At 36.7% G+C, this 72,089-nt stretch overlaps 1 non-coding gene across 1 annotated transcript; it reads left to right on the forward strand.

Annotated features, from left to right (window-relative positions):
• Positions 1–24,998: 24,998 nt before the first annotated feature.
• Positions 24,999–25,102, forward strand: LOC122098751. Its single transcript, XR_006145803.1, has one exon. It is a non-coding gene; the product is annotated as a U6 spliceosomal RNA (small nuclear RNA).
• Positions 25,103–72,089: the final 46,987 nt, after the last annotated feature.

The raw sequence follows: 72,089 nt of genomic DNA on the forward strand, positions 1-72,089 counted from the left end.
GAAGCCCAATATAACTAGTCAGCAAACAGATTATAATGAACCAGAAAGTAGACCCCCATAAGACAAAGATTTGCTTTGAATAACCATTTTTATAATTAATGTTCAAGCTTCTAGAGTATGGGTAATATAGTCCTGATGTTTTTAATCCACTTACTTTGAAGTATTTTCTAATAACATCCCAATAGAGAACAAAAAGCAAAGTAGTATTGATTTAAATTTCAAATTTTTGAAAAAACTATTCATAATGTTTTATTATTTGAACTTTATTCTCCAAACCTCCAGGTTACAAATATTATTAAATGGGAATTGAATTGAGGTTCAATGTTCTATTCAACTATCATAATTAACATTTGGAATATTTTTATTATCTTTAAGTATTTGTACAAAGGAGTTGCCATTCACTGAAACAGTTTATGAATACAGTGTCAACCCTTTCAACATTCTCATCCACCCCTCCCAATAAACCCAGTCTTTACTTATCTCAATATTATGTTATGTATGGAATTACTTGCCATTTAACAAAACATTTTATGTATACAATACACTTGGAATTGTGTTACCACTTCAACATCTTCATCCCCATTTCACACTACCCATTGTTTTGTATATTTCAATTCTGGGAAGTATGCAACGGATTCTTGCCTGTGTTCTATCCTTTTCAATTTCCTACCCCTCCCACCTTGCCCCCCACTGTCCTCTCTTGTAGTACACATTTACTGGTATTTATTTTGTTGGGTTTTGACTTAATGTTTTAAGAGAACTATACTATTTTCTCTTTCCATGGACACTGATACTTCAGATAATACATTTACCCTCTAGCATATCAGCCACTATGTTTACTTTTACATTCATATGCACCTTCTGACTACCAAACATAAGGAAAGTCATACAACCTAATTTTCTCTGGGTCCAGTTAATTTCACTTAATATGATTATTTCTAAGTCTGTCATTTTCCTTAAGAATGGTGCAATAGGGGCTGGGAAGGTGGCTCAGTGGTAGAGCACTTGCCTTGCATGCATGAGGCCCTGGGTTCGATTTCTCAGCACCACATAAGCAAAAAGAAAAAAGCCAGAAGTGGCACTGTGGCTCAAGTTGTAGAGCCTTTGCCTTGAGCTGAAGAGCTGAGGGACAGCGCTGGGGCCCCAGACCTCAGGCCCCACGACTGGACCGCCCCCCCAAAAAATAATGGTGCAATATTATTTTTTCTGATTGATGAATAAAATTTGATTATGTATGTATATATACACACATACTTGTAAATAGGGATCAATTCTTGATCCCTTTTTGCAGTGAGAGGCATCTGGGCTGATTCCATATGTTGGCTACAGAAAATAATGCAACAATGAACACGATTGTGCTAGCACCTTCAGTGTGGTCTTCTGCTCTACTGGATAAATGCCAATAAGTGGAGTTGGTGGATCATAGGGAGCTCTCTATTCAGTTTTGTGAGCAACCTCCATAGTGTTTTCCAAAGTCGTTGAACAAGATTACATTTCCACCAACAATGTAATAGAGTTTCCTTTGGACAACTTCCCTATCAGTATCTGTAATTGTTCGTTTTTTCATAATGGCATTGTAACAGGGATGAGAAGAATCTCAGTGTTGTTTGGATTTGCATTTCTTTCATGGAAAAAGATATGTCTATTTGTCATTGTTACTTTTCTTCTAAGAAGTTCTCTTTAAGTCATTATCCCATATATTAATTGGGCTCTTGTTTATTTGAGGGTTTATTTGATCTGTAAATATGGGTTAGTTATGTAAACCCTCGTCTAATGCTTAGTTAGTAAAAATCTTCTTCCATTCTGTTCTCTTTCTATATACCCTGCTAACTTTTTCCTTTGCCATGAAGAAACTCTTCAGTATGATGCAACTCTATTCACCCAGAAAAAATGATATTACACCATTCATAAGGAAATGGAAAGACTTGGAACAAACCTATATTAAGTGAAGCAAATCAGACTCAAAGCAATATAGGTTGCCCAATTTCCCTCATTTGTTGTATTAGAATGTGCCTCTAATTCTACAACTTAAAACACCTGGATGTTAAAAGAGAAAACATTACATTTGGACATGATAAATTACATGGGATTCTAAACATTTAAACAGTGAGATCAAAGGAAGATGCCCTTTGGAGAGGATCAAAAAGGCTCAATAGCTATATAAATATTATCATATCAAATAATGTTCATTAAATTGATCTCCAAGAAATGATAATGATAGTTTTTTTAATTATTATTTGCTTTTTCCATCTGAATTCGGATGCTGTTTGTTTTGTTTTAATTTCTGCACCTTTGGTCTTATATGTAAGTTTGGAAAGGACAAGGGGAAACAAAGAAATGGTGGGACAAAGGGTGAACAAATGTAACAATGCCACTCAATAGACACTACCTTGTAAATGAACTATACAACTTATGGGGGAGGGAGATTGAAAGGGAAAAACTGGGAGAACATGAGGGAAGAGTTGACACTGTTGAAAAAGAAATGTGCTCATTATCTGACTTATGTAATTGGATCCCTTCTGTACATCATCTTTACAAATTAAAATTGGACCTCATAAACAGGCCAGAGTAGTTATATTAATATTAGATAAGATTGGCTTTAATGTATTCCTTCCCTTACACATGTAACTAATCTCTCTTTAAATCATCCTAACAACAAAATAAATTTTTTAAAATAAGGAAATATAAAACCTGACAGGAAATAGAAAAACACTGAAAAAATTTAGGTTCAAAATGCAAGTAAATTTTAGACTTACACTCTGAGCAAGAGTTAGGATAAATGTGAAAAAGAGGCTTGCTAACATGCTGATTCGGTTATATGTAGGCTTAGGCAAAGTGATCTAGTTAGAGCTGGGGTTGGGATGGGGAAAAGATGCAAGATATTGTGTAAAACTGCCACATATTTTAAGAAGAATGAATCATAGTTACAATGAATGAAAACAAATGTCTGTGTTACTTTAAAGATTCAGATATAATTTGGTTTAAAGAGTGAGATACTTTTTTGTTCTGGTTAGGGTTAGGGAAGGATAAGCTTTAGGGTAAATTTAAATTTTCCACTAAGAAATAGAAGCAAAAAATATGCTATTGAATAAAATCTAAATAATTTTCCTTACATTAACCAGTTGGTGTTAAATCAGTCTGTGTTTAGGATTAGGTTTCTGGTTAACTGGGGTTGAGGATAGAGTAAAGAAATGGGTTAAACTTGTGGCTCATGCCTATTTTCCTAGCTACTCAGGAAGCTGATTTCTGAGGATCACAGTTCAAAGCTAGCCCAGGCAGGAAAGTCTGTGAGACTTTTATCTCTAATTAAACACCAGAAAACCCAAAAGTGGTGCTCTGGCTCAAGCGGTTCAGCTCACACCTTGAGCTAAAGAACTCAGGGATCGAGCCCAGGCCCAGAGATCAAGCCCCACGCCAGACAAAAGGAAAAAAAAAGAAATGTGTTAAAAGTTAAATAAAGCTGAATGTTATTTAGGTTCTAGGAATTCAGGAAAAGAAGGGATAATGGAAGTACAATGTATTTCATAATATCAGGATTTGAGATCAATGGGTATAATGATTCCTGTTATGGAACAAGATACATTCAGAGATAAGAGTGAGAAAATCTATAGGGTTTAGGAATACCTGCAATTTATTTCAAGAATTGCAAGTGGAACTTCAGTTAGGATTGCACACAACGAGCATTTTTCATAAATTTTTGAATTGGGATACTATTAGTGTCAAGGTTATGGTTAGGATTCCAGCCATGCTTAGGGTTAGAGTGAAGGAGAAAAAATGAGGCTCAAATTCAAAATAAATTTTAATATAATCCTTGTGCGAATTACAATGAATGTGAACTAGAGTATTGCTATTAATATTAGATTCTACTTAAAATTACGCTTATGGTTATTCTCAATGTTCCAGTTAAGATTATATTTAGATTAGAAAATGACTCAGATTTTGGAAAAAATTGAAACCTATGTTTGGAATGTTTATTTGAATCAAGTTAGGATGAGTGAAAACTAATGAACTTGTGTTAGTGTCATATAATTTGGATTAAGACCAGGGTCAGTATTTTGTTCTGATTATGATTACTGTTATGAATAAGAAAGTTTTTATTATAAAATTGTGTTTTCACTAACAAGTAGAATAAAAAATATGACACTGAACAGTAACTAGAGCATTATCATTATATTTATTTCTCAGTGATCCTTCTTGTAATGATTAATGAGCTTTTTCCAGCAAGGTTTAGGTTGAGAGCGTTAAGTAATGGACTAGGTGGTAAGTAAATCTGAAACTGTTTTAGGGTACAGGGGTTCAGAAAAAGGTAGGATCAATGGAAACTACAGTATTTTTCCTGATAAGATAATTTGAGGACAAGTAATAAAATTGTTTATGTTAGGGAACAAGATAACTTCAGAGGTAGAGTCAGGAAATTTTGGGGAATTATGGCAAACTGTATTCATTTCCAGAGTCCAAACTGGAGTATTCATTAGAATGATTAAAAACTAGATTCTTTTCCTTAAACATTAGAATTGGACTATAATTAGGGTGAAAGTTAGGTCTCAGTTCCAGCTGGGATTCGTGTTAGCATTAAGGAAAACTTCATTTTCAACATAATGTCTTGTGAGTATTATTGTTGAAATGGTTCATCCTATGTTGAACCTAAATTTTCTATTTCTCTAATCCTAATTCTAATTCTTTTTGGGATCCTAACCCTAACCATAAAACCATAATAATAATGATAGCTCAATTCAAAAGTTAAAAAAGTATTCAATTTTTATTCATCCTATTAATCCACTGTACATCTTGAGTTAAGCTGCAATTTAGCTTAACTTTTCCAAATTAGTTTACATGTGCATATATAAAGATGTAATTTTATGTGAAAAACAGAAGATCTTTGGAGGTAGGAGTAATGAAAAGGAAATAGAGGAGTATAATCAAATACTTTAAATATATTATGAAATCGCCACTTCTGACAATTAATATCCATTAACAAAATAACTAAAAATTAATAAAAAGTACACTGCCTTCTAGTGTTCTTTAAGAGAACCATGACATGTCTTGTGAAATACTTACGTTAGATAAACTTTGTTCATGCATAATTTATATTGTTATTGGCCAATTATTTAACTTAATGAATAAAAATAAATCAAATAATATTCCATGACAAAAAATATAAAACAGTTACTTAGTAATTGTTTGAGAAATAGTTATAATCATGCATTTTAGGAAACTGAATTTCTATTTCCCTACAAAGGAATGAATTAGGTTTACTAATCTAGTATTTGTAGTAAGTTTAGAGAACATAATTGGCATGAAAAACATCTAACAGTACATCTTCTCTTGAATGAGTGATATTTTAAACATTGTCTTTTATTCAAATGAATACTTAGGTTTACATTTCAGAATAAATGCTATTTTAACTCCCTTCAGAACAAGTACTTGCTCTGCAATTAAATGTACTAGCATATTCAGATATTTAAAAGCTAAATTTTCAGCTATATATGTAGCCTTACGTGTTCAGAATGACATGATTTTTTATTCATAAATGTTTAACCTCAGATTTTTGCTTCACCAATATAAATGGTCTCAAGAGGTTGTAGTGAAGGCTCCAGTAACCAGATTGGTCAAAATCATTTCCTGAATTCTAAATTTTAAATCTAATAATTTTTAGGCTTTGATAATATCATTTATTGTCTCTTCAGAGCAATTAACCTAAAATATATACTATTTTTAAGCATTTCCCTCACATTGTAAATAGTATTAACATAGGTCAAAAAGAGACTAATTATTTAAGATTCAACATATTTGGTGATCTTAGTGTGAAGAATGTAGAGAGTAGAGATTTTTATATTCAATAAATATTTTTGTTTAAATTAAATCATATATCTGGATTTCTAATTCAGAGGTTAATCACATGGAAACAGGAAAACAATAAAGGAGTAATTACTTTGGGATCATTTTTCTTCTTAAAATTATGAAGCAAAAATATCTCTAAGAATATATTTTTCAAAAAATGTTTCAACTCTTAGTAAAGTGCATTATATTTTAATATAAAGTTTTTCTCAAAATAGAAATTCTGCAACTAATCTAATGTATGTGTTCATGCACAAAATTCTGTGACTTCTAGTCTTGTTATGTGATTTTATTTATATTTTTTAGTTGTGACATGATCCCTATTTACATTTATTACAAACATCTGTAATTATACAAATCATCTCTGTACACACTAATTTATGTAAGATAATATTCAAACAAATTTATCTTTTTTCCTGTATCCAACCGGGAAGGATGATGTGCTGAAGTATATTAAATGAAAGTACTCTAACGAAGAGTCTTTATGGAATGAAAATTTGCAACATGTGGATGTTCTACTTGGCTGAACAGTTTCTACAGTGCTTTCTTACCTTTTAATCCCACAAGGAAAGCTACAAAAATTGAAGTTCACATGAAGGAATTGCATTCCTAAATGATGTGGCAACCCTGCTCAAAAGTTTTATGTTCTATATTTTTAAGCATATTAGTAATTCAGCTGTGAGTACATTGCATGAGACTCCTGAATTCACAGCTATTGTGGTGTAATAATCAGAAGAGAGGAAAAAGATTATATTACTCTCCAATTCCTCCCTTTGACCTTCAATATACCAATTAACTGTCAAAACAATCATGTAAGATGTTAGTTCATTTTTCCCTTTCTAATTAGAGATTAAGCAAGTGCTTTTAGCAGTTAAAAGTGGATTGTGTTACAGATAAAAAATCTTCTTCTATAGGCTCATAAATTGAAAACTTGTCTTCCTATATTTAAAGCACAATTAACATTTACATTTTTCCAGTTATTTTGCTTACCTATGAGTTCTGATCATAAATCCTTTTATGAATTTTTATAGTATCTTTGAATAAATCACACGATTTGCATGTACTTATCATCTTAAGGAAAGGCAGTCTACCTTTATATTTTTCATTCTATGTGACAAACCCTAATTTTTTGTTTCCCTATATGCTGAAAAAAATGTATCCATGGAAACAAGATATTGACAGCAAATCTGAGTGTAATTTTCATTTTTCAAATTTCAAATATAATATAAAGTTTGTTTTGACTAGTCATTTTTTAACAATGAGTGATATTCATGAACACTAACATTTTGGTGCTTTTAAGTAAAATGAGACTTGATGTGGTATGGTAGTTCTAGTATCTAGTTGATTTAATCATTAGATTATTCATGTATAAACATGTGCATTGCACTTTTTTATTTTTTTAATCTTTTTTTGGAGGGTTCCGGTCATGGGGCCTGAAATCTGGGCCTGGGCGCTGTCCCTCAGCTCCTCAGTTCAAGGTTAGCGCTCTACCACTTGAGCCACAGGGCCACTTCTGGCTTTTTTTTCTGCTTATGTGGTCCTGAGGAATCGATCCCAGGGCCTCATGCATGCAAGCCAAGCGCTCTACCACTGAGCCACCTTCCCAGCCTCGACTTTTGTATTTTCATATATAAAATAGTCCCCAAGGTTTTACTTTAAAGTATAATGGGGGAGGGTTGTCTTCATGTTAAAAACTTTATATATATTTCAATTAAAGTATTAGAATGGATTTATTGATTAAAACATAGAAAAGTGTAAATAGTCAGGTTTCTTGCTTGAGACTGCATAAATTTCATATGAATGCAGCTCAAGATGAGACTGAGAGATAAATTCATATTCATATCACTGAGATTTACATCACAATATAGGAAATATAGGTATTTTAAGGAATTGGTCATTCAAAGCCCTTGATATATAATGGAGGAAGAATTGAATTGAAAATAGCAGAGGATAACAAATCAATATGCAGGGATTATGATTTTATAATACTAATATGAAAGAACTGAAGCTTTAGTCTTCTGAAAAAGAAAGTTTAGCTTGAAATTCAATATAAGGCATCAGCTGTGATGAGTCTAATATCTTTCCTCCATGATATCCAAGAGTACTATACTCATCCTCTAAAAAGTAAATAAGTAATTATTTTAATAAGCTTTGCTTAATATTAATTTACTTGAAGCAAAAAGGTTAAAATGTCTTCTCTTTCTTTCAGTGTAATAATATACATTTCATATTATTACTGTCTCTTCATACAAGCCTGAAATCACTATTTCAAAGTAACATAAACAGAAAAACAAAAATAACCAGAAGTGAACAGACAAAATATTACCTCCTCTGGGACACAAGAACACAGGCAATACGCAGGAAAATTTATAGCTTTGAGTATATACATTAACAAATTAGAACAATCTTAAATCAGCACTAATAATGCACCACTAGGTCCTTGAAAAACAGGAACAAGCCAATTCAAAAACTGGTAGATAGAAATCATACAAATTAGATTAAAGAAAAAAATAAATTAGAGTCTCAGAAAAGCATACAATCATAATTGACCGATGTGTTAAATAGTTCACTTTCATCAATGTTCAAGGAACTCCACTGCTTCATTTTTTCACCCTTTCCCTCAAGCTCTGTGTCCACCCCCACCTTCCTGAAGATGTAGAATGAATATACCATGCATAAGGTAAAGAAGACAGAATCATCACAAACTATAAATAACAACAACATACACTAAACAAAAAACGGAGTATTCTGTTTCCATACCTCATAGCTTGTTTCAGGATGTTTATCATGTTATATAAATGTAATTGTTTTTATAATAAAGTCAATTCAGGGATTAAGGTGTGGTAAACTTATAATTTTCTTTCTATTTAGTAATGCTTTTATTTTACATTAATGTTGTAAGTAACACAATTCAAATCCTAGTGAAATTTGGAGGTTCAGATTTAAAGTTAAATATTCAAAAGTTCTAATAGTTCCATTTTGGCAACCAAACTGAAAAACAGGCATGTTTTATTCTCAGGAATGTCATTATTTCATATGCAATTTTCATATGTAATTTTACCTATGTTTTCTCTTATATGATAACATATTATCTGCTAATCAGAGAAATACGAAAAGACTTTTAATTATGATATGAAAAATGCATCGACATGAATGAATGAAATCAGGGAGTAGATGGCCCAGAGCTGGGTGGTTCTGTTAAATATTCTCACGATTTTGAATGATCTGGTGTTTTTGTATGTGTGGAATTTTGAATGTATTTTATGTCTGGACAAGAAAGTTTGATTAATAGATCATTGTCTGATACCCAATATCTGGAATCTAACCTGAGTCAGAGTGGTAAGTATGTGTGTGTGTGTGTGTGTGTGTGTGTGTGTGTGTGTGTGAGAGAGAGAGAGAGAGAGAGAGAGAGAGAGAGAGAGGGTGTATGTGTGTGGGTGTGGTTGTCTCTCTGCCTGCCTGCAAGTCTGGATTTAGAAGGAAGTATCTTATTTCTCTGAGGGTATATACTTAATTCTATTAGGTATACTCCATTAATGACAGCAGATAAAGTTAATGAACATTTTGTGCCATATATTTATGTTCCTATGATTGCACGAACAAACTAAAAATTATGTTTGGGGTATGAGTTTGTAAAAGGTCAGCTGAAAGTATAAACATTTGTAATCTTGAGAAAGATATCAATGGCAATCATTTCAGTGTAGATAAATTTTGACAACACTTGCAGTGATAGGTAATCCTATATCAAAATTCAATATTTATTGATTTTCCATAGCTACACTATCCTATAAATTTGTAGGAAAACAAGCTAAATTATAGAATCATAAAAGTAATGTGATTATTTATTGCAAACAGTTTTACAGTTAGGTCCTGATTGTAAGCGCTAGGATCAACAGAAATAAAAACACAATATACAACATGGAGTGAGATATTTTATAATGAAACATATTTTAATATACTCTACATTGTTAGAAAGACTAGAACGTTGGGTTAGCTTTATAACCTACCATAATAAGTGATATTGTCCATTTATTAAGCAGAAAGGCTTACTCAGAATTACAAGATTGAATGTTTCAGTGTATGTTCAACTGGTTTTATTGCTTTGGGGGCCAGTGACAAGACAATGTCAAGGAGGGGAGTATGTCAAAGAGAAATGTTTTTTGCCTAGAATGATGAAAAGATAAAAGAAGAAAGAAGATGAGAGTCTTTTTCTCATGAGTTTCACTCTGAAGAACTTAATCTCCAGAAGAACTATTCAGGTATGCTCCACAGTCTGGGAGGAATTGGAATGTCATTTTTCTTTAACACATAGGTCTTTATGGGGCATTCTAAAATCAAATGGCAACATCTTCACCAATGATAACTTGTCCAGGGGTGGAAGCCACTAGATACTTCTATAAATTCTAATCAGATCTCAGCAGACTAAATATTTTATGGAATTCCCATTAAAATAGTTTCTTGCAGACTGACTAGGTCTTCATAATGTGTATCTGTGTGTTTATATGTGTGTGTTTGAATAAACTAATAAAACAATGTGGCAGATAAAAGTATTAGTATGGTCTTTTTTTTCTTCTCATACTATGAAAGCCTGTCACAATTCCCAATCAAATCCCATCCAAGATTCAAACAATAATGCTGTCCCAAAATTTCTTTATGTTAACCTAAGTACATCCATCTCATTTCAGATGGCCATGGTATAGGAAAATTTTAAATCTTCCAATTACGTTGTCACCAAGGAAACAACGTACAATATTTCTTTTAAAAAAACCTAGAATGTAGAATATTTTATCCATAAAATTGAAGGAGTATACATTATAGGATTTAATTTAAATATTTAGTCACATAAATGGATATTCTTTATCCCCAACTCAGAGCCCTTTTAAACTACATAATTGCACAACTCATCTATTACCATCTTCCATGAAGACAGTCCTTGCTGTAAACAAACCAGATGTGGTGAACAAATTAACATGTACACCATTGTTACATGCTGCTCTTCTAAAGCCTGGAAGTGAAAGAGCATTTAATGCATGTGTAGAGCTGGTTCTAAGGATTATGGAAAGTGATTACTTTGCACCATAAATAGAAAAATCCACAGATGTTTTAAGTTGTTGTTTGTTTTTGGCATTTGTGAGATATATTTTGGAAAGCACAATGAATGAAAGCATGCTATTTTGTAAAACTTTGCTGGCTGACACATTTACTGAAATGTTTCATATGAGAAGACAGACAATAGGGTGGGTAGGATGTGGTATGCAGCTTTAAATACAGACAAGCAAAACAGAGAATGGGAATTTTTTTTCCTTAACAAATGCTATCTGGTTATATTGTGCTATACACTATAATGATGAAATAATCATTTCTTTGCAAAAGTAAGGAGAAAACACTGTCACCTGTTGATTTTCTTTTTAAAGTGAATCTTAAATGTCAAGTTCAAAGAAATTTAAAAGCCTTAATAAAATATTATCGAGTATTACTTTCAGTTTTGATGAATAGTTAAAACAAACTGACAGACTGTTAGTCCATTAAGATTTATAAGTTTCCTGCTATACATTTCCTATTGTTCCTCTTTTTGGGGGTGATATATTTTTTTTTAGAATGGCAACCTGGTCTTAACCATTACCCACAAAATGTATGCTGTCATAGAATCAGAGAGTTTTTGGGGTTTTTTGTTGTTTTGTATGGTTTATTTGGTCAGTCTTGGAGCTTGAACTCTGGGCCTCAGTGCTGGTCCTACACTTCAGCTCAAGGTGAGCACTCTACCGCTTGAGCCACAGCACTGCTTCTGTCTTCTAGTGGCTTATTGGAGATAAAAGTCTCACAGACTTTCCTGCCCGGGCTGTCTTTGAACTGAGATCCTCATATCTCAGCCTCCTGAGTAGCTAGGATTACAAGCATGAGCCACCAGTGCCCAGCCAGAGAGTTTTATTTTATTAAATTAAGACAATAATAGGTTCATTTTATGCCAACACAAAATATAAACACCAATGATATTTTTCCCTAAAAAAAAAACACTTATAAAAAAATCATGAGGGGGGACCAAGATGGCGACGGGGCAGTAGGGAAATGCCACAGCTCTCTCCAACCAAAAAGAGAGTTCACGTTCCAATGCTTAATCTCCCCAAGAGATCGACAACAACAAAAAGACGAACACTCAGAGAAAAACCAGATGTGGAAAATAACAAAAAAAGAAAGAGTGGAAAAGAAGAATTTCAGAACAGAGAAGAGCGAAGACCCCTCCCCCAACCTTTAATGGCCGTGCGTCAGTGTGCCAAGCCGCTGGCCAGCCAGCCCAGCGGGGGCTGTCGGAGCCCAGAGACACAGGGGGCCGCTTGCAGATCACCAGGTACCGGATTGCAGAACAGTGGATCGCCAGGAACAGAGAAAACTACCAGCCTTGATTCTCCACGAGGATCCCACCCCCACCCCTCACTCTCCACTGGAGCGGAGAGGCTCCATCCCGCCAAAGCCGCCCTGCACCAGCAGTGTGACAAAGGGACCTGTCGGCAGACCACCCACCCAATCACGATCACAACGACCCGGCGGGGGCCGCCCAACCCAGCTCGCAACCACCCCAACTGAACTCGGATTGCAACAACAACTGACGACCTACACTACACAGAAACAACCAGCTCCAGGGTGAGTACTCCACAGGGGACAGTGTATCCCTCAAGGGAGACCAGAGCTGGAGGGAATCCCCAGACCCTGACCTAGACTCCCTACCCCAATACCCAGACCACAGGACCCACTAAAACTGGGAACTGTTCGAGAGCTCCACCAGCTGGTGGAGCACACTCTGCTGGCCAGGCCAGAGCAAGAGTGCCCCTGGAAGGGAGCTTAAATGCCCAAGCCAGGAACAGCGCCCCTGGGTCAAGACTACCAACAGTAGAAGAAATTTGAACTGTGTCCTCCAGGCTGCATAACCTAGGTGGTATACACATCAGCACAGGCCTAACGAGCACGCTCCAGGCTGGGGCCGGAACCAGGCCCGGGGATCCGGCACCTGAACAACACAACCATCTCCTCCAAACTGAAGTAAAAAGCTGAGCATACGCCTCAACAGAGGGGAGAAAACCAGGAAACAACACTCCCCAGGAAGCATGCCTGTGACAACAAAAGACCTGGAGGTTCAGGACAAGAGAAGCCCAAACCCCACCAAAACTCCACCCATATATCCTAGGCTGGGAATTGGGCAACACAGGCTGCCAGCACCTGATAGTAAGCAGGAGCTCAGGCTGATAAGGCGGCTCAGCAATAGAGTGATAGTCTTGGATGTATGAGGCCCTGGATCTGATTCCTCAGCATCACAAAAGCAAAAAGGGTCAGAAGTGGTGCTGTGGCTCAAATGGTAGGGTGCCAGCCTTGAGCTGAAGAGCTGAGGTACAGCACCCAACCTAGAGTTCAAGCCCACAACCAGCCCCAAACAAACAAACAAAAACACATCAGGAGCCCATAGCAGACTCCAGTATTTGGGAGAGTGCATCCAGAGCATCTGATCTTCACAAGAGCACCCGTAGGAGCAAACACAAGCAGTCTAGGCTGCTCAACCCTTCCAAAGCAGGAATTGCCAGCAATCTACAGCAGAGAGCTGAGAATCCTAAGTAAGTCAGAATAGCAGCTGGAAATAGGCTCCCAACAGAACCCAGATCAGGCACAGACTCTCTCTACCAATACAGAATCAGTAACCAAGCAAAGACAGACACACCAAAACAAAATTGAAGAGCAGTCTCCTGAACCCCCATGCGAAAATCACAGAGAAAAATCACAAGGTTTACCACCACCCAGGAGAGCAAGCTCACCTCAAAAGCCAGCAGCCACGCAGGGGAGAGCCCCAGTGGGAGCAAAGCAGGAATGGAAGACAAAAGCTACATCCAAGGGTTGCTGGAGGCAATGACTCAAGAAATAAAGTGAGAAATGGATCAGAAATTGAAAGAGCACAAGGATGAACTATCAAAAGAGATACAGGATATCAAACAAAAGTTGGATGCAAAAATAGAAGCTGCACAAACCTCAGTAAGAAGTGAGATAAATGCCAAATTAGAGGTAATGCATACTGATCTCACTTCATTGAGAGGTGAGATCAGTACTCTGAGAACCAACATTGAATCCATAAAGGGATCCATTTCCTCCATGCAAACCACAATAGAAGCCACGGTCAACAGAGTGAATGAAATGGAAGGTAGAGTGTCAGATACAGAAGACAGAATACACCAACTGGACCAAAAAGTGACAGATATGGAAAAATCACTCAAATTAAACCAAAGGGAAATTCAAGAGCAAGCAGATAATGCCAAGAAATTTAACCTTCGCATAATCGGAGTGGACGAAGGGGAGGAATTCCAGAGCAAGGGAATGCAACACCTATTTAACAAGATAATAAATGAAAATTTTCCCCACCTCAAAAACGACCATATTAACTACATTACAGAAGCTTATAGAACCCCCAACAAGCAAGATCCCAGGAGAAACACTTCTAGACACATTATAGTAAAAATGATAGGTCTGAATAATAAGGAAACAATCCTGCATGCAGCAAAAATGAAGAAGGAGCTATACTACAACGGGAAAAAAATTAGAATCACTGCAGATCTCTCCACACAAACAATGAATGCAAGAAAAGCCTGGGAAAGCACCATAGGAGCCCTGAGAGCCAGTAAATGCCAACCCAGACTGATATACCTGGCAAAGCTAGCATTCACATTCGATGGAGAACTGAAAACTTTTAATAGCAAAGAAAAACTAAATGAATACATAAACATTAAGCCAGCATTACAAAGAATTCTAAGAGGGGGGACACAACCTGAAGAAAGCAACCAGGAACTGGGACCTGACCCAAACAAGCATTACTCAAAGTCTAACTGAGCAAGCACAGGAGGAAAGGAAAGAAGAAAAACTTAGGAAAACGGAATGGCAGAGACAACAATGCATCTCTCTATACTTTCTCTTAATATAAATGGGCTGAATTCGTCAATTAAAAGAAAACGAACTGAGGACTGGATCAGAAAACAAGACCCATCCATCTGTTACCTTCAGGAGACCCACCTCTCAGCCAAACATACAAACAAACTCAGAGTGAAGGGGTGGAAAAGGATCTACCAATCAAATGCCCCCAGTAAGAAAGCAGGTGTAGCTATCCTGATATCTGACAAAATAAACTTTTCATTAAAATCAGTACAGAAAGACAAGGACGGACACTACATATTAATAAAGGGAACAATCCAAGAGGAGGATATAACCATCATCAACTTATATGCCCCAAATATTGGTGCACCCAGATATGTCTAACAAATGCTCTCAAACTTACAGAATAAAATAGATCCCAATACGATAATACTAGGAGACTTTAACACGCTACTCTCTGCTCTCAAACTTACAGAATAAAATAGATCCCAATACGATAACACTAGGAGACTTTAACACGCCACTCTCACCAAAGGACAGGTCTACCAACCAGAGGACTGGCAAAGAAGCTACCGAATTAAGTGAGGCCATACTTCAAGCGGAATTAACTGACATCTACCGAGTATTTCACCCTAAAACAACACAGTACACATTCTTCTCAGTAGCTCATGGAACTTTCTCCAAAATAGACCATATCATAGTTCATGCAAGGTACTTAAGCAAATACAAAGGGATCGACATAATCCCCTGTATCCTATCTGACCACAGTGGAATCAAGCTAGCTCTCAATAACAAAGCATACCACAGAAATTTCTCTAATACATGGAAATTGAACAGCACACTCCTTAACAATGCCTGGGTAGCAGAAGAGATCAGAGAAGAAATAAAGCATTTCCTACAACTCAATGAAAATGAAAACACCTCACAAAGAAACTTGTGGGACACAGCAAAAGCAGTCCTCTGAGGGGCAAATTTATTGCCCTCAGTGCCCACATCAAGAGAATGGAGACAGACCAAGTAAATAATCTCATGTTGCAACTAAAACGGCTAGAAAAACAAGAAAAAATGGGACCTAAAGCTACTAGACGAAGCCAGATAACCAAATTAAGAGCAAAGATTAACCAATTAGAAAATCAGAAAACCATAACCAAAATAAACCAAACAAAAAGCTGGTTCTTTGAAAAAATAAACAAAATTGATGGCCCGTTGGCAAGATTAATTAAAAAAAGAAGAGAGGAAACCCATATTAATAGGATTAGGGATGCCACCGGAAACATCACAACATGTACCCAAGATATCCAAACAATTCTAACAGACTACTTTCAAAAGCTATACTCTCTAAAGGAAGAAAATCTGGCAGAAATGGATGCATTTTTAGAGAAATACAAGTTACCCAAACTGAGCAAAGAAGAAGTTAACCAATTAAATAAGCCAATATCCTATAATGAGATACAGGAAGCTATCAAAAGTCTTCCAACAAAAAAAAGCCCAGGACCAGATGGATTCACAGCAGAATTCTATAAGACCTTTAAATAAGAACTAATACCCATACTCCTCAAACTCTTCAGAGAAACAGAGAAGGAGGGAGCTATCCCAAACTCATTCTACGAAGCCAATATCATACTCATCCCCAAACCAGGCAAAGACCCAACCAAAAAGGAGAATTACAGGCCAATTTCCTTGATGAACACAGATGCAAAGATCCTTAACAAGATTCTAGCTAACAGAATCCAGAAACACATAAAAAAAATAATACACTATGATCAGGTAGGCTTCATCCCAGAGACACAGGGATGGTTTAACATACGTAAGTCAATAAATGTAATCCAACATATCAACAGAGCCAAGGTCAAGAATTACATGATTATCGCCACAGATGCAGAAAAGGCCTTTGATAAAATTCAACATTCATTCATGCTAAAAGCTCTGGAGAAAATAGGAATAGAAGGAACATTTCTAAAAACAATAAAAGCCATTTATGACAGACCAATAGCCAATATTATACTTAATGGGGAAAAGCTACAACCAATCCTCCTAAAATCAGGAACAAGGCAAGGATGCCCACAGTCTCCACTCCTCTTCAACATAGTCCTAGAACCCTTAGCCAGGGCAATAAGGCAAGAAAAAGACATTAAAGGGATCCGCATAGGGAAAGAAGAAGTTAAACTATCCCTTTTTGCAGACGACAGGATACTATACCTCCACGATCCCAAAAACTCCATCCCCAAACTTTTAGAAATCATAAGTCACTTCGGCAAAATAGCAGGATACAAAATAAACCCACAAAAATCAGTTGCCTTCCTATACACTGATAATGTACAGGAAGAGAGGGAAATAAAGGGAGCAACCCCATTCACAATAACCTCCCAAAAAATAAAATATTTAGGAATTAACCTAACCAAAGATGTAAAAGAACTATTTAATGAGAAGTATAAAAAGTTAAAGAAAGAAATTGCAGAAGACACTAGGAAATGGAAAGACCTCCCATGCTCCTGGATAGGTCAACTTAATATAGTAAAGATGGTAATACTTCCAAAACTAATATACAAATTCAATGCAATTCCTATTAAAATCCCAATGATGTACATCACTGAAATACAGAAAACAGTCCAAAAATTTATATGGAACAACAAAAGACCTAGAATTGCCAAAACAATTCTAGGGGATAAAGACAATATGGGAGGGCTATCCATGCCGAACTTCAAACACTACTACAGTGCTATAATAACAAAGACAGCATGGTACTGGCACAAAAACAGACCCGAAGACCAATGGAACAGAATAGAAGATCCAGAAATAAATCCACAGGCCTACAGCCAGCTGATATTCGACAAAGGAGCCAAAGACATACAATGGAAGAAACACAGCCTCTTCAACCGCTGGTGCTGGGAAAACTGAGCAGCCACATGCAGAAAAGTAAAAGTGGACCCCAGCCTATCACCATGCACCAACATCAACTCAAAATGGATTAAAGACCTTAATATTAAACCTGAATCTCTGAAACTACTGCAGGACAGAGTAGGAGAGACATTTGAACTAATAGGCACAGGAAGGAACTTCCTGAACAGAGTCCTAGGGTCACAACAAGTTGGAGAGAGACTCGACAAATGGGACTACCTTAAAATAAAAAGCTTCTGCACAGCTAAATCTATCGCAACTAAGCTAGAAAGACAACCAACTAATTGGGAAAAAATATTTACCAGCAATATATCAGACAAGGAGTTAACATCCTCTATATACAGGGAACTCAAGAAACTAATCCCTCCCAAACCTAACAAACCAATTACTAAATGGGCAAGGGAACTAAAGAGGGACTTCTCAAATGAAGAAATAAAAATGGTAAAGAAACACATGAGGAAATGTTCATCATCCCTGGTGGTGAAGGAAATGCAAATAAAGACAATCCTGAGATACCACCTTACCCCAGTCAGAATGTCCCACATCCACAAATCAGCCAACGACAAATGCTGGAGGGGATGTGGAGAAAGAGGAACCCTATTACACTGCTGGTGAGAATGTACACTTATACAACCACTTTGGAAAGCAGTCTGGAGGGTCCTTAGAAAGCTAAAGATTGACCTCCCTTACGACCCAGTCATACCACTTCTAGGCATCTACCCTGAACAAAAGGAACCAGTATACAAGGACACGTGCACCTCCATGTTTATTGCAGCACTGTTCGCAATAGCTAGGATATGGAAACAACCTAGATGCCCCACCACAGATGAATGGATCCAAAAATTGTGGTACCTATACACAATGGAATATTATGCAGCCATTAGAAATGACAAAATAATGGCATTTGCAGGGAAATGGATGGAGCTAGAAGGAATCATGTTGAGCGAGGTAAGCCAAGAATGAAGAGACAAACGGTACATGGTCTCCCTGATAAGTGGATGCTAAATCCAAAATGTTAGGTGATATGACAAAACTAACAGGACTTAAGAAACAAAGAACTCCCGCTCATCTGGTTGAACCACTACTAAATATCCCCATGCTGCTGATCACAAATATAGTATTTAACATGTGAACACTGTTATATATTACAGACTGTGATAGACAATTTGCTCCAGGAAAGTTAGAATGAACTTGTGACTTTGAAATTATGTAATCACTTAGTCACAATCAAAAGAAAAAAAAGAACCTTGGGGAAGGGAGGGAGGGAGGGGATGGTAGGGGGAAAACAATGGAGGGGGGTAACAATGTTCAAGAGGAAGTGTACTCATTACCTCACTCATGTAACTGTAACCCTCTGTATAGTATCTTTACAATAAAAAAAAATCATGAGATTCGGAGGAAGATGGCAGAGGAGAAGCTGAAGGCTAAACAAACTCTCCTATAGAAAGCATTTTAGTATTCCAGTGAACAGTTTTAGGCTACAGAGTCACAACAAGTGTGTCATCTCAATGCAGAGAGTTTGGACAGAGAGGGAAAATCCAAGCAAGGAAACAGATCTGAACACATGCAGCTAGCCATGGCTGAAGTGGCAGAGTTGGAAGCAGAGACACTCTTAGCAGCCATAACTATGGAGAGAATCTGGGACAAAGGCTCCAGATGTGGCGGACAAGTGGATTCTACCCAACACAATCAAGAACTGACAAGGAGCAGATATCTTCATCCTGCAGATCACAGACCAGAAACTGTCCCGGAACAAGATTCTGGCATGAGTAGAAACCTGATCTCCTCATTTCTTCTCAGGGAGCAGAGGAGGGAAGGCTGCTTGTCACCTACGACTGGAGATCTCCGTCTTTGATACTAACAAAGGCCCAGTTGAGCAACTAGCTCCAACTCAGGCCTTGGAAGCAAACAAATGTGTCATTTAGCAGGTCACAGGAATCTGCCCTGACCTGCCAGGCTCAGCTCTACCCAGGGGAAAGTCAACCAGCCCATACAGAGAAAAATCTGCCCCCTGAGGAGTGACTTTCACCACTGGGTAAACAGAGCCAGAGGCTGCCCCTCCCTACAGCAGCCTAGACAAACAATTGAAACTCAGTAAACATAAACCCTGAGAATGGCTCCAAGCTGGGCTCTCTGAGAGTCTCATTAGCTAGCCCAGCAAGGAAAAGCTACTGATTGCTGAAAGGCCTCAACTCTACCCATAACCTAATCTCATCACAGCATCTTCAAACTAGAGGAAACTCCCTTCTCCCTCTTTTGGGATACTGAAAGCAAATCTACCTCCCACTGAACTAGCCTGGGAGAAGGATAACAAAACATTGGGTTAGGCAAAGCATTTTTCTGCCTGCTCAAACACTGACTTTAGAAAACAATCAAGCCACAGGAAAACCAAACACCACAAGCAGCCCAGAGACTCCACCAAGAGACTGGTTATGGACACGGAAGATACACAATCATCCCATTGCCCCCATCCCCCCCCCCTAAAAAAATCAAAGAACTCTTTTTTTAAATTTAATTTAATTTTTTATTGTGAGAATACAGTACAGAGGAGTTAAAATTACATGGGCAAGATAATGAGTATATTTCTTATCAAGCATTGTTGCTTCCTTGTTGTTTCCCCTTCCCATCCCATCCCATACTTCCCCCTCCCCCCAACCGACCCTCCCCCACCCCCCACCAAAGTTGTTAAGTTCATTTTTCGATATAATGAATTGTACATCTCATTGTTGCAATCAAAGAACTCTTTTTTGAACCTTTTAAAAAAATTAATTGTTAAAATTGTTTTCTATTAATCTTATTTTCTTCCCATAATTTTTATTTTAGGTGTATAGGTGTGTGTGTTTGTGCTTTTTTAAATCTCTTCTGAACTTTTGGCCCTTTTTAAGTATTCTTTTTATTTTTTTCTGTTTCTTTCTTTTTTTGTGTGACTAAATTGCTGTTCGGTTCATTCCCAGATATATACCTGTCTTTGATTATTAGACCTTATACCCCATTGTGTACACATTTAATCCAGAAAATTATTACTCAATTCACAACCTCTTAGGCCTAAATTCTTTAACAGCAGTATTATCTCTTTATATGTATATAATTTTCAAGTATCTAATTTTAAGAATTTTTATTTTTTAGTTTTCATTTCTCCTTTCAATCCATCCCTTCTTCTCATCTTATCCTTTTCTTCTCTCAATATCATTTGTTTAAACATACATAATTTTTAAGTGTTTCACTACTTAAATTTAAATTTTGGTTTTTCCATTTTTTCTTGTTCGTTTTTTTGTAATCTCTCTCCGATCATTCTATCCAAACCATTTCCCTCTTTAAGATTAGGACTTGGTTAAATACCACGTTTTCACGATCCATCCATCTACTGAGGGGCATCTGGGTTGATGCCTATCTTAGCTATGTTAAATAATGCAAGTACGGTCTTGTTGTGATCATTTGGGTAAATACCCAAAAGGTAGATTGCTGGGTCATAGGGAAGTTCTAGGTGGAATCTTTGAGGAACTTCCATACTACTCCAAAGTAGTTGAATAAGTTATACTCCCACCAACAATGCAGTAAGGTTCCCTTCTGGCCACATCCCCTGAAGGATCTGTTGGTATTAGAGTTCTTCATTATAGCCATTCTAAATGGCTTGAGGTGGTATCTCAATGTTGTTTTGATTTGCTTTTCTATTATGGCTTGGGAGTTTGAGCATTTCTTCATGTGTCTATTGGCCTTCCTTCTTTTCTTTTCAAAGAAGTTTGTCTTGAAGTCTTTAGTCCACTTATTTATTGGGCAGTTGTTTCTTTTAGGATTTGTTGTTGGGGGATTTAATATTTTGAATTCCACATATATTTGAGATATGAGACCCTTCTCTATTGTATGGCTAGCAAAGATCTTCTCCCATCAATGGGCTTTCTATTGATCTGGCTAGCTATGTCCTTTGCAAAGCTGAAGCTCTGCAATTTCATACAATTCCATTTGTCCAAACTTTCTTTGATTTCTTGTGCTTCTGGGTCTCTATTAAGAAAATTTCAGCCTCTGCACAGGAGACCTTGGGTATATCCTACTCCAATCTGTAATGTTTTCAGTGTGTCTGCTTTGACTCCGAGGTCTTTGATACAGGATGATATATAAGGATATAGTTTTAGTTTTCTATGAGTGATTAACCAATTTTGCCAGCATTTTTACTGAAGAAGCTCAGTACTGTACAGAGAGGTTACAGTTACATAAGTAAGGTAATGAGTACATATTTATTGAGCATTGTTGCCACCTTCTTTGTTTTTCCCCTACTATTCCTTACCTTCAACCATCCCCAACAACTCCCTCTAATAGTATCTTGCAAATCTCATTGTTACAATGGGTCAACCTGTATCTTTTCCTTGCATCTTAAATGAAGAAATGCTGGCTTGTTTCATGCTGATTCTACTTGTGTAGACACACTTAAAAACACTTTCAAAGTCCAAAAGCATATAAATGAAATGCACTCCATCTATTGTCAGTTGGTATAATTGTGTTCTACACATTGATTGACAGGTTACAAATTATTCTCAAATTTTAATACATTAAAAACTTTCTTTTTTTCTCATTTTCATTGCCAGGACATCGGCACGACCTCAGTCAGAATTGCTCACTTTAGACTTTTCATATGGGTTGGTTAAATTTTGACCTGCACTCCAGTCTTCTCGGGAGTCACTCATCTGCTTAGGAATTGATGCTCACTGTTGGAAAAGAGCCCAAGGAAGGATGCCATTTAAAGCCTTATAACTTTATTCTTAACAAGGATATTGTCCTGCTACTTTGGCTGTTGAGAGTGTCTACAAGACCAAGCATTCCATGGGGAGCAGGGAGACACCATATGACCTATACGTATTGAGATTTCCGAGTTACTTGCTATCACTTGTCCTGCATTTTTCAAGTCGAATCTCTCTAAACGTACCAGTTGGAAGAGATAAGAGGAGTGGTAAAAGAACTCTTAGAGACGAATACATCTTCAACACATTTGTTTCCAAGCATTCTGTCTAAGGCATATTCAAGAACTAGTGAAACCTGTGTTGGCTATATCTATGTGTCTTTTTCCATTTGTGCATGTGTACATGTGTGTACGTATGTGTGTATTTGTGTGTATAGTAACATTCATGTGTACATATATGGGCCGATATTCATATATATGCATATATAAATAAAAATACATATATATATATATATATATATATATATATATATATATCAGGTGTTCAGTGATTTAATCTAGAGTTCCCAGCACATTGTCCTTATCAAAAAGTGTACATGATAAACTGCTCTAAGCATCTGTGTTATATGAGGGGTATCCTTTGTACACACTTCCCCCATTAACTTGTTTTTCATCACTGTGAACAACTTCAGCCTACTTTCCCATAGGATAGCTTTGTTTTTGTTACTTACTGATAATAAAAGAAAAAGGTTGTTTGTAAATGAAAAAGAACTTTTAGGTCCCAGGCTAAAAGTATATTATCAGTCCCAATGATTCGTATGAGATAAAATTTATAATAGTACTAAAAGTGAAAATGAATTCCTAGATCTGTTGTTTTGCCATTTAGAATGGCAAAGAATAATTTCAAGTCACTGTTATAACTCTTAAAGAATGCAAGGGTAACTGATGGTCCCTATCATGTTCCCACAAAACCAGTGGATCCTGAAGGATAATAGTAGACCAGCATAAATTCTAAGTAGCAGACATGGAGCATGAAAGAGAAAGAGCAGAAATGAAGAGAGTGAAAGAGAGAGAAAAATATCATAATATTAAAGTGCGTAACAGATAAACAAGAGGTGTATGAGGATATTCATACTGCTATTTTGAGACTCTACATGTACATTTGAAGGTATTTGATGTATGATAATGCATCAAAATAAAATATAAAGTGATTTTGATAATAAATAAAAATGGCTCAGAAGAAATTATAAATGCAAAAACAGTCTTCACAGAAGCAAACTCTCAGAAATATTCCTTGACTTTGAAAAGGATAAATTGGCTGTAGTTAGTATAAATTTAGAAGTATGATAATTCACAAAAATATAAAAATGTGTTCACATATTTCATTATATAACCCAAAGCAGAAAGCAAATATTGTTCAGATGATTTTTTAAATCACAGTTTCTCAGGAGCTGGGAAGGTGGCTCAGTGGTAGAGTGCTTGCCTTGCATGCATGAGGTCCTGGATTTCATGCCTCAGCACGACATAAGCAGAAAAAGATGAAAGTGCTGCTGTGGATCAAGTGATAGCGCTAGCCTTGAGCTGAAGAGCTGAGGGACACTACCCAAGACCCAGAGTTCAAGCCCCACAACCAACAAAACCAAAGCAAGAAACAAAACAAAACAAAACACAGTTTCTCAATTTTGTGGCCTCAACACTGTAATACCACTACTTCAGCCTAGGGTTAAGATTTTAGGTGTGGACATTTATCAACACTCCTGATTCAGACTCTACTTGATATAATTTTTAATCAATATTTTGTTTTTAGTTTTGCTATTTGTAAATTCACATGCACCTATGAAAAATGGTGTGGCCATCCCAATAATATTCTCAAAGTACCTCTTAATCACCACTCACAAAAAGTTGTATTATATTACGACAAGGAAAAAATTCTATAAATAAAGAAAACAATAATTATATATTAATGATTCCTAAAATAAAAAACAAAACAATTACCAGGGTTTTCAGTATTTGAAAAGTACATAGTAGATTTTACTATTTTCTCATATTCCTGTACATTTAAAACTGGATAAAGCTATGAGTAGCCTTTAAATTTACCCACTAAGATTACTATTTATAGATAATCTCATCATGTGTATGTGGCTTTTATCATTATTTGTTCATCACTAACATATAACTTAAGGGAGCCCTAAAGATTTATCAGAAACTGTGTACTTAAATTCTTAACTATTCACTCTGCTTCTTTACACAGTCTTTGCAACTTCTCATTAGCAAAGTTTCTATAAACTCTGAAATGTACATACTTAGTAGTACATGCTACCGGAAATATTATATACTTTATCGAAAAAATTTATGACCTACCAGTCTTAATTTTGCATATATAAGCAAATCCCAAAATGAAACATATTTAAATCATTAAAACTTTTAACAAACCTTAACATTTGCTGCAATGATCATTATGACAGGTGCCTTGTGTAGAATAATTGAATTCCTCCTCCTACACATCTCATGAACAACAAATATCTGGAATTATTTTGTTTTTGTCATGTCAATATTGACTTTATTCTTAAATGTGTGCTTATGTAAGAAATATATGGTTGCAAAATTTCACAATTTTTTGAACTTACTTTTTGTTGAATTGTCTAGTTTAAGACAATCAATTACACTTTATATATAAAAAATGTTCTGTGTTCAATTTGGCTGCACATACACTAAAATTGGAACATACAGAGAAGATTAGCATGGTCCCTGCACAAGGATGACACGCAAATTAATGAATCGTTCCATATTTTTACACCAACAGATACTGGATGGGATGTGGCCAGAAGGGAAGCCTACTGCACTCTTGGTGGGAGTGTAAACTTGTTCATCCATTTTGGAAAGCGGTTTGGATCTTCCTCAAAGACTCCACATAGAGCTCCCCTATTACACAGCAATCCCACTTTTGGGCATTCACCCAAATGATCACAAATAAGTCCATACTAAAACTACCACCACAACAACGTTTATTGTAGCATTATTTGCCATAGCTAAGATACGGAACCAACCCCGATGCCCCTCAGTAGAATGGATCAAGAAAACATTCTCTCTCTCTCTGTGTGTGTGTGTGTGTGTGTGTGTGTGTGTGTGTGTGTGTGTGAATGTACACTTACACAACCACTTTGGAAAGCAATCTGGTGAGTCCTCAGAAAGTTAATTATTGACCTTCCTTATGGCTCACTCATACCACTTCTAGGCATCTATTCTGAACAACAGGTACCAATATTCAAGGATACATGCACCTCCATGTTTATTGCAGCACTGTTCACAATATACAGGATATGAAAACAACCCATATGTCCCACCAGAGATGAATGGATCCAAAAACTGTGGTAACTATACACAACGGAATATGTTCCAGCCATTAGAAAGACAAAATAATGGCATTAGCAGGGAAATCAATCAAGCTACAGGAAATCATGTTGAGCGAGGTAAGACAAAAGCAAAGAGACAAACAGCACATGGTCTCCATGGTAAGTGGATGTTAAATCCAAAATGTAAGGTGATACAACAAAATTAACAACACTTAAGAAACCAAGGACTTCCACTCATCTGGTCAAATCACTACTAAATATCCTCATTCTGCTGATCATATTTGCACACTGAAGGGAAACCAGGAAGACGACACAGAACTAGAAGGAATCAGGGAAAAACATACAACAGTGGGATCCATCAGCTGCACTGGACATTGACCAAAATGAACTAAGCAACTCAATGTCACTGAAGGGAAGGAGGGAACAAGTGGGAAAGAGGGAACAGCAGACACTATACAAAACAAAAGAAATATACATATTTCAAAACAAAAAACTATACATATGGAGGAAATAACTCTATTGCAAAGCTCATAGAACTCATAAGTATTGTAGACCATGATAGACAATTTGCTCCATCAAAGTTAGAATGTGGTGTTTGTGACTTTAACTAAGCATCACTATCCCACAATATTGTGAAATATGGGAAATTATGTAATCATTTAATCACAATAAAAACATTTGAAAAAATGATGAAGGTGGAAAACTAAGTTGCTCTAAAAAACAAAAAAGGAAAATGTTCTGTGTGTATATGTGTGTACACACACACATATACTATACATATACATATATATGTGTATATATATTAATTCTATGCCTCCATCAGAAAGAATGACATCGCCCAATTTTTAGGAAATGGAAAAACTTGGAAAAAAATTATATTAACTGATGTAAGCCAAGTCCAAAGAAACATAGGTCCCATGGTATCCCTTATTTGCAATGACTAGTATATGTCTGGGATAAGCAGAAAAGTTGAAAAGCTATGTGTATATGACTACATAAGTAGATGTTAAGCTAAATGACCCCCAAGATAGAGACACAAGTGGTTTTTTCTTTCTTGCTGTTGTTTCTCACATATTTATAATGTACAACGTGATTTCTTTTTTTTTTTATGTGTTCCTCCCCAAAAATATAACCCCTGTTTTCACTTTACTTGATGTTGGTGCACATGCATCTTGTATATACACTTCTCTAATTTGGGGAAAGAAAGGGACAAAACAACATGCTTAAATAGGAATACAGTTTGACCCATTGTATAACAATAGATGCACATGACAATATTTTGAAGAACGAATTTTACAATTTAGGCTGGGGACATTGGGTGGGGCTTGGAGGTGTGAGGAGTGTACTTGTGGAGGTGGAAGGGAAGGAATGGTGGGGGAAAAACAAAGGAGGAGGTAACAATGCTTGATATGAAATGTACTTATTACTTTGCTCATGTAACTATAACCATTCTGTACAGTATTTTTACAACAAAAAATGTATAAAAATGTTTTGAGATGGAAGAGTTTATTTTGCCTATTTTACCCAAATAATATCGTTAACATATAAATTGATGCAAAACACTGATATGAAGATATTTTGAAAAAGTGAGTGTGTGTGCATTCCTGCGTGTTGGCATGCTCAGAGTTTGAAATCAGGGCTTCAAGGTCTCGCTATGTCTTTCTCTCTAGATTGGTGAGCTACTATATGAGCTACATCTCCATTCCTGGCCCTTTGTTAGTTCATTAAAATTTTTGAAAAATAATCTCATGAATTTATTTTGCCCTGATTGGCTTCCAAATGTTATCCACAGATCTCAGGCCCCTGAGTAGATATCCCGAGTAGTTAGGATTACAGGTGTGACAAACCAGCACAAGGCTTTCAGAATAATTTTGAAAGCAGAAGAAAATTTACTTCACAGTGGCCTGTTTTATCATTTCCTAGTTTTAAAGCATTTTGGAGTGATTATATGTGATTTTTTTCATTCTTGAATTCTTAAAATACAGTAAGTGATGATATTTAAAAGATTTAGTACTTTTTTAAAAACGATACTGGAACTTTAAATAAAAAATAAAATAAAATATATGAGAGCAGCGATACAGGAGATGCGACTGGGGGAAATACTGTAGTATCGTAGAGTAGAAGAGCTGTGGAAAGGAGTAATTTTACATTAACATAGCAAGTAATAAACTAGCATACAGCTTTTCAGCCTCATGTCAGTCATTAAAAAGTTTAAACAAAATGCATAATCAGCAAACCAATAGAGATAAAATAGAAAACTAAACAATTAAGATGAAGAGATGACTTAGACCAAGAATAACAAATGACACAATTAGGAAACAAAAAACAAGCTGCTGGGCTGGGAAGGTGACTCAGTGGTAGAGTGCTTTCCGTGGATGCCTGTGGCCCTGGGTTTGATTCCTCAGCACCACATAAGCAAAAAGAAACAAGCCGGAAGTGGTGCTGTGTCTCAAGTTGTACAGCGCTAGCCTTGAGCTGAAATGCTGAGGCAGAGCACCCAGGCCCAGAGTTCAGACCCCACGATCGGACCCAAAAAATAAAATAAAAAAAAACAAGCTAATATATTTAAAAATGATCACCCTTAATTCTATTGAGTTGTTTAGATCACAATTTGTTAGAAGTATAATCCAAATCAGAGTTTAATAGCATATCATTTTAATAAGTTACTTATTGATTTCTTAATATTGAATGTTTAATATATAATTTTAATTTCAGCAGCTATAGAAAAGAAGAAAGTGAAAATAATTTTAATAATATATTTATGAATTGTAAAATTGAGAAGCATTAGAGTTTAAACAAATAACATATCATTATTGCTTCATTTCTGTAATTTAATGTAATAATTCAAAGTGTATTCTACACTTAGCACTCATCTTAACATCAAATAATAAATTATTGCACATGACTCTTGGTATTAGTTGGAAGGGTTCATCACTGTGGTAAAATTCACACCACATATTACACGAGGGTATGACCCCTCTCATATAGCTTAAATTGTGGAAATTTGATTTCTACATGCATGTTAAATTCTTGTCTAGGTGACATCTATAAAATTATTTACAATTATATATATGGGGACTGTTCCAGATGATTCTTGAAAGTCATACTCATTAATTAAATTTTTATTATTTCATACCAAATAAATATTTACAGAGAGACTGAATTTTTGTGTAGATGATGGTGTATGTGTGCCAGATTATATGTATTAAGGCTTATTTTGTATTCCTGACATTGTTTCTAGAGTTGGATTTATTTGTCCATTATGGGTTAAGTGTATTATATTGGATCTATGAAAGTAAACTGAATGTCTATTCCATTAATCCTTTGTCTAATCCCAATATAAATTATCCATGTGTTTAAAGTAATGAAAATAACAATAGATAAAAGCAAGATAAATCAGTCTGTAGTAGACAAATATTTACACCATTGAGAGTTGGTCCTCCTTTACACTACAGAATATTCTTGGGAATATGTGCTCCAGGCTGACCACAACTGAAGATTATTACGGTTTGATCTATCATAAGAGAAGGAAGGAAAGGTAACCTTCCTTCCAAATGTCTGATCCCAGGAATGTGCTCTGCTTTGTGGTGCATACTTGGAAATGAACATTTTTCACAGTCAACCTTGAAAAGCCATCTTGATAGATGACTTCTGTAAGTGGTTATAAAGCATTATTGATGGCTTTGCAAGGATGCCTGATTGCCTCATTTTGAGACAATTAACAGGAATTTAGTCAATTGTTCTTTGTATCTTTAGGAGAAAAACCCATTGACTCTAGGCCAGGGGATCACAGGGGCCCAGAGAAACTACTACCTTGAATAGTAATCCTAGACATCTAAAACAAAACACACACACACATACACTCCAGTAAGTCAGTCAGGCAGGGTTGCTATCATAGCCTACATGAAGTCAGGCAAAAAACAGAAGCTGAGAATCATTTAGCTGATAACTAATATATTTTTTATAAGGCAGACTCAAATGAGACTCCAGAGAAAGGACAGAAAGACTGATCAGGAAGACTAAAATTGGTCACACAAAGATTGGAATGTAGAATTCCTTGTAGAACAAATAAATCATAGAAAGCTTGTGCATGTAAGAACAAGAAAGAAGACCAAATTCCAGAAAGGCACATTTTCTTAGAAGTCAGCTTAATCAATTATCAGTGCAAATCTTTGAACTCTTAAATATTTGACCACATGTGGGAGAAGGTTGAAAAGAAAGAAAATTTCATCACTCTATTAGGAAGTCCAATATCACATTAGGAAGTAATCAAGCACAGATTTGTAATAAAATGAGAAAACAATTATTCAAAATGAGGGTTTCATTTCTTTTGATGTAAAAGTTCTTAAATTAGGTGCTAGCAAATACCGTACAATTGATCCAGTCCCCCATCTGAGTTAATATTGATTGCAGTATTACCACATGAAGGAAAAGAGAAAATTTACAAATGTTTAATGAAATGAGGTGAAGGTGATGTGTTCTAATAGTAATATCTGAGGTTTAGACACAGGTAAAGAGGTGGATTTTCTTTTCTAAAAATCATGCCAGTGAATCACAGCTGTAATCCTAGCTACTCAGGAAGCTGAGATCTGAGAACAACAGTTCAAAGACAGCCTGGGCAAGAAAGACTATTATTTCCATTTAACCATCAGAAAATCAGAAGTGGCACTGTCGCTCAAGTGGTAGAGCACCCACCTGGAGTTGAAGAGTTCAGGGACAGTGCCCAAGTCCAGACTTCAAGCCCCTCGAACAGCAACAAGAAAAAATATCCTTTTCATGGACTACATACTTCTCTTCTTAACATTCAACAAAGGAGCCATTTTATCACCCACTACATTTGAGTCCTAATCTAGCTACTGCATATATATTGATTTGGTATCTTATATAAAACGGTTCATATTTGCGGAAACAAATACCAGCAGTGGTAATTTTTTTCCAGTCCTTGAACTATGGGCCTGAGCCCTGATCATGTATATACTGGTAGCTTTCATGTGAGCTTGTTTGTTATTTATTGTATTACGGCCCATAAGGGGAATTACTGGGTCTTAAGGGAGATCTACATTTACTCTTTTCAGAAAACTCCGTACTGCATTCCACAGTGGTTGAACATGTTTAATTTCCCATCAACAGTGTAATCGAGTTCCCAATTGGCTACATCCATGCCAGCGTTTGCTATTGTTAGTTTTCTTAGTAATGGCCATTATAATGGACGAGGTAGAATCTGTCTTGTTTACTTATAGATTTGTATGCATCTTCTAGCTACAATAAATGAATGAATCCATGAAAACTATATTGCTCTGAGTCTGCATTCCTTTCTCTTTTCTCTTAATATAATTTTCCCAAACCTTTCATTTTCCTTACCACTGGTGAAAAGTCATCTTTCTGATGGGTGAATATAATTCCATTGTGTGTGTGTGTGTGTTTGTGTGTGTGTGAGTGTTTGTGTGTGTAAGATGACTATAGGCCCATGAATTCATTTCTAAGCTTTCTGTTTCATATGTAATTTTGTAATTCCATATTATAGTTGCATTGCTTTCTCTTCTACATTGAAGAAAATTGTTGGGATTTTGATGAGTATTGCCTTGCCAATTGTTTAGGGGAAGTATTGCAGTTTTCAAAATGTTAATTCTTCCAACTAGGAACATTGAAAGACTTTCTATTTCCTTGAATCTCATTCAATTTCCCTTTTTATATTTTTAAAGTTTTCACATATATGTCCTTCACGATTTTAGTTAATTAATTCCTAGTTTTGTTGTTGTTGTTTTGTTTTGTTTAGATTTGATTTGATTTTGAGGCTAGTATATGAGGTCGTTTTTTGGATTTCAGCGTGGATTTTCCCATTGTTGGTAACAGAAAAACTACTGATTCTTGTGGTTTTTATATCCTGCTACATTGATGAAGGTTAGCATCACATTTATTAACTTGAGGGAGGAATCCATAGGGTCCTTTAAATACAGGGTCATTTCATCTGTAAAAAGGGATAGTTTTACTTCTTCCCTATTTGGATCTGCTTTATTTTTTTCTTTTGTCTATTGCTCTTGCAAGAAAGTCCACTACCATATTGAAGAGTAGTAGAGAGTGAACATCCTTTTAATTCTTCATGTTAATGACTTCATGCTTCCACACTTAGCTAAATGCTGATTATCTCTATCATATACATACTCAGTTTAATATTGAGGAATGTTCCATGCATTCCTAGGTTCTCAGACCTTTTAATCATAAAGGGGTATTGGAGCTTGTTAAAAGCTATTTCTACACCCTATTGACGATCATTTGTTTTTTGTCCCTGCTTCTGCTGATGGTTTGTATTATGTTTATTGACAAGAATATTGAATCAAATCGTATCCAAGATGAATCCTATTTGATCATACCATATGATTTTTTTGTTATTTGGTGAAACTGGTTAGTGAGAATTTTATTGAGAAGTTCTGCATTAATGCTTATCAAAGAGTTTGGTACATAGTTCTCTTTCTTTGGTGAATCCCTATGTGATTTGGGGAGGAGTCTAATTCTAGTTTCATAGAATGTGTTTGATAATGTGTCTCTCATAGATACTAGATGGATGCATCTTGGTTTTTGATACTACTATCTAATCTATGTCTTCTATTTGGAAATTTAAGTCTATTGATATTGAGCTTTAAGACAGAAATATCTGAAATAAGGCCTGATATGTTATACACCTGTTATTAGGAGCTGTGCCTCATCTACTCTTAACATATTTACCTTGTTCTCTGGTAGGGAGCATTTTATATAAATAGTTCCTCTTCTCCTTGATCTTCTCTATTTAGTATATATTTGATTAAATTCTATTCTGATAATTTGGTGAACATACGTTGTTTCAAGTTTTCTTTGTCATGAAATATGTTTATATATCCTTTAAATGTAAAGGAGAGTTGGCTTGGGACTGTATTCATGGTTGGTAGTTGTTTATCTTTAATGTTTGTCATATATAATGCCAGGCTTTCCTTTTTACCAAATCAACTAAGAAACCTGTTTCTTATTCTGACTGTATATCCTTTATAAATAATCAATCTTTTCTCTATGGCATCTTTAAGAATCCTTTCCTTGATCTTTAATAATCCTCTAATGGATTATGATATCATGGTGGATTGTTCAGTTCTAAAATTCTGATTGGTTTCTAAAGGCTTCTCTTCTCTGAATGAGCCTTTCTCTTTGGATGTTTGGCATGTTCTCTGCTAGAATTCTGTAATATGCTTCCCATCCATTTAGTTTCTTGCTCTTCTCCTTCCTGATACCTATCTCCCTAAAATTTGATCTTCTAACTGAGTCTTGAAGTTCTGGCAAGATCATGTCTTATTTCTTGGATTTGTTCTAAATGATTATTTCCTCTTTCCTACTAGATCTATTCTGTCTTTGACCCTGAGATTATCTTCTATCTCATCTATTTGCTGTGGAGACTTTCTACTCTGTTTTTGATTTCCCTGTCCTCTAATTGGTCATTTTTAGGGGTTCTGTCTCCTTATTAAAGCTTTGTTTTAGGTCTTGTATGGACTTTCTGTACATTTTATCTTTGGTTGGGGGAGATGTAAGGGTTGTTTTATTAGCTGTGTCTTCTCTCATATCTTTTAACTAGGCATCCATTTTTTCCTTGGACTCCCTTGCCTTCTCAGAATTTATTTATCTTTCTGTTTGAAGTCTCCATGAATTATTTTCCTAATGACTGGTTGGTCTCATCTTGTTCACAAATTTCCTTGTAGATGTTTTCTATCTTTCCATTAATCACATTTTTCAGCAGTATCTGTAATACATTTGATAACTATCTTCTAGGTCCTTGATTGTCTGTTCTAATGCCTGGTTAATTACTGTGTGAATTATACTACTTTGTCATCACTTTTCTTGTATTTTTCTGATTTGTTCTGTCCATTTGGAGGCTTTCTTTTGGGGGAGCTATGATATTAATATGTGACTCTCTATGTTCTTGGTTGATTTCCAGGGTCTTGGTTTGGTTTCCTGTTGTGATTTGTTTTTCTGGAATTGCATTTTTGTCGAGTCCATTAAGTGTAGGAATAGAAATCAGTTGTGGTGAGATGTTGTGATGTTTATATTTGTGGTTCCAGTGACCATTTGGACTGTCCAGTGGTATGGTGAATTGTCTATGTGTATGGATGTGGCTTTCTCTGATGTACACTTCTGTTCCTGCTTTTTTCCATGTTGCCCTTTTATTTCCACATTGCACATGTGCTTTTGAATGTGTTGCCCAGTGTATTCCTGGCTGGCACCTTTTCATAGATTTCTGTTTTCTTGTGAAGACTGTATGAAATCTTCTCATTAATTGTATGTCCATAATTATGTCTATATTTATAGCTGCATAGCTATAATTATAGCTGATTTGATGTGACCCTCTAGACCTAGAGTACCTGCTAGGACTCTAAATCTTTGTTTCATTAGTGATTACTAGGATAATTTTCTGTGGTTATTCTGTCATTGTTTTTCTCTTCCTCAGATTTATTTTTTATATTGTGGATTTTTTCACATAATTTAGGATTTTTGGTTGTTGTATCAGGTTATTTTGTTTTCCTGCTTATACTACTTTGAAATAGTGATTTCAGGCTTGTAAGAGGAAACAGAAAGAGACAGAAATGTATGTTATTAAATTGAGAGAAAGAGAAGACATTTAAATCTATTTACTACAAGTAAATTAATATTAAGCAAAGCTAATGAAAATAATTACTTATTTACTCTTCAGAGGATGAGTATAGTACTCTTGGATATCTCAGAGGAAAAGAATTTAGACTCATTACAATTAATGACTTACACTGAAATTACTGGCTAAACGTTCTTCTTCAGAAAGGGAAAAGCTCCATTACTTCCATATTAGTATTATGAAATCATAATAGCTGCATGTTGAATTGTTTTCCCTTTGCTATTTTCAATTCCATTCTTCATCCATTATGTATCTATGGCTTTGAATGACCAATTCCTTAAAATACCTATATTGCTTATATTGTGATGTAAATCTCAGTAATATAAATATCAATTTATCTGTGAGTCTCATCTTGAGCTACATTCATATGAAATTTATGCAGTGTCAAGCAAGAAACCTGACTTTTTTTTACTCTATCCTATGTTTTAATCAATAAATCCATTCTCTTTAGAAATGCGTTCTCAACTTTTAAATTGCTCCAGTAAACATCATGTGTTTCTAGTCCTTTTAATGAAGTAAATATAAAGTTTGGAACATAAAGACAACTCCCCTATTATTCCTTTAAAGTAAACCTTTGGGGATTATTTTATATATAAAAATAAATAGTGCAATGCAATGTTTATACATTAATAATATAATGGTTAAGTCAATTAGACACATGAACTACCATAGTAATTCTAAATTAACATAAAGGCATCAAAATATTGTGTTCATGAATATCACTCATTTTTTAAAAATGACTAGTCAATACAAAATTTATATTATATTTGAAATTTACAAAATGAAAATTACACTGAGATTTGCTGTCAATATCCTGTTTCTAGGAATACATTTATTCAGGAAACACGGAAACAAAAAATATGGGTTTGTCACATAGAATGAAAAATGTAGACACAGACTGTGTTTCCTTAAGATGTTAAGTATCTGCAAATCGTGTGATTTATTCAAAGATACTATACACATGAGAGAATTTGTGATCAGAAGTGATAGGTAAGCAAAGTAACTGGAAAACTGTATGCTTAAGTTGAGCTTTCAATATAGGATGACAAGTTTTCAATAAATGTTCCTATTAATCTGTATCTCTAACACACATACAGCATTCTACATTTTCCCACATACTCCCGTTCTCTTAGCTCAGTTCCTGATCGATATTCTTCTATTTCATGATTTCAATTCCATCTAAAATAACAAGGTGGGCGTTTTTTTGTCTCTAGATCCAATACAGTATTATGAGTTCATGGAGTTTGACTTGAAATGTCAAGTATGAAGATATTGTATTCAGGGTATTCTTAATTGGCTTGAAACATAGAAAGATACACAGTATACTAAGAACAAGGGACTTGATCTCAGGGAAACATACAGGTTCAGGCAAGATCCTGAAGCAAAGAAAAACAAGGGAGCGCAAACATCAATCAACTATAATTACAAAGGAATGGAACTGATCTCTGATGTGTCTGGGTGGCAGCTCTATGTGTTTGTGTGTGTGTGTGTGTGTGTGTGTGTGTGTCAGTAGAGAGAGATGTGTGTGTGTGTGTGTGTGTGTGTGTGTCAGTAGAGAGAGAGAAAGAGAGACAGACAGCGAGAGAATTCAGTGTGGCTTCCATATTTACAGTCCATAGAGCATTACTTGTTAGGGAGGAGGTGCTCATATCAGAGCTGTGATACTACTGTCATCACTTTACTACAAAAAAACACTTGCTTAATCTCTAATTAAATAGGGAAAATAAACTAACATCTTACACGATTGTTTTGACAATTGATTAGTATATTGAAGGCGAAAGGGAGGAATTGGAGATCAATATAATCTTTTTCCTCTCTTCTGAATATTACACTGCAATAGATGTGATTTCAGGAGTCTCCTGCCATGTACTTCCAGTTGAATTACTAATATGCTTAATAATATGAAACATGTGATAGAGAAATAGATCAGCCAGCAAGCACAAAGAATTTGTGATAAGATTGAGCTTTTGAGCAGGGTTGCCACAACTTTTAGGAATGTAATTCATTCATATGAACTTCAAATTTTGAGGCTTTCCCTGTGTGATTAAATGGGAAGGAAGTACTGTAGAAACAAGAATTCTTATTCAGCCAAGTAGAAAGTGTTCATGTTCCCATCCTCACGTTGCAAATTTCCATTCCATATAGACTCTCTTTTAGAATGCTTTCATTTAATATACCTCAGCACCTCATGCTTCCGTGTGGGAGACAAGAAAAAAGATAATTTTGTTTGTGTATTAAATTATGTAAATTACCATGTACAGGCATGATTTGTATAGTTACTGAAGTTTGTAATAAAAATAAGTAGGGCTCATTTCACAATAAAAATATAATTAAAATCACATAATAAGACTAGAAGTCACAGAATTTTGTGCATGAAAACATACATTAGACTAGTTGCAGAATTTCTATTTTGAAATAAACTTTATATTGAAGTATAATGCACTTTACCTAAGGATTGAAACATTTTATTGAAAAATATATTTCCTGGAGATATTTTTGCTTCATTATTTTAGGGATACCGTTGGAACCATTGTAATAATGAGATGTACAAGATGTTATCTCAAAAGACGAACTTTACACCTTTGGCTGGCAAGAGTGTGGAAATGGGTAAGGATGGGAAGGGGAAACAAAGGAAGAGGAAACAATGCTTGATAAGAAATGTACTCATTACTCTGCCCCTATAATTTTAACCCCATTGTACGAAATTTTCACAATAAAAAAAGTTAAGAAGAAAATGATCCCAAAGTAATCATTTTTTTTATTTTCGTATTTCCATGTGATTTACCTGCAATTTAGAAATCTAGATATATAATTTAAGTTAACCAAAAATATTATTGAGTATAAGGGTCTTATACTCTCTACATTCTTCACACTGAGATCATCAAATATGGTGAATTTGAAATGATTAGTCTCTGTTTGACCTATGTTAATATTATTTAAAATGTGAGTGAAATGTTTAAAAAGTAGTATTTATTTTAGTTGCTCTAAAGAGACAATAACTGATATAATCAAAGCCTAAAAATGATTAGATTTAAAATTTAGAATTCATGAAATGTTTTTGACCACACTGGTTACTGGAGCCTTCACAAAAACTTCATGAGATAATTTATATTGATGAAGCAAAAATCCCACACTGGTTACTGGAGCTTTCAGAAAAACCTCATGAGACAATTTATATTGATGAAGCAAAAATCCCAGAGTTTAGACATTTACGAATAGAAAAATCATGTCATTCTGAATATGTAGAGCTACATAACAAACAGAAAATTTAGCTTTTAAATATCTGAATATACTAATACATTTAATTGCAGGGTAAGTACTTGTTCTGAAAGGAGATAAAATTGGATTTATTTTGAAAAGTAAACCTAAGTATTAATTTGAATAAAAGACAATGTTTAAAATATCACTCATCCAAGAAACAAGATGTACAGTTCATTGTTTTTCATGCTTATAATGTTCTCTAAACTTACAACAAATACTAGATTAGTAAACCTAAACCATTACTTTGTAGGGAAATAGAAAGATTCTTAAAACTCATGACTATAACTTTTTCTCAAACAATTACTAGGTAACTGTTTTATATTTTTTGTCATGGAATCCTATTTGATAAAATTTTATTCATTAAGTTAAATAATGGGCCAATAACAATATAAATTATACATGAACAAAGTTTTGAACAAGTATTTCTTTCACAAGACATATCATGGCTCTCTTCAAGAACACTGGAAGGCTGTGTGTTATTTATTTATATTTAGTTATTTTATTAATGGTTATTAATTTTCAGAATTGGCAGTTTCGTTACTCTCTTTCCATAATATATTTAAAACATTTGATTATACTCCCTCTATTTCCTTTTTGTTACTCCTTCCTCCAAAGATCATGTTTTTTACATAAAATTATATTTTTAATATATGCACATATAAACTCACTTGGAGGATTTAAGCTAAACTGCAACTTAATTCAAGATGTACAGAGGATTAACAGGATGAACAAAAATGAATATTTTTTGTTAACTTCTGAATTGAACTATCATTATTATTATGGTTAGGGTTAGGATACCAGACAGAATTAGAATTAGGTTTAGAGAAATAGCAAATTCAGGTTCTACAGAGGATGACCTATTGCAACAATAATACTCACAGCACACTGTACTGAAAATGAACTTTAAACCATGGGGAGAGAAGAGTGATGGAGATGGGAGAGGGAAGGAATAGTTGGACAACAACAAAGAAGGGAGTAACAATGGTCAACAAGAAATGTACTCATTACCTTACACATTTAACTGTAATCCCTCTGTCAGCCTCATTAACTACTCAGGAAGCTGATTTCTGAGGACCGCAGTTCAAAGCCAGCCCCGGTAGGAAAGTCTGTGAGAATTTTATCTCCAATTAACTACCTGGAAACCAAAAAGTGGTGCTGTGGCTCAAGTGGTACAAGTGCACACCTTGAGCTAAAGAACTCCGGGATTGTGCCCAGGCCCAGAGTTCAAGCCGCACGACCAACAAAAGGAATAAAAAAAGAAATGTGTCAAATGTTAAGTAAAGCTGAACTTTTTTAGGTTCTAGGAATTCAGGAAAATCTGGGATAATGAAAGTACAATGTATTTCATAATATCAGGATTTGAGATCAATGATTATAATGATTCCTCTTATGGAACAAGACAGGTTCAGAGGTAAGAGTGAGAAAATCTGTAGGGTTTAGGAAAAGCTGCAATTTATTTCGAGGATTAGAGTGGAATTTAAGTTAGGATTGCACAAAACGAGCATTTTTCATAAATTTTAGAATAGGGATACCTTTAGTATTAAGGTTATGGTTAGGATGCCAGCCATGGTTAGGGTTAGAGTGAAGGAGAAAAACAATGAGGTTCAAATTGAAGGTAAATTGTATTACAGGCCTGGTAAGAATTAGAATGAATGTGAACTAGAGTATTGCTATTAATATTAGAATATGCTTGCAATTAGGCTTATATTTATTCTCAATATTCCAGTTAAGATTAAGTTTAGAGTTAGAAAATGACTAAGATATTGGGAAAAAAATTGAAACCTATGTTTGGAAGGCTTATTTGAATCACGTTAGGATGAATGAAAACTATTGTAACACTAACTAGTTAGTGTTAGTATAGACATTATTTGGATTAAAATCAGGGTCAGTGTTTTGTTCTGATTATGATTAGTGTTATGAATAGGAAAGTTTTACTATAAAATTGAGTTTTCACTAACAAATAGAAGCAAAAATGTGAGCCTGAATAGTAGCTAGAACATTATCATTATATTTATTTCTCAGTGATAATTCTTGTAATGATTAATGAGAGTTTTCCAGCCAGGTTTATGTTGAGAGTTAGCATTAAGTAAAAGACTAGATGATATGTAAATCTGAAATTGTTTTAGGATACAGTGGTTCAGGAAAATGTAGGATTAATGGAAACTACAGTATTTTTCCTGGTAAGAGAATTTGAGGACAATAATATAATAGTTCATGTTAGGGAAGAAGATAACTTCACAGGTAGAGTTAGGAAATTTGTTGGAAATTAGGGCAAATTGAAACTCATTTCCAGAGTGCAAACTGGAATATTCATTACAATGAATAAAAAATAGAGTATATTTAATATTAATTTTGAGCTATTATTAGGTTGAAAATTAGGTTTCAGTTCCAGCTGGGCTTAGTGTTAGCATCAGGGAAATGGAAAATTTAGGTCAAACTGAAAATAAATCTTTGAATAACAAGTCAAGATCAAATTAGGATGAATATGAAATAGGAAACTGCTAATAATATTAGGATTAGGGTATGATTAGTGTGAGGGTTAGCCTGAATGTTGTGTTAGAAAAATGGCAAGATATTGAGTAAAACTAGAAAATATTTTAAGAAAGATGAGTTGAAGCCAAAACAGGATGTATAAATTTAATGTACTTTTGTGGCTTTTAGAATCCAAAGGCAATTGGTTCTAGGGTTAGGGTTACTTTTCTAATTTATGAACTAATGAATTAAAGGCACAATTCTTTCATTCTTACAAACCAAGACAGTCAAGAGTTGGGGAAAAAACAACTTTCTACATGAAAATGTGTCTTAAAATATTTTCCAACCAGGATTAAATAATAGTGAACAGGGTGTCATTTATTAAAATTAGGCAAGTTGATGATAAAACTTTCAAAAATACCAAAACACATAAGATTTGAACTCAGATATGTTATTGGGAAAACAGATACTTGCTTTAGCTGGGAAATTTGTGTGTGTGTGTGTGTGTGTGTGTGTGTGTGTGTGTGTGTGTGTGTGTGTGTGTGTGTGTGTGTGTGTGTGTATGCACCCACCACTGGTCTTCTAATGAGGCCTGGGTCCTGTCATCAGCTTATTCTGTGGAAGTATGGCACTAAACCACGTAGCCAAAGGTTTTCTTCTGGCTTTTTAATGGTTATTTTGAGATAAATACCTCATGGATTTTACTTTCTGGACTTAATCTTCTGATCCCCAGTAATCCTTGGGTTAGTGTTATTGTGGGTGCTACCACAAAGTGACAGTTCATTAAACTGGGAGCAATATGGAAGTACTCGTGCAAGATATGAAGTAACCAGTTCATTAATGTGGGAGTAACAGGATCACATTTGATTGCCTTCAAACACATTATTTCAGATGAGTTTAACTGAAGCCCAAAGCATAATCCAAACCTATTAGCCACACTGTATGAAGTAGCACATATTCATGGTGTAGAATATGTACCATGAATTGAATCCTGAATCAAAAGACTTTGTTGGGTTTGCCTCAAAGAAATAGAGTGTCATTGAAATGAAGTCCAGACTGGAGGCCTGTAGTGAGCAGGAGAGCATCTGCTTAGTGTGTGTCCAACACCTAGGACCATAAAAAAGTAGAAGGGAAAGTGTAAGAGAAAGAGGAAAGGAAAGGAGGAGGAAGGGGTAAGAGAGGAGGAAGGGATAGCAGGAGGGAGAAGAGAAGGGGACAGGGAGAAAGTAGAGGTAGGAGAGAAGGAAGAGGGAAACAGGAAGAGGAGCAGGAGAGGAGACAGGAGGAGGAAGATAAATGCAATATAACAGCAAGAATTGTCTGAAAACATGTTGCATAAATGATTTGCATGTGCATGGCAGGATTATTTTCTAATCAGAAAGACAGCTAGCACAGTGACAATATGGGTGATACCTGTTGCTCAGTCACTTTATTCTCTTTCTTCAGTGAGGAGTTCAGAAGAAATGCTGAGTTCGGTGTTTTACAGATATATTTCAGGATTTCTTTTTCATGAATCAAACAATGGAAAGAAATAAATGCAGCTTCCCTTAATTAAAAAAAGAATAGAAGCTATATTTATTTGTATTACTATGCATGAAGAAATCCTGGAGATTTCTGGTTAATTCAGAGGGATCCATGCAAAAATATAATACAAGAGGAAACTAAAACTGTTTTTAATGTATAATAGGTTATCATTGATGAAAAGTTTTACTGGACTTTTTTCGTTTTTCTTTTTTTCTTTTTGTTTTGTTTTTGTTTTTGTTTTGTTTTTGCCAGTTGTGCATTGCTCCAAGGCTGTGCTCTGGAGCCCTTTCCAAGTCACCACGTGAAACTCCATTTCTGTAGTCCCTGTGGGTGTGGGTGCCTCCTCAGGTCACCCGTTGAGATGTGTGGCCAACTCCTTTACGGTGGATGTGCAGTGAGTGGATGTGTGTGCATGCTCCCCAGCATTGCCAGATGAGCCACGTCCACCCTTCCCACCTAACTTCCCAGTTTCAGTTGCTCCATTTCACCCAGGAGCTGGCAGCCATGGGTCTGGATTTGAGGCCACTGCTGCCCTCTCCTCCTCCAGTTGTGCTGGTACTGGTCTTCTGTGCTCCTGAGTGCATTCCCCATGCTAGGGAGACTCTGTTCTGAGGTCACTGCCTGCCCACATGAGTGCAGTGTGAGGGACACCATTTTTGTACACTGCACAGTCCATGGGTAAAGGAAGGCTGGGTATGCAGTCTGCCCCCCTGGGGCCAGGCAGCCTAGCCATGGTTCACCTCATCAGTCTTTAAGGGGGTCTGGTTACTGGAGCCATGTGTTGGACCCTCTGCCAGCTGGCTTGTGACAGCTGCAGCAGCTCAGCAACCAGGAGCCCCTTCAGCATCTCTGTGGACCTCCATTTTCTGGTCCTTGTGGACTCGGGTACAGGGCCAACCGTACATATGCCAATCAGTGTCAGAGAAGCCTGGACTTGCAGCACAACAGCTGCAGCACCGAGGGAATGAAGGCCCTCTTGCTTTGCTGTGTAGACTCCTCCTTCACCCTTCTGGCCCACATGGGCCCAGGTCTGGATGCCATTCCAGGGATACTCCATTTGGAGGCAATGGGGTCACCCCTTACCCTCGTTGTTCTCCAAAGCAGGGGAAAAGACATTGCCTTGGCAATGTAGGCTGCAGAGATGAAAGGCAGGACTTAGCATCTACCCTGTCTTCCTCCCTGGCTTTGGCACCTGAGTCTGGGTTGCTTGGCTTGGTCACTAATGGAACCTTGTTGGCTACAGCCCACCGGAAAGGTCCTGAACCTGCTGCAGCAGCAATGCGGTGTCCTGGACCCCCTGAGGGTCCCCACATGGACCTCTGATGGGTCTACTTGGGCTGGGTGTGGGTTTCATCTCAAGACTCCCATTAGGAAGTGCCACACCCCTTCCTGGTACTGCAAGCAAGAGGTGCCACATATATCTACTTTCTAACATTTTCCTTCACTGAGATAAACAAAACTTGGAAATATAAATAAGTTTTGTAAAAACAAAATATATAACCTATATCACTTCAACCTTCTAAATCATTGTAATATTTTTATATCCAGTAGGAATTCTGTCTGTAATTACTTTTTTTACATTTGAATGTAATGTATTTTGTGTTTATTTAACTATTCTAGTATAATTTCATTTGCACTACTTACAATTTTTTTCAAATTCTGAGATTCAATCACGTGTTTATGGATAAGTGTTTTGTTGTACTTTTATTTCAGTTTTCCATTATGGCCTTATGATTACAAACAATAAGATCCATTCTTGCTAGTATATAGTTCAATGATTTTGGACTAGAGACTCAAGGATATAGTATAACATATACAGTAATGTGTATCACTTTGTTTAATACTGCTCCATAAAATAATTAATAATTCAGGTGGCAGCCACTTCATCTGGCATGCTGGTCTGTCTGGTGAAGTAGGATCCTAGTGGCAGCCTGCCCATATGGGGCCATTGTGGGCACCTCGCCTGGGGCTGTGGGAGAAGATCAGGGTGCACCTGCTGTTCAGCGAGGGCAGCAACCCCGCAGCTGCTGTGTAAATGACACAGTGTCACTGACTCACATCTAATACATGCCTGCCCCGTGGGCTTGGGCCCTGAGGATCAGTCCCTGGGAGCACACACACACCGTGGGGCAGGGGGCGCCTAACTAGGAAGGTGTGCAGACCAAACATAAGCCACTCTGCAGATTGGCTGGTACAGTATTTATTCTCCGTAGAGCAGTGGACAATTCTGCTCTGCTGTGGGGAGAAAACAAGACAGACCCAGGCAGGTGAAGCCAACTTTTTGTACTCAGGCTGGCAAGTAAACTCTCCTCCATGCACTTTCCAGCAGGCTCAGGAAGCCCTTCCGTGCTCCTTGTCCGTGGAGTAGCAGCCAGGGACACTCAAGTCTCGTACTCCTGGCTGCTCTTTTGGGTTTGTTTTTTAATTTATACAGACAGCCCCTCCCTCAAACAGCAGAGGTATTCTGGGTATTGTAAAACGTTCTGCATCTGAGCATTTCCAATGTTTGGTTTTTGTATTGTTTCTTGTAAATGCTTTGTGAAATTTGTGTTTTAGGTGTTGAGGTGTGAGCGAAGGAGCCAGATTATGAACATAGTTTCCTACCAGTCTTTCATTTATAAATGAAAACAGATTCTCTATAAAAATGCCTATCAGGAAATAACTTGAGAGGGGAAAAAAAAGGCTGCTTTCTCATAAGATCAAAATCTGCTAGTTTTATATGCATGTTTTATGCGCTCAAAATACAATTAAGTAACTCACTCTCTAGGAACAATTGTCCAGAGCTAAGAGTTAAGTGTCTGGGAGCTAGAGGCAGGGTGTTTGTGAGCTTTATCCAAAGGGAGGGAAGAAAGTAAAAATTCATAAATAACTTTGTAGAATCAAGGTGGCAATACAATATGAGAATCACAATAAACTTCTTTGCTATTTCGGCTCTTTTATTCTTCCATATGAATTTTTGGATTGCGTCTTTTATTTCATTGAAGAGTGACATTGGGATATTGGTAGGTATCACATTGAATTTGGATATAGCCTTTGGCAATATTGCCATTTTCATGATGTTAATCCTCCCAATCCAGGAGAATGGGAAGTTTCCCACTTCCATAGCTCTGCTTTAATTTTCCTTTTCTGGTTTTTAAAGTTCCCATCATAGAGGTCCTTCACCTCTTAAGTTAACTCCTAGGTATTTTATTTTTGTGTGGCTAGTAAAAAGGGGTTGCTTTCCTAATTTCAGCTGCACTCTTATCTTTAATGGAATACAGGAAAGCCTTTATTTTCTGAGGGTTAATTTTATATTCTGCTAGTTTGCCAAAGTTTCTGATCAGCTCAAGTAACTTGGGAATGGAGTCCATGGGTTTCATTAAATACAAGAGCATGTCATCTTCAAAGACGGAGTGTTTTACTTCATCTTTTGCTATTTGGATCCCTTTAAGATTGCATCTTATTGCCCCAGCTAGCATTCTAATACTAAGTTGAAAAGGAGTGGAGAGAGCAAATATCCTTATCTTATTCCTGAATTTATAAGAAATGGGTTTAACTTCTCACCATTAAGTATAATGCTGGCTGTAGGTTTGTCAATTCTTAGCAGAAAGAACAGCACTAGAGCAATATTAGTTCCAAATTTCAAACGCTACTAAAAAGCCATAGTAATAAGAACAGCTTGGTTCTGGCACAAGAACAGACTTGAGGACCAATGGAATAGGACTGAAGACACAGAAATTAACCCCCTGACCGATAGCCACCCAATCTTTGACAAGGGATCTAAAAAAAGAGAATGGAAGAAAGACAGCCTTTTGAGTAAATGGTGTGGGCAAAATTGGTTAAACACCTGTTAAACTAAAGCTGCATCTGTATATATCACCCTGCACAAGAATCAACTCCAAATGGATCAAAGACCTCAAAATAAAAGAGGACACCATGAAAACTCTACATGAAGGAATAGGATAAAATCTAGGGCTTTTTAACACATACCAAAATTTTCTTAATAGATACAAAGAGTAAAGAAAAATAAGTTAAAGAATTCATTCCTTAATTCATCTCTTTACGAAACAAGTAAAGAGTAAACTATTACAGGATGAGATGGAATTATAAATTCCGAGTGCTGATACAGTCTGTATGTAATAAACATATTACAATGGTCAAAAAAAAGAAATCAAAGAAAGGTTGGACAAATGGGATTGCATGAAACATGAGAGCTTCTGCAAGACAAAGTTCATAGATAGCAATATCAATAGAAAGCACACATTCTGGGAGAAGATCTTCACGAGTTATAAAATGGACAAGGTCTTATATGTAAAATGTACTTAGGACTCAAAAAATTAAATCCCCCAACATCGAATCCTCAGAGAAACAACTGCTCAATAATTAAGTGGGCTAAAAACTTAAAGAGAGACTTCTCTGAAGAGGAAATAAAAATAGCCATTAGATACATGAAGAAATGCTCAACTATTCTAGCCACAAAAGAAATGCAAATCAAGAGAATATTGCGATTGTACCTTACTCTAGTTAGAATGGCTATAATCAAGAATTTTTTTTTCTGTTTATGTGGTGCAGAGGAATCGAACCCAGGGCCTCATGCATACAATGCAAAACACTCTACTCCTGAGTCACTTTCCCGGCCCCTAATCAAGATATTTAATAACAACACCTTAGAGGGTATGTGGCTAAAACGGAACCCTATTTCATTGATGGTGGGAGTGTAAACTTGTTTAACCACTTTGGAAAGCAGTATGGAAGTTCTTCAAAAGACTCCATGTAAAGTTCCCCTATGTCCCAGCAATCCCACTTTTGGGCATTTAGGCATTTACCCAAATGATCACAAACAAAGTCATACCAAAGTTGCCTGTGCAAGCATGTTTATGGAAACAACCTCGATGCTCCTCAGTTCATGAATGGATCAAGAAAATGTGATACACACACACACACACACACACACACACACAAAATGACACACACACAATGGAATTCTATGCTTCTATTAGAAAGAATGAGATTGTCACATTTGTTAGGAAATGGAAAGACTTGGTAAATATTATATTAAGTGAAGTAAGCCAGGCCCAAAGAAACATATGTCCCATGGTTTCCCTTGTTTGCAAGGACTAGTACATGTCTAGGACAAGCAGAGAAGATCAAAGGCTATGGACGTATAACCATATAACCATATGAGGTGACATTAAGTGAAAGGACCCCAAGTCAGACACACAAGTGATTTTTCTTTCTTGTTTTTGTTTTTAATATACTTATAATGCGCTATGTGATTCTTTTGTAAGTTCATCCCCCCATGGTATACCCCATGGTAAAATCCCTGTTTTCACTGTATTTGTTTCCAGTGTTCTGCACCTTATATACATATTTTGTAATTTGGGAAGTGGAAAGGTTGTAGCAGAATGCAGAAATGGGGATGCAGGTTGACCCATTATGATTATGAGATGTACAGGACATTGTGTTGAAAATGAATTTACAATGTCGAGTAATGGTCAATGAGGGAGGAGTTGGAGAGTTGGGGAGGGAAAGGGTAGTAGTTGAAAAACAAAGGAGGAGGTAACAATGCTCACTACGAAATGTACTCATTACCCTACTCATGTAACTGTAAACCCTCTGTATAGTATTTTTACAATAAAAAATATAAAACACTCTTCCTGGTATAGATTTCCAGTGCTGCCCACGGCATTGCATTTTTTACCTTTTCTGGCTGTGGTTAGGTCCATCTGCCTAATGGATCAGTACTCTTCAAGGCTTCTTGGTCCTGAAGTGGGACTTGGATTATCCAGTGACGTTTGGAACTATGCCAAGGACAGGACAAAACCACTTCCAGGGCATTGCTTCTTCATTCCCCTCCCCCCACCATGCAACTAGGATTGCAAACAGAATTTCTCTGAATTCGACTCCAGAAAACAATCACTGAACCAAAAGGCAAGGTCACCAAACACCTCCCCTCCTTCCCCCAATTCCTCCTTTCTTCCTCCTTGGTAAAGTACAAAATAATTTTGTAGGTTTTGGCAAACACACAAATTGCCCACTACCTCCCCTTTTAAACTAGGCTTAAAGTCACTAAGCATTTAAACTGATAATGCCGCACTCATTATTCTGGACAATAACTTCAGGTTGTTTGATGCTTTAATTTGTTGTTGTTGGTGGTGGTGGTATAAGGGCCTCAAATCTGGGTCTAGCTGTTATACCTGATGAGCTTTTCAGCTCAAGGCTAGTGCACTACCACTTGAGCCACAGAGCCATTTCCACATTTTTCTGCTTATGTGGTGCTGAGGAATTAAATCCAGGACCTTATGTATTCAGGACAAGTACTCTACCACTGAGTCTCCTTCCCAGCCTTAATGCTTCAATTCTTTAAATTGTATTTTTGTCAGTCCTGTGGTTTAATCTCAGGGTATTAACATATTCCTGAGTTCTTCAGCTCAAGTGGAGCCCTCTACCACTTGAGCCACAGTGCCAATTTCTGTTTTCAGATAAGCGTCTTTCAGATATTCCTGCCAGGGTTTGCTTTGATCAGTAAATTTTTAAATTATATTTCTTCTATGTATTTATTGGAATATTGCAGTTTATCTGAAATTTAAAGTTTTCTGTAAAACTCTGTCTTCAAGTATTCCAATAGTATTAAATATTACATTTACAATCTATGCTGTAGCAATACATTTTGAAATTATTATGTTAAGATGAAATTCTTGTTGTTTGTAGAAAAATCCCATTAAAGTACAAATGGGAAATATGCTTATTTCAGCAGCCTTGAGTCTCCTTCTTATTTATTTATTTGTGAAAATACCATATAGAGGGGTAACAATTACATGGGCAAGATAATGAGTACATTACTCATCAAGCATTATTGCCTCCTCCTTTGTTTCCCCTTCCCATCTGTTCTCATCTGCCCACCCCCCCCCCCCCGTTGCTCTCCAGACACCCCTTTGCCATCCCCCACTCTTGCCGGCCAAGGTGTAAAGTTCGTTTTTCTTTTATTTTTTATTTGTTTATTTTTTTATAGTGAGAATACCAACAGACAAGTTACAATTACATGGGCAAGATAACGAGTACATTTCTTATCAAGCACTGTTGCTGCCACTTTGTTTCCCCTTCCCATCCCTTTCCATACTACCCCCCTCCCTCCATCCGACTCTCCCCCCACCCCCCATTAAAGCTGTAAAGTTCGGTTTTCGACCTAATGATTTGTATATCTCATTGTTGCAATGGGTCCACCTGTATCCCGAGTTAAAAGATTAGTTTTTTCCCTTCTCCTCCACAAATTATACCAACATCAAATACCGTGAAAGCAGGGTCTTTACTGTGGGGGAGGGACATGCAAAGCAATATAGAAATCATCTTATAAATATGTTAGAAACAATCCCAAGGAAAAAAAAAAACATTGAATCCTTATCTTGTGGTTCATTTCACCCAACCTCAACTTGTCTGACCTTTTCGGCTTATCTCAGACATATACTGGTTATTGTAAATAAAGGAAACCATGGGACCTATGTTTCTTTGGGACTGGTTTATTCCCTTAATATAAATTTTTCCATGTCTTTCCATTTCCTAACAAATGGGGCAATGTCATTCTTTCAGATAGAGGCATAGAATTCCATTGTGTGTGTGTGTGTGTGTGTGTGTGTGTGTGTGTGTGTGTGTGTGTGTGTGTGTGTATATATGTGTGTGTGTGTGTGTATGTATGTATACCACATTTTATTGATCCATGCATCTACTGAGGGGCATCTGGTTTGGTTCCATATGTTAGCTATGGTAAATAACTGTTCAATAAGCATAATTGTGCTGGTAGCTTTAATATGGTCTTGTTTGTGACCATTTGGGTAAATGCCCAAAAGTCGGATTGCTGGGTCATAGGGGAGCTCTATGTGGAATCTTTTGAGGAACCTCCATACTACTTTCCAAAGTGGTCGAACAAGTTTACATCCCCACAAACAATGCAATAAATTTCCCTTATGCCCACATCCCCTCTAGCATCTGTTGTTATTAGAGTTCTTCATTATAGCCATTCTAACTGGGGTGAGGTGGTATCTCAATGTTGTTTTGATTTGCATTTCTGTTATGGCTAGAGAGGTTGAGCATTTCTTCATGTGTATATTGGCCATCCTTCTTTCATCTTCAGAGGAGTTTCTCTTTAAGTCTTTAGCCCACTTATTTATTTGTCAGGTTTTTCTTTAAGGATTTGTTGTTGGGGGATTTAATTTTTTTGAGTTCCAGGTATATTTTAGATGTGGGACCCTTGTCTGTTGTATGGTAGTGAAGAGCTTCTCCCAATCAATGGTCTTTCAATTGATTTTGCTAGCCATGTCCTTTGCCACGCAGAAGTTCTGCAATTTCATGCTATCCCATTTGTCCAACATTTCTTTGATTTGTTGTAATTCTGGGTCTCTATTAAGAAAATTTAAGCTTGTGCAAAGGAGACCTATTGTTTCCCCTATTCCATTCTTTAATGTTTTCAGAGTGTCTGTTTGACTCCGAGGTCTTTGACACATTTGGAGTTCATTCTGGTGCAGGATGATATATAAAGATCTAACTTTAGTTTTCTACAAGTAGTTAACCAATATTGAAAACACCATTTACTGAGGAGATTGTGTCTCTTCCTTTCCAATTTTTTAGCTCTCTTATCGAACATTAGATGTCTATAGGCCTATCGATTCATTTCTGAGCTTTCATGTCTAGTCCATTGGTCCTATGGGCTATTCTTGGGACAGTACCAAGCTGTTTTAATTACTATGGCTTTGTAGAAGAGTTTGAAATTTGGTATTGATATTCCTCCAGCACTGTTGTTTCCATTAAATATCGTTTTTGCTATTCAGGGTATTTTATTTTTCCATGTGAATTTTTGGATCACCTCTTCTTTTTACTAAAAGACTGAGGCTGCAATATTGATAGGTATCATATTGAATTTGTAGATAGAGTTGGGAAGTGTTGCGATTGTCACGATGTTGATCTTTCCAATCCAGGAGCATGGGAGTTTTTGCACTTTCTAAGTTCGGTTTTGATTTCCTTTTTCAGGTTTTTAAAGTTTTCATCATTGAGGTCCTTTTTTCTTTGTTAAGTCCTAGGTATTTTAATTTATGTGGGGCTATTACAAATGGAGTTGCTTTCCTGATTTCAATCATATTTTTCTCATTGTTGGCATACAGAAAAGCCATTTTTTTTAAGGGTTAATTTTATACCCTGCTACTTTGTCAAAGTTTTGAATCAGCTTGAATAATTTGGGAGTGGAGTCCGTGGGATTCTTTAAATCCAAGTTCACGTAATCTGCAAAGAGGTAGAGATTCTTCTTTCCCTTTTTGGATTCCCTTTTATATTTGAATCTTATCTTATTGCTGTAGCTAGGCATTCTAATCCTAGTTTGAAGGGAAGTGGAGTGAGTGGACATCTTTATCTCATTCCTTAGTTAAGAGGAAATACCTTTATTTTTTCACCATTAAGTAAAATGCTGGAAGTAGGTTTGTCATATGCATCCTTTATTGTATTGAGGAATGTTCCCTGAATTCCTAATTTTTCCAGAACCTTCATCATAAAAGGGTGTTCTATCTTGTCAAATCCTTTTTCTGCATCTTGAGGTAAACATGTGGTTCCTATCCTTGCTCTTGTTGATGTGATTTATTGTATTAATTGGTTTGCGTATATTGAAGCAGATTTACATCCCTGAAATTAATCCTGTTTGATCATGTTGTATGATTTTTTTGGATGAATTGTGAAAGTCGATTCACCAAAATTTTGTTGAGAAGTTTTGCATTAATCTTCATCAAAGAAATGGATCTATAGTTCTCTTTCTTTCATGAGTCCCTGCCTAGTTTGGGGATGAGGTTTATGATGGCTTCATAGAATGACTTCGGTAGTGAACTTTCTCTTTCAATTTCATTGAAGACTTGAAGGAGTATTGATGTGAGCTCTGCTTTGAAGGCCTTGTAGATTTCCGCTGTAAAACTATCTCGTCCCGGTCTTTTCTTAGATGGGAGGTCTCTTATTGCTATTTCTATTTCATTGCTTATTATGGGCCAGTTAAGATGGTTTAACTCATCTTGGTTTAGTTTCGGCATGTCTATATTTACTAGGAAACAGTACATTTCTAACAAGTTCTCAAACTTATTAGCCTAAAGGTTTGAGAAGTATTCCTTATAATATACTGAATCTTTGTTGTTTCTGTGGTGAAGTTTCCATTCTCATCTCTGAGTTTATTTATTTGAGTGTGTTTTCTTATTCTTCTAATAAGATTTGTTAAGGGTCCGTCAATTTGTTAATTTTTCAAAGAACTAACTCTGTTTTGTTGATTCTTTCTATGCTTTTTGAATTCTAATTGATTTAATTTTGATTTAATGTTAATTATTTCTTCCCATGTACTGGATTGGGGTTTATCTTGCTGCTCTTTTTCAAGGAGGCTCTGATGTCTCACTAAATTGTTGGTTTCAGATCACTCCAATTTGTTGATGCCTCTGAGTACTGCATATGCTGTGTCCCAGAGGAGCTGTTAGTGAGTGTTAATTTTTGTCGAATATTATAAACATTTGAATTTCGTTTATGATCTCTTCCATGACTCACTGGTGATTCAACAGTGTACTGTTCAGCCTCCATGTGTTACAGGACTTCCATTGGTGGCTTTTGGTGTGGGGTTCTAATTTTATTCCCTTGTGGTCTGAGAGAATGCAAGGTATAACTTCAATGTTTTTGGATTTGGACAAGTTTGCTTTGTGACCTAAATGTTGTCTATTTTGGAAAACGTTCCCTGTGCTGCTGAGAAAAAAGTGTATTCTGATGTTGCTGGGTGAAATATTCGGTAGATGTCTGTTAAATCTAGGTGATCTATGCAGTTTTTCATATCCGTGGTTTCTCTGTTGATTTTTTGCCAAGTTGATATATCTAGTGGGGAGAGTGTGTGTCCCAACAATTAATATCTTTGGATCTATAGGAGATGTGAGAAAAAGTACATTTTCTAGGATAAATTTGGGTGCTCTTGTGGGGAATAGATATTTAGAATTGTAATATCCTCCTGAAGGAGAGATCCCTTAATAAGTATATAGAGACATTCTTTATCTCTTCTCACCAATTTTAATTTCAAATCTATTTAACTGATAGTAGGATTGCAACTCCTTCCTGTTTATGAGGCCGTTTGCTTGTTAGATTTTGTTCTAACCTTTCACTTTAAACATGTGTTTGTTTTTATGAGCACGTTATGACTCCTGAATACAGCAGACAGAAGGATTTTTTTTAATCCAACTAGACAGTCTATGTTGCTTAATTTTGTTGTTAAGTTCGTTAATGTTGGGAGATAGTACTGAGAGACATTTGTTAGTTTTTGCCATTTTATGCACCTTCTTGGGGGCTGCACTAACTGGGTTCTTCCTATGGTTCTTGGATTCTCAATTTGGGTGCAGTTTCTTACCCTTTATTGTGGTCCTGTTGGTTTTCTCTGTGTAGGACATCTTTAAGTAACTTTTGTAGGGCTGGTTTGGTAGAGATATATTGTTTCACTTTTTCTTTAGTATGGAAAATTTTTATTTGTCCTTCAGGCATGAAGGAGAGTATAGCTGGGTACAGTATTCTTGGTTGATAGTTGTTTGTCTTTAGGGCATGCCATACATCATTCCAGGCTCTTCTTGCTTTAATTGTCTCTGCTGAGAAATCTGAGGTGATTCTAATTGGTTTCCCTTATAGGTGATTGATCTTTTCTCCTTGACAACTTTAAGGATCTTTTCCTTGGTCTGAATTGATCCTGTGGATATTATAATGTGGAGTTGTGATGTCTTTTTCTGGTCTGGTCTATTTTGGGTTCTAAAAACTTCTTGTATCTCTATAGGCCTATCTTTTTGCATCTTTGGGAAGTTTTCTGCTAGGATCCTGTGAAACAAATTTCCTAGACCTTCTGTTTCTAGGGGATCCTCTACACCTATTATCCTCATTAGGCTTTCTGATGGTGTCTTCCAAATGTTGAATAGATCTATCATATTTCTTGGATTTGTCTTTGATAGATGGATGTTCTTCCTCTATAATATATAGGCTGTCTTCAATCCCCGAGTTTCAGTCTTCTGCATGGTCTAACCTACTGTCAAGAAATTTTATCACTCACAAAGCCCTGGTCCTGAAAAACGCCTCCAAGCAATTGTGACTACATCAGCTCTGCTGGAAACCCCACCTCCACCCTAACACACTTCCCAAAGTCCTGCCATTCTCCATTAGAAACCCCGTCCCTTACTAGCCTATGTCTTCCTAGTACCACCCTGCCCTCTCAAAGTCAGACCCTGAAAAGCCACTCCCTCATAGCTCCACATTCCTGCTCCAGAATCCCCACCTTCGGTCAACCTCTTGCCTCCATTCCCTGCCCTGCCTTATGAGAAACCTCACCGTACATATCCCACAAGGGCTCACAGTGTTCCACCAGATCCCCTCCTCTAAGTAACCTCCTCCATTGTAGCCTTGTTCTTCCTTCTCAAAGCCTTGCCACAAACAGCCTCCTCCCCAGTGACCCCACCTTCTTCCAATGAAAACCTGTGCACCTGCCAGCTTCCATCCTAAATCCTGCCTACTCCACAAAAGATCCCTTCCCTAACAAGTCTAGTCCTTCCTGTTCCCTCCCTGATGTCTCAAAGCCCTACACACACTGGCCTTCGCCCTCAAAACCCTGTCCTGTTCCACCATACAGGCTGTGCCAATACCATCTCCTCCCTTAAACCAGACAGAGCTCCACCAGAAAACACATACCACCTCATCCATGAAGGTCTCATATAGTAACTTTTATTACAAAGGGATTTTGAACATAAAAACTGGGGAAATAAAAGTTCCGGCCTCCAGCTGGGCTCAGTCACAGAGAAGGATTTGTGCCTGGTTTTGACTTTTCAGCTAGTCCTGACAATGTAAAGTGCTCTTGTCTAAAACTGGATAAAAATCAGACCAGTTTAATTTCAGGTGACTCCCCAACCCCAGCCTTCCTCCAACAGAAGAGATTCAAAAGACCAATTTTTGAAATGCCTTCCTAAATAAGCAAGCACTGGGAAAATGAAGCTCAACAAAGTTACTTAGATTAAAATAAATACTATCTTAAATTTTTCTTTCAAAACTTCAAAATGTACATATGATTGATTTTGATTTTTGCATGCTTAAAAATCTGAGTGTGTTTGTATGTGTTTGTGAACATGTTCATGATAGAAATGGTCAGCATGCTGTAACAATGGGCTGAGTTTAAGTTTAAAGTTCAAAAGATTATGAGATTTGATCATTACTAAAAATTTTTAAAGCATTTTCACATTTTTAAAATGGCTTTCGAAGGATTCTTTAACTTAAAAATTAGAAAATCTGGTATTTTAGAATGCATAAGGCTGTTTACACTGTAATCAAGATATCTGGCTTAACAAAAAAGGAGAAATTGAGAAGCCAACAGAAGACTTATCTTTAGGAGTGAAGGGTGAACAAGCAGAAGTGCAGTTCAGCTGGTCATGCATGGTGAAACAGGCCCTGGGAAGAGTCCATGCATGGTGAAAGAGGGCAAGCTGGCACAAACGCAGTTCAACTAACCCTAAAGTGTCAGATTGGATGTATGCCCATTCCACAGGAAGGGCCAAGTGGCCCATGTTTATTCTGCCCCTTTTCCCTACAGATAGACACTGGAAACATGATGGCAAAAATGAGTGATGTGAAGATCTGATTAACATTGCTAAAACTGCCCTTTGGATGTGTTAAAATTAAGAAGGCCTTAAAAAGAGGGTTAAAAAGTTTATTTGTATAATGTGGTTTGCTCTCAATGATATTCTGCCATTGGATATGCTATTTTTAAGGCATAAAAGTGTTAAGTCTAGCTTCTTGGTACAGTGATGGTGATTCTAATTTTTGCATTAAGAAAAAAAATGTTATTTCAGCTTAAAAGTTTTCATGTGTATCTGTTTTAAACAAGCAGCCAAAAGGAAATGAATGACACCTAGCCTCGAGAATTTAATGGGTTTCTAAAATGCAACTAAAAACTAAAGTATAGACTATTAAAACAGAGATGATTAGGAGGCTTACAAATTAGGAACGGATTTCTGTATATAAAGTTTAAAAATAAAATTGTTCTAAACATTTGCCTCAAAGTACAAAAAGAAAAATTAGGATGACCAAAGTTATTGCTTAATTCCTATTTCAGTTTGGTCTCATTGGTGTTTTTGTTTGTTTGTTTGTTTGTTTTTGGTAACAGTTCCCAGCAGATCCACAAAAAGGAGTGAGGATTCTTGTAAGTTTGTCAGATGTAACTTTGGTTCTTAATAAGTTTCAGGTAAGAATATGCTTAAAAGCTACTTCTATGTTGACTGCCTTGTTGCTTTTAATTGGAGTAAAATGGCCTTTTATGAGACTCATTGATCTGAAAACTTGTTCAAATCCAGCCTGGGCAGATAAAAGTCCCTGTGAGAATGTCACCTCTACTCAGCCAGCAGAAGGCAGAAAGAGCAAGCAGACCTGCTTTAGGATTCAATGTGGCAAAGTGCTAGCCTTGAGCTTTAGAGCTGAGGGACAGCACTCAGGCCCCAAGTTCAAGTCCAACAGCCAACTAAGGGAAATGCCAATAAGGCATTGTTCCCAGTATGGAGAAAACACTCCTTGGACGAAAGTAATTGAGGAGCATCCACAGACCGTAAGCCACTGCTTAGAGGGCAGAAATAATGTCAGATCCTTGAGTCATTTGTGCATGGCCCTTCAAAAATTGGTCAGAGCCAGGAGGTCATGGGAAGGTAGTTTGTAAGCATGCCTAATGTCTATGACTGTAAGGGACAGGAAATTGTCAGTCATCTGTGATAGTAGTAAAAAGCTAAAGTTGTAAAATGTGGAGTATAGTTTAAATCCCAACCCCTGCATGTGCCAAAAGCTCTAATTGGCAGTAACTTTTGAGCTGACACCAGCTACAGGAAATTCATCTGCTCAGGAAAAGTTTGTAAACCTGAGAATGTGTTTCTATTGATATCTGTCTGAAGGCCTGCATAGGTATCTCAGACATTGTTAGGACTACTAGAGATCACGTTCCTAAGCCATCCATAAAGATGCTTTTGCAAACCAGAAGGCTAAATAAGCTCCACTGCTGTAGCCAGAAAAATGGTATGTGCATTTGTCAAAAGTTAAAATATTGTTCTTAATGACATCTAACCCTGGTAACCTCTTTGTAAAATAGGCTAAGTTTATAGGTTCCTGGCTAGGTAGGATCAACACCTCTGAGTCAGCTTGAAGAAGTGACAGAAGATGAATCTTTGCCCATCATCCCATTTTAAGAACAAGGGAAAATATTCACTTTTTTTTAAAATGTGGCAAAATAGACAGAAGGAAAGGCATGGGAAATAATAGTACAAGCCTGAGCCCTCTATATCTGCTTAGAAAATCCTAGCATTATTAAAAGAACTATTTGTTTAAAAAGTTGTCATCTTGGTAAATTGTCCTGGGCTATTGTATAAGTTGTCTTAAAAACTAGTGGGGTCACAGCCTGACAAGCATATGCAATGTATGCTTACCAGTCTGTGTAGGAATTTGCAGTCCAGCACGAGGTGTGACATTCCCTTGGAGTGACTGTGAGTCCCTGCTGCTGCTGCTCCACACCCTAATGGGTAAAGTTCAACAACAGCCTGACACTTACCTGGAGGAACTTTATATCATCACCCAGACCACCTCCACCGTGGTAAAAGTAGATTGCACTCCTGACTGATTCCATCACCTGAAAATGCTTCCCAGTTGAAAGCTGCTACAACTAAGATCGTGTGGGACATTCTCTTGGTAATATGCAGTAATCCTCTATACTCCCACAGTAGATGTTGGGAACGAGGATATCACTGGCTTGCCTTAGGCACTTCAGGGTCGCAACCTAATTTGGTTCTGGTATGGTAATAACCTGCTTCCTCCTGGGTGTTTTTTAAAGATAAAGGAGATTTTTTTTTTTTAATCAATGGAGGTAGTAAGAGGAATGAGACCCAGCCCTAATCTTAGCCTTAAAATCTAGCAAGCTTGGGCTGGGAAGGTGGCTCAGTGGTAGAGTGCTTGCCTTGCATGCCTCAGGCCCTTGGTTTGATTCCTCAGCACCACATAAGCAAAAAGAAAAAAGCTGGAACTGGCGCTGTGGCTCAAGTGATAGAGCACTAGCCTTGAGCTGAAGAGCTGAGGGACAGTGCCCAGGCCCAGAGTTGAGACCCCATGACCGGACCCCCCCAAAAATTCTAGCAAGCTTTTCATTCCACTGGTGTCTTGAGGCTTTCTGAGATTACTTGGTTCCACATGTCAAAGGAAAAATGGGCAGTTTTAAACTCTCACCACAAAGAAGCTCAAGGAATTGTAAAGAAGAGGAGGGTGGTAAAGAAAGCCTTAGGAAAGGAACGGGGGGAAAAGTGGTATCCTCTGGATAAGAAAGGATTTAAAAAGTAAGGATTGTTTTAAAATGTTTGTAAAGAAGACAAACCTCAGAAAATTTAAGTATGTAGCAAATAGTATGAGTATGTCTTAAAATTGGAGTTTACGAGTACAGCTGGTATAAAATTAAGTTAGCTGTTATATACAGAATCAAGATTGCTACAAAAAAATGTCAGGGCCTTTGGTACTGTTAATTTTGTTACTCACAATCAGACCTTGTAGACTGGTGTCCTTTGTAAAAGAGAGGATCAGCACAGTCCATCTATTAGTTCTGAGATCCCAATACTAAACTGTAAATATAGAAGACTGTTTCAATTAGGGGAACATGATTGGTCCCCGATGCTCTAGAAGAGGAGGGAATGAAGAGCCAAAGTAACTCCAACTTGAGATTAACCCCACCATCTTGTGCTAGGCTGCCCTCAGAGTAAGCCCAAGAGAGAGAGAAAAAAAAAACACAGGTTGCCACCAATCCTGCCCACCCTTAAGAAAGCAGAACAGTTGCTCAATTGTTCCAGGAACAGAACATACCAACAGTTTAGAAAAAGGGCAGTATGTTTAGGGTGGACTCAAATCAATCATGTAACTGCTTGTGTGGAAATTCCCTAAACTTGTTTGTTCAATACTATAAAAGCTGTGCTGATTTTGTGCTTGGGGACTCTTACTGTCACCGGTTACCAGTGCGTGGAGGACTAAGCTTGAGCTTACAAATAAATGACTCTTTTGCTGTTCGCATTGGTCATAGTCTCTGGTGGTCTTTTGGGGGCCCCAAGTCCGTACAACAGGGCTTGATATAAAATGTCTCTGCCCAGAGATTTGAATGTTGGCATTTATAGTTTAAATGATTTAGGGTAATTATTTACACCTAACACATGCTGAGGTTTTAATTTATACCTCTCTTTCACCCTTTCTTTCTTCCTCCCTGTCTTTATTTTTTTCTTTTCTTTTCTTTCTTTCTTTCTTTCTTTCTTTCTTTCTTTCCTTCTTTCTTTCTTTCTTTCTTTCTTTCTCTCTTTCTTTCTTTCTTTCTCTCTCTCTTTCTTTCTTTCTTTCTTTCCTTCTTTCTTTGTTTCTTTCTTTCACTTCCTTCCATCTGTACTTCCTTCTTTTCTTCCTTATCTCCTTCCTTCCTTCCTTCCTTCCTTCCTTCCTTCCTTCCTTCCTTCCTTCCTTCCTTCCTTCCCTCCCTCCCTCCTTCCCTCCCTCCTTCCTTCCTTCTTTCCTTCCTTCCTTCCTTCCTTCCCGTCCCTCCTTCTGCTTCTCTGCTTTCTTTTCTTTTTCTTTCTTTCTTCCCCTTTTTTCCTCTTTTATGAAATGAGTATAAATTTAGATATTTTGTTTGCTGAACAAGTATTATAGCATTAGAACAATCCTTTTTTAATTTAGTTACTTTGCTCATAGGTTATCAATTTTGCTGAGGGCTGAACAGAGGCTAAGTTCCTCACCTATGTCTGCCAAGTAACTGGGATCACAAATGCATTCCAACTTGCAAGGCTTTAGGATAATATGAGAATCATATTACTTTCCCGGCACACTGGTTCTGAACTGTAATCCTCTCAAATTCTACCCCTTTAGTTAGTAATGTGAGCTCCAATAGCTTGCCCTCAGTATAGATTATCTAAATGAATGATTGAAGGTAATTTCACTTTAATCTCTTTTTTTGCCAGTTCAGGGACTGTTATAATTTTATTTCTATATACATTTTGTGTATATGTCCACATTACTTTTAAAATGTTGCTCTCTCTCACTTTTTTTTTTTTTTTTTGGTCATGGGGCTTGAATTCCAGGCCTGGATGCTGTCGCTAAGTTCTTTAGATCAAGGCTAGCACTTTACCACTTGAACCACAGTGCCACTTCCACTTTTTGGGGTTTAATTGGAGGCAAGAGTGTCACGGATTTCCTGCAAGGGCTAGCTTTGAACTACCATCTTCAGATCTCAGCTCTTGCATAGCTAGGATTACCGGCATGAACCACTGGCTCCCAGCTAAAATGTTACTTATTTTAAGTTCTATGATTCATTGAGGGAGCAGCATGAGTGTGTTGAAGGGAAACTTTCAAGTCATCTCTCTAAATAATTTCAGAGTTTCATTTTCATAATATTTATTGCAGTGATTAATAACAGAAGCTCCCAAAGTAACAGAATGATCCTTCATAGTCTCCTTCCCATAGGTATTATTGGAGGATGAGCAAAAACTAAGTATAAGGCAATATGTACTTGAAATTATAAAAATTTTTGATGATACATAAAGAGCCATATTACACAGCGTGCTTTTCATTTCATAAAGAAAAGAATGTCATACAAGTATAATTATTGGCAGGCTTTTTCATCTGAAAAAAATATTATAAAAAAGCTGAAGGGGATCAGCAACCATTTAAGTGTGATATAACATTGGAGACTATAAGACATGAATTTATTCATTAAATAATTATCTAGGAAAGGTATCTGTTCACTAAATTTATTCATTGTACATTTTATTTTATTTACATGTCACTTAATATATAAATACATACAAGTGTGTATATATATATATATGTATGTATATATATGTATATATATATATATATACATATATATACATACATATATATATCAGCAATATCTGTCCAGTGAATTGTATGGTTAGGTAATTTCATCATGTCAAGTTCATCAAAAGGATGGACTTCCATAAACTTTAACAACCCTGCAACACCACTGCACATGCAAACTTAAGTGTTCACAATTGTAAGCCAGACCTGTGTTTTACCAAAGCTTTGTATATAGTGTGTTAATTTTTCATTTAAGCTTGACACAAAATGTGTTTGCCCTAGAAATAAATGATGGCATTATAAATACAGTAAGTTAGTGTAAATCTTTACATTGAACACATGTTAAGTATGAGTTGTTCTTGCTCTCTTTTTCTTATTTTATCTTTAGGAAATTGATTTCAGTTTTGATGTAGTGTTTGCCAGACAGGTACTCCATCACTGGAGTCACTCCACCAATCCTTTCTTGTTTAAGTTACTTTACGTATAGAGTAACAATTTTTGCACCCAGCTCCAAAAGCAGGGACCATGATTTCATTCCAATATACCTACCTAGTAGGTTGATATAGGTGATACATTCCTTCCTAGACTGATTCAGAACTGTGATCCTCTCAAATTTCTATCACTTTAGTTAATAGTGTGTGCTCCAGTTCTGCATACCTCTAGAAGATATGACAGAAGTAAATGATTACAGGTAATTTGAGTGAATCATTGGCTCATAGGTGATTTGATATTAAAACGTAGAGTAAGTTTGAAAGTATAATCACAGTAGTCAGATATTTTGCTAAGTAAATTTTACTTCACATTAAAAAACACCTCGACCAGAATTCAGGACTTATTTTGTTGTCTGTCAACTTGTATGTCATCTGGAAAAATAAACTTAATGTCTTCCATGCGTGGTAAAGATCTTTGAATGGTGTGATGTGCTGGTTCACATCTATAATCATGGTTAGCAATCAGAAATAAATAGATCACAATTTGAAAATAGCCTAACCAAAAATTAGGAAATCTCAATCTCAACAAACTAGTGGATCATGTTGAATCATGCCATTAATCTCAACACCACAAGAGGCTAAGTCTCTGCTCAGTACCTGTGTCACTTAGGTAACTGGCTCACTTGGAGGCAGTCACCTCTCCTGATGCAGAAACTGGGCTGAGATTTATCCAAGAGGAGGGAGGAGTCTGCCCCACCTTCCCAGGGTGGACCTCCAGAATGCAGTGAATGTGCTTGCTTTCCTCCTCCAAATGGCTTGAGAGGCCATGCTGCTGAGTGCTCATTATTTGATTCCAGTTACCTGTGTTAGAGGTGTAAGGTAACAGTAAATTAAATTTCACGTTTGCCAATTGAGCTGTTCTTCACCGCCTGTGAGTTCAACTCACCAAGTGTCCATTTTTTGAGAGTTGAGAACACTCAGGTAAGGGAGAGAGGGAGGGTGAGTGAAAGAGAGGAGAGATATAGAGAGAAAGGGAGAGAGAACAGAAAGAAAGGAAGGAAGGAAGGAAGGAAGGAAAGAGGATGGAATGAAAGAAAGAAAGAAAGAAAGGAAGGAAGGAAGGAAGAAAGAAAGAAAGAAAGAAAGAAAGAAAGAAAGAAAGAAAGAAAGAAAGAAAGAAAGAAAGAAAGAAAGGAAGGAAGGAAGAAAGAAAGGAAGAAGAAAAGAAAGAAACGAAGGAAGGAAGAAAGAAAGAAAGGAAGGAAGGAAGGAAGAAAGGAAGAAAAAGAAAAGAGAAGAAAGATAATGATTGAGAATGAACGGTTTGGAGTCAGGAGTTACATGTTACATGGCAGAAGTCCTACCTGTATTTAGTATTAGGTCTGCCCAAGCCATGCAGACCTTATGCAGACACTTCCCTTCTTCTTGGTTAACTTTCCATCCTTTATGTGTAACCTAGGTATCTGGCATGCCTGGAGGCAGACACCTACCCCTCCTACTAAGTCACAACCTAGTCAGCCTCTGGTCAAACTTTCCATTTGACCAGAGGATATTCCCAGGCCCTGAGGTCACATCACAGCCAGAATTTTCCTCCACCAGGCCATATCTCATCCCGTCCTTGGCCTAGATATGTCCTGGCCCGAGGTTGTGTCAACCCCCTTTTTTTCACATGCCTCTCCACCATATATGGCATGGGCAGCAGTTCAGTAAATAAACTACTTTACCTGACTGAATACCATGCGGTGTTCTCTTCATTGGCTACCTAATGAAACTTACCTTATTAATATACCTTACACTTCAGAGTTTCTAGTTATGAATTCATGGAAATTTTTCTAACATATGTGAGATCAATATCTACAAAACATATGTACTAACTCAACATTTAACAGTAAAATTCTGCCTGGAATCTTTTTTTTCAATTTTTTAATTTTGAAAATAATGTACAGAGAAGTTGCAATTACATTTGCAAGATAATGAGTACATGTCTTATTAAGCATTGGTGCCTCCTCCTTTTTTTCCCCTATTCATCCGTTCCCATCTCCCACTTCCTCCTCCAAAGTTGTAAAGTTCGTTTTTTGACATAATGTGTTGTACGTCTCATTGTTGCTATGGATCCACCTGTATCCCTATTGACATAATTTGTTTTTTTCCCTTCCCCTCCACAAAGACTACCAACATCTGAATTTTTAATAGCAGCCTAATTAACCTTAACATCTATTTTGTTTGCTTTGCTTTGTTTTGTTTTTAGTTTAAAATAATCCAAGATTTGGTGGGACAATCTGCAAAGATCTCTGCCTTCATATTTTCTAATCACCCTGGGCTACAACATGTGTGCTACAAGATCACATGATGGAACTTTGAAAAACTAGAAAGCAGATACACATCATAAGGTCCATGGCTTTGGGATTTCTCAGATTCTTTTTTAAATGTAATTGTTACTAAGGTGTGTAGAGTGAGTTTACCATATCACAATTCATATAACGTGTACATTTGCCTTGTAGACAGCGCCATCCTTTCCTGACCTTTCCCCCAGTTTTTGTTTGTTTTGTTGTTGTTGTTTGTTTTTGTGTCTAACTATCAGTTTCAACTCAGGGTTGGTTTCTGCACCTGCGTTTTTGTAATCAAGGTTACTCTACCTCTGGAGTCCCAGCTCCCTTTATGGCTTTTTGGTTGTTAATTGGAGATTAACAGGAGTCACAGATTTTCTCACTCCTGCTGTCTTTGAACTGTGATCATCAGCCTCCTGAGTAGCTAGGATTATAGGCCTGAGTCCCCAGTGTCCAGCGACTAACGTGTTGGTTTCATGCTTCCCTGGTTGTGTTACAATTTTCCTCAACTCTTGGCACTAATACTACATATTGCCTGGCTCAAATCTGAATTGGTGGAACATGCTTTTATTTTGAGGAAGGCATGAATAGGAAACTATAGGCCATAGGGACATATAAGCTAAACAAATCATTTGGAACATGACATAAAAACAAGTAAATTTATTGCCAGTTGACTGTGTCCTGTCTTTACTGTTAATTTTGCATGGCCTGTGAATGATGTTAGACACATCCAAATGTCCATTGGCAGAAATAAGCTTTCTCATCCTTTTCTAAAAACAAAACAAAAAGCCACCAAAAAATATTACGTATGAGTCCAGCAATTTCCTTGAATTATAGACCAATCTGCCCCTATTTTATGAAAAAATGTCCTTTATTCAAGTGCTGCTACTTTTTCTAACTACAAATATAATGAAAGCTTTAGTAGACTGTAGAATTGTATACCACAGCTGTCATTTTAGTTTACAAGAAATTCAGACTTTAAAATGTTTATTTATTTTTTTGACAGTTATGGGGATTGGACTCAGGGCCTGGACACTGTCCCTGAGACTCTGTGCTCAAGTTAGTTTGCATTCTACCAATTGAGCAACAGAGTCACTTCTGTGTTATGAGTTGTTGATTGGAGATAAGAGTCTTGTGGGGACTTTTCTTCCTGGGCTGGCTTTGAACTGCGATCCTCAGATCTCAGCCTCATGACTAACTGGGATTACAGGCATGAGAGACTGGCACCTGGCTTTAAATACTCATTTTTAAAATGAATTGCTTGGTGCCTCTGGCTCACATATATAATCCTAGCTATAGTTAGGTTTACAGTTATGAGAAACAAACACTAGGTAAGTGTTGTTCATGATGGTTTGTATTGCCATGTTTTAATATTGTTTGTTTCTTATACTACAATGCTCTTATTTTTATTTTCACCTAGGAGGGGGTGATAAGTGCTAGTCAGTGTTGAACTTTCTTTGGATGAGATGGAGCCATGTGGATGATCTTTCCTAGAATGGCATGGAATTGAAATCTTCCTGCTCTCAGCTCCCCATGGGCCTGGGATGATAGAAGTATTCCATCACGCATAGCCAGGGGTTGGGGAGTATTGCAAGTAACCCTACACTGGTCTGGAACTGATGTCCCAAATACCTAGCTTTACAGGCAAAACCATCTTATATTCCATTTCACTTTGAATAGCTTATGTATATACTTAGAGAGTACAATGATAACATACTACATATTAAGTATATAAAATAGCCAATATAATTAGCAGGTTTATCTCCCTAAACATTCAAGCTCATTTATTTTGGTAACCTCCTGAATCTGTTAACTATTTTGGAATATACCATAAACACGAATACACTGACAATGTGCAAAATATTGGAAGTTGACAGAGATAGAAACAAGTTAGATTGATGTTAGGAAAACAATCTCTTAAATATGTATTTTAATGTTTTTTTTTCTTTCATGCATGTGTTTCTAACGCATTTATAAGATTATTTCTTTGTTGCTTTGTATGTCCCTCCCCAACAGTGTAACCCCCGCTTTCACTATATTTGATGTCAGTATAACTTGTGGAGGAGATGGGGACAAACAAGTCGTTTAAGGATTCAGGTGGACCTGTTGCAACAATGAGAAGTACAAAATGTCAGGTCAAAAACGAGCTTTACAATGTTGGTGGGGGGGGGGAGGGGGGAAAGGATTGGGTGGGAGGGAGCGGGGAGGCTGGGAAGGGAGGTGAAGGGTAAACAAAGGAGGAGGCTGCAATGCTTGGTAAGAAATGTATGCATTATCCTGCCCATGTAATTGTAACCCCTCTGTACAGTATGTTCTCAAATAAAATAAAATAAAATAAATTAAAAAAAAGAAACAAGTTAGATTATCTATAGTAAATATATATTTATCTATTGCTCCTCTGAAGAATATTATCATATATTCACCATGACAATACCACCATATATTCACCATGACAATAATTTTCCTGCAGTGTAGAATTTCCCATTTCATAATCTGCCATCTTCATCTCTTTACATCTTTTTAGGTTATAAGTATGAATGTTTTCCTGTTTATTATAATGTTTTGAAATTATTATATGATGGAATTAAAAATTTGTAGAGTCTACTGAAATTATCTCATTTTGTTTGGATTTGTGATGCTAAATCAATAAGACCATGGTTTCCTGAAATTTATGCTAACAGACAATATCACCAAATTATATTCTAATTACATCTTATTATTGTATTTTTATATAGGGTTCTACTGTTGCTGTTTTATGATATAGAAAGTTGTGAAGCTAGACTGAAACTTGCAACCCCACTGCCTCCAGTAACAATGTTTTATCACCAGGTTATGGAGGCTGATAAGTATAACTCTAACTAATCAGGAGTTTGAGACCTGAGATTTAGTTCAGACAGCCTGAGCATGAAATTTTATGAGTCTCTTATCTCCAGTTCAGTACAGAAAGCTTGCAGTGGAACTGTGGCATAATTGGTAGATCACTACAAAAGTATCAAAAATACTCTCTTATCTTACAAGAATGTACATCTATAAAAAGGTCTGACAATATGTGTAAGGTTTATTTTTAAATACTTGTATGATTTTCCCACCTCTAAGTACTTAACTTTTTTCCACATGACAGCACAATGAGGCTTCAAGTGCAAACAAGATTAGGAAACAAAAAACTAACAAAGTCCTAGGATGTAGATGTCAAAAATAGATGCAAGAAGTACATGGCAGGCTGAGAGGGCCCAGAGAGGAAAAATTATTTCTGTAGGATGAGAGGAATAGTGACAAATAAGGCATGGATCTGACCTAGGAAGTGTTCCTTGAGGTTGAGAGCATACTGATTCCCAGGCCTAGCTGAGGATATTGTGATTTGACAATGTTCACATATGTATAGAGTGATGTGGGAGGGGAGATTTCAGTCTCCAGTATGTCTTTGGGATGGTCTTATGTGAGCAGGAAGCTTAGATCATTGGGCTCTGAGAGATGACACTCTCTACCTCATAATGGAATAGAATATGGAACTCTGAGAGCCAGGCAACTGTAACTGACAGTCAGCTCAAGCCAGCTCAAGTGGCCTGTAGCTCAGGAACAAGAAAGATGTTCCTGTGTTGTTTGCAAAGTTCAAGAGACTCAGATCTCAGGCATGAGAGGTATTAGTGCTTCACTCAATGCTGTAGACATTGGATCAGTGCCAAAACACGAATCCATATTCTCAGGCCTTTTTAAAATTTTTTATTATAAAGATACTATACAGAGGGTTACAGTTACATGAGGAAGGTAATGAGTACACTTCTTATTAAGCATTGTTACCCCCTCCATTGTTTTTCCCCTACCATCCCTTCCCTCCCTAACTTCCCCGAGGTTCTTTTTTTTTTTCTTTAATAGTGATTAAGTGATAACATAATTTCCCAAATTTCACAGTATTGTGGAATAAGGATGCGCATTTAAAGTCACAAGCTCATTCTAATTTTCCTGGAGCAAATTGTCTTTCACAGTCTATAACATATAATGTTGTACCCATATACACCATACATGTGATCAGCAGTATGGGATAATTAGTAGTGGTTCGACCAGATGAGTGGGAGTTCTTTGTTTCTTAAGTCCTGTTAATTTTGTCATAACACCTAAGATTTTGGATTTAGCATCCACTTATCAGGGAGACCACGTACCGCTTGTCTCCTTGCTCTTGGCTTACCTCGCTCAAAATGATTCCTTCTAGCTCCATCCATTTCCCAGAAAATGCCATTATTTTGTCATTTCTAATGGCTGCATAATATTCCATTGTGTATAGATACCACAATTTTTGGATCCATTCATCTGTGGTGGGGCATCTGGGTTGTTTCCATATCCTAGCTATTGTGAACAGTGCTGCAATAAACATGGAGGTGCACGTGTCCTTGTATATTGGTTCCTGTTGTTGAGGGTAGATGCCTAGAAGTGGTATGACTGGGTCATAGGGGAGGTCAATCTTTAGCTTTCTAAGGACCCTCCAGACTGCTTTCCAAAGTGGTTGTATAAGTGTACATTTCCACCAGCAGTGTAATAGGGTTCCTCTTTCTCCACATCTCCTCCAGCATTTATCGTTGGCTGATTTGTGGATGTGGGACATTCTGACTGGGGTACTATCTGCTGCCTTCAGGAGTCACATCTTGCCCGTAAAAAAAAACACATTTTCAATGTTAAAGGTTGGAACAAAATCTACCAAGCAAACGGCCGCCATAAACAGGCGGGAGTTGCAATCCTAGTATCAGATAAAATAGACTTCAAATTAAAATTCGTGAGAAGAGATAAAGAAGGTCGCTACATACTAATTAAGGGATCTCTCTTTCAGGAGGATATTACAATTCTAAATATCTACTTGCCAAACAATGGTGCACCCAAATTTATCCAAGAAACACTACTTTCCCTCAAATCCAATATAAATCCAAAGACATTAATTATTGTGGATTTTAACACACCACTCTCTCCACTAGATAGATCAACTCGGCAAAAACTCCACAGAGAAACTGCAGATCTAAACAGCTGCATAGATCAACTAGATTTAACAGATATCTACCGAACATTTCACCCAGCAGCATCAGAATACACGTTTCTCTCAGCAGCACATGGAACATTATCTAAAAGAGACCACATTTTAGGCCACAAAGCAAACTTGCCTAAATTAAGAAACATTGAAGTTATACCTTGCATCCTCTCTGACCACAAGGGAATAAAATTAGAACTCAACACCAAAAGCCACCAAAGAAATTCTAGTATCACATGGAGGCTGAACAACACACTGCTGAATCACGAGTGGGTCATGGAAGAGATTAGAAAGGAAATTCAAATGTTCATGCTATTCAAAAAAATGAACACACAAATTACCAGCACCTCTGGGACACAGCAAAAGCAGTACTCAGAGGCAAGTTTATAGCTCTGAGCTCCTACATCAACAAATTGGAGAGATCAGAAATCAACAATTTAATGACACATCTAAATCTCCTTGAAAAAGAGCAGCAAGATAAACCCCAATCCAGTAGACGGAAAGAAATAATTAAAATTAAATCAGAATTAAATGACTTAGAACCCCAAAAAACTATAGAAAGAATCAACAAAACAAAGAGTTGGTTCTTCGAAAAAATGAACAAAATTGGCAGACCCTTAGCAAACCTTATCAGAAAAAAAAGAGAACACACCCAAATAAATAAAATCAGAGATGAGAATGGAAACATCACCACGGAAAAAACCAAGATTCAGAACATTATAAGGGAATACTTCTCAAAACTTTATGCTAATAAGTTTGAGAACTTGACAGAAATGGACCTTTTCCTAGCAAATATTGACATGCCAAAACTAAACCAAGATGAGTTATACCAGCTTAACAGGCCCATATCAAGCATTGAAATAGATACAGCAATAAGAGACCTTCCAGCTAAGAAAAGTCCAAGACCAGATGGTTTTACAGCAGAATTCTACAAGGCCTTCAAAGCAGAGCTGACACTAATACTCCTCCAACTCTTCAATGAAATTGAAAGAGAAAGTTCACTACCGAACACATTCCATGAAGCCATCATAATCCTCATCCCAAAACGAGGCAGGGACTCATCAAAGAAAGAGAACTATAGACCCATTTCTTTGATGAACATTGATGCAAAACTTCTCAACAAAATTTTGGACAACCGACTTCAACAATTCACCCAAAAAATCATACACCATGATCAAACAGGATTCATTTCAGGGATGCAAAGTTGTTTCAATATACGCAAATCAATTAATATTATTCATCACATCAACAGGAGCAAGAATAAGAACCAAATGGTTATCTCAATAGATGCAGAAAAAGCATTCGACAAGATCCAACACCCCTTTATGATGAAAGATTTGGAAAAATTAGGAATCCATGGAACATTCCTCAATACAATAAAGACTGTATATGACAAACCTACAGCCAGCATTATACTTAATGCTGAAAAACTAAAGCCATTTCCTCTTAACTCAGGAACAGGACAAGGATGTCCACTCTCTCCAATTCTGTTCAATGTAGTATTAGAATGCCTAGTTACAGCAATAAGACAAGATGCAGACATAAAGTGGATCTAAATAGGGAAAGAAGAAATAATACTCTCCCTCTTAGCAGACAACATGATCTTGTATTTAAAGAATCCCAAAGACACCACTCCCAAATTACTCAAGCTGATTCAAAACTTTGGCAAAGTAGCAGGGTATAAAATTAACCCCCCAAAATCAATGGCTTTTCTGTATGCCAACAATGAGAAAAATGTGGCTGAATTTAGGAAAGGAACTCCATTTGTAATAGTCCCACCACAAATAAAATACCTAGGAATTAACTTAACCAAAGGAGTGAAGGACCTCTATGATGAAAACTTCAAAATCTTGAAAAAGGAAATCAACACAGAACTTAAAAAATGCAAAATCTCCCATGCTCCTGGATTTGAAAGATTAACATCGTGAAAATGGCAATACTTCCCAAGGCTATCTACAAATTCAGCGCGATACCTATCAAAATTCCAACCTCATTCTTCAAGGAAATAGAAGAGGCAACCCAAAACTTCATATGGAACAATAAATGACCCCAAATAGCAAAAACGCTCCTCAACAGAAAGAACATTGCTGGAGGAATATCAATACCAAATTTCAAACTCAACTATAAAGCCATAGTAATCAAAACAGCTTGGAATTAGCATAAGTACAGACCTCAAGAACAATGGAATAGAATTGAAAACCCAGAAATGAACCTACAGACCTACAGCCATCTAACTTTTGATAAGGGAGCTAAAACAATAGTATGGAACAAAGACAGCCTCTTCATTAAATGGTGCTGGCAAAATTGTTTAACTACTTGTAGAAAACTAAAGCTAAACCCTTATATATCACCCTGCACCAGAATCAACTCCAAATGGATCAAAGACCTCGAAGTCAAACCAGACACTCTGAAAACATTAGTGGATGGAATAAGAGAAACCCTAGGTCTCCTTGGCTCAGGCCGAAATTTTCTGAATAGAGACCAGGAAACACAACTAATCAAAGAAAGTTTGGACAAATGGGATTGCATAAAGTTGCAGAGCTTCTGCATTGCAAAGGACATAGCTAGCAAGATCAATAGAAAGCCCACAGATTGGGAGAAGATCTTCACTAGCCATACAACAGACAAGAATCTCATATCTAAAATATACTTGGAACTCAAAAAATTAAATCCCCCAACAACAAATCCTCAAAGAAAAAACTGCCCAATAAATAAGTGGACAAAAGACTTAAAGAGAAACTTCTGTGAAGAAGAAAGAAGGATGGCCAATAGAAACATGAAGAAATGCTCCACATCCCTAGCCATAAAAGAAATGCAAATCAAAACAATATTGAGATACCACCTCACTCCAGTTAGAATGTCAAAAATCAAGAACTCTAACATCAAGAGATGCTGTAGGGGAGGTGGACAGAAGGGAACCTTACTTCACTGATGGTGGGAATGTAAACTTGTTCAACCACTTTGGAAAGCAGTATGGAGGTTCCTCAAAAGACTTCACATAGAGCTCCCCTATGACCCAGCAATCCCACTTTTGGGCATTTACCCTAATGTTTACAAACAAGACCACACTAAAGCTACCAGCACAACTATGTTTATTGCAGCATTATTTACCATAGCTAAGATCTGGAACCAACCCAGATGCCCCTCAGTAGATGAATGGATCAAGAAAATGTGGTATATATACACAATGGAATTCTACGCCTCCATCAGAAAAAATGACATTGCCCCATTTGTTAGGAAATGGAAAAACTTGGAAAAAAATATATTAAGTGAAGTAAGCCAGGCCCAAAGAAACATAGGCCCCATGGTTTCCCTTATTTGCAATATCTAGTATATGTATGAGTCAAGCGGAAAAGGTCAGATAATGTGATGTTAGGAAAATGAACCCTTAGATATGTATTTTAATGTTTTTTTTCTTTCATGCATGTGTTTCTAACGCATTTATAAGATTATTTCTTTGTTGCTTTGTATGTCCCTCCTCCACAGTATAACCCCTGCTTTCACTATATTTGATGTCAGTGTAAGTTGTGGAGGAGATGGGGAAAAAAAAGTCGTTTAAGGATACAGGTGGACCTGTTGCAACAATGAGAAGTACAGGTTGTCATGTCCAAAACGAGCTTTACAACGTCGGTGCAGGGGGGGGGGGGGAGAATGATTGGTATTGTGGGGAGGGAGGCTGGGAAGGGATGAGAAGCGTAAACAAAAGAGGAGGCTGCAATGCTTGGTAAGAAATGTATGCATTATCCTTCCCATGTAATTGTAACCCCTCTGTACAGTATGTTCACAAATAAAATAAAATTAAATTAAAAATAAAGTATAACCAATTTAAGAGGTCAAATACATATTTTGTACTGACAATCATCTTACAG

Source organism: Dipodomys spectabilis, unplaced genomic scaffold, assembly GCF_019054845.1.
Source record: "Dipodomys spectabilis isolate Male_0828 unplaced genomic scaffold, ASM1905484v1 ptg000491l, whole genome shotgun sequence".
Taxonomy (NCBI): Eukaryota; Metazoa; Chordata; class Mammalia; order Rodentia; family Heteromyidae; genus Dipodomys; species Dipodomys spectabilis.